Raw genomic sequence first — 72,089 nt, forward strand, 5'->3', positions numbered from 1 at the left:
TAGAAAATTGATTTGATATTGATTTGTGATGAATTTATGTTTCAAAAGTTCTTTAAAAATGTATTTTGCTAGAATTCTGGTATTTTGGAAAAGTTGGAAAATTATTTGAGAGGTTGGTATTTATATATTTTATATATACTGTATTTGAATATTTGAAATTATTAAGCCACTACCGACCAACTGAATGTGCTGTAACTGCAGGAGCAAGACCCTAGATTGCCTGTTCAAGTTTAGAGCTAGTCAGGGTTAAGTCCAAGACTGCAGTGGGTCCCATACTTTTCTTTATATTTGTTGGTATCGTGATCTTGTAGCGGTTGTACCCACAAATTTGAGTTATTATATTTGTTGTATTTATGTATTTGAATCCTGCAGTTGGTGTAAAGTTATAAATTGTAATTTGTAACTCTGATTTGGTTTCTGAGAGGTGTCAGGTTTCCAGTTAAAAAGGAATTTTTAACTGATGGGTGCCACATTTACCTCGGTAGAAGGGGTGGGTGTGACAATCGCTTTGAGGTTTTTTACTCGGTTAGTATTTTTCATATCACTTTCACTTTTTTTTGTTATAAAACTTTACATTTTTATTGGTTAATGTTTGTTTTATTTATTTGTTATGTCAAGTTCATGATATGATTATGCAAGATATGAATAGTTGTTTTTCAGAATCTACTATTGAATTGCTTTCTTGCATAAGTTGCGTTGATCCAAAACAATCATTTTCAAGATTCGATGCTGTTAAATTAGTTCGTATTGCCCAGCCTTATCCATAAGATTTCTCAGAATTGGATCGAATGACATTAGTAGATCAATTAGAGATGTACATATATGATATGGGAAAAAATGTTGATTTTTCTTCACTAGGAAATATTGGAGAATTTGCTATAAAGTTGGTTGAAACAGAAAAACATATCAGATATCCTCTAGTTTATCGATTGATTGAGTTGGCATTGGTCTTACATGTTTCAACTGCTTCAGTTGAAGGAGTTTTTTTAGCAATGAATATCATCAAGACCGATTTGCGTAACAAAACGAAGGATGATTTTTTGACTGATAGCTTGGTTTGCTATATTGAGAAAGACATATTTAATGAAATTGATAATAAAGATATTTTACAGTATTTTCAAAATATGTTAACTCGTAGGATTCAATTGGCAGCTATTGATCATAGCAGTAACAAGACAGGCTCAAGTGTTGACATGTAGTTTGTATTTGTATTTTTCATTATTATTTCAGTTATTATGTATTGTATTTGAACTGTGTTCGTATATTTATTATTAATATTGTATATAAACTTAGTTTGTATTGTCTTTTAAAATTGTTTATCTTTTGTAATTAATATAAAATATTAATTTTTATTTAAGCCCAAATTAAATCAAATTTTTGGGTCCGCCACGGAGTGAAGAGACGCAGGGTCGAGAGGGAAAGGGCTTCCAAAAGAGTGAGGGATGATAGGTCGGGTCATGAACCTCAGCGGTGATAAGGTGCGCCCCCTTTCCCCCGCCAATAGTGTTGGAGTATAATTTTCAACTTTGCTTGCGCAGCACACGTGCACAATAAAGACAAATCAAACATGTGCTTCTCCACCGATAACATTATTTATTAATTTATTTATTTCATATTAACGAAAACCAACTAGTTTTAAAACAAAACTCCCAAAATACCCCTCCAACACAATCTCAAAAGTCCATGTTTCATAGACTCAATAACTTTCTTGGTCACCAATCAACATATGTGCAATTTATCTCTCTCCATATATAAACAAAATCCCTCGTCTGCCCTATTTCCACGCAGCTCTCTATTCCTGTTCTTGGTGGTAGCCATGGAAGAAGGGTTGCTGCTGAACAGGTCAAGGTCTCATGAGAAAGAGGAAGAGGACTTGGAAAGGAGAGGAAGATGCATAGCAGAGCTGAGGGAAGAGGGATGGAGGCTGGCAATCATCGGCGCCCCCATGGTCATCACCACGCTTGCCCAGTTCTTTGTCCAGGTGGTGTCTTCCATGATGGTTGGCCATCTCGGCGAACTCCAGCCTCCGGACACGCCATCGCCACCTCCCTCACCAGCCACTACAAGAAAATTACTGTTTAGAAACAGTATTTTCCGTTTCTAATCCGTTGCTAATTCACTTTAGCAACAGATTAGAAACGAATTTATCTCTGTTTCGAATACCCTTGTTTCTAATTTAAATAGAAACGGAAAAATATTCCGTTTCTAAATTTAGAAACGGATTGGAAACGGAAAGCATTATATTTCTAATTTTTGAAAAATTAAAACGGAATAAGATGTGTTACTAATACGTTCTAAGTTACAAAATAGAAACGGATTCCAAACGGAATATTTTCTGTTTTATTTTTGTTCCCCTATTAGAAACAATAGCTTTTTTGTTCCAAATCCGTTCCTAAAGTTTTTTTAAAATTAAAAACAATATTCAAAACAAATAAATCCGTTTCTAATCCGTTTCTAACATTTAAGTCAATAAAATAAAAATAAAAAAATTATATCCCTAATAAAAACCCGGTACATAAATTTTTTAACCTAGAACACCAACAAATAAGATAAACTCATCGAGCTCATACAAAAAGAAATATTTAAGTATATATGTTCAACACAAAATAATAAGTATACGACAAATACAACTATAAGTCAACATCATGATCGTCGATGAATCGGTTGTGAGTCTTGTGTGGTAAATGCATGATCTATGAAGAATCCTCCTCTCAAAAACTCATCATCATGTCCTCCATTTGACGCATCATTTCCGCACGATATTGGTCCCTCTCCTCTTTCATTTCAAGCAAACTTTGTTGAAGCTCCTTGTTATTATCTTGTACTTGGCCAGCTGCCCTGTTGAAGCCTCTCCTCACGATCTTGGACTTGATCAAGTGTCTGTTGAAGCCTCTCCTCACGATCTTGGACTTGACTAAGAGTTTGACGCAAATCTCTAACCTCAGCATGTAGTGCCTCAGATGATGAACCTGTGGACAAACTCGAAGATGAATGTGGATAAAAGATACACGCTGGGACCCTATTCCATAAACCCGACTTTTCTTTCCTCCCCAACAGACCTCATAGTACAAAAGTCAGTTTTCATCCACAATAGGAAGCTCGTCAAGCCCTTTCTTATGCGTTTGAGATGCTTGCTCCACAAGCTCCAGATAGCGATCCTACATCAATTAACTCAACTCATTAAATATTATTCTTAAACCAACCAAATATAAACTTACAATAACATTGTAGAGAAAGTCTATAATTAAAAACCGCACAAAAAATTGTTCCACTTACCTTAATGATTGAGCACGTGCATCAACAAGCATGGAGGTACCCTTCTTTGTATGAGTTACTTCAAAAAGCTCAAAAGAGGCGAGGGATCACGCTCCAAGCCTCGATCTCTAGAATAATACAACAAATTGAATTTTTGTTACAATTAGCACTAAACAAATTTCTTTATAATTTAAAAGCACATTTATATAAATATTAAACAAATTACCAATCTATCCGCATGGGAAGCATGAGAAATGGAACCTCTTGTGTGTCGGGATATACCAGATCCAGGTCCTGCAATCTCAGTGAGTCGGTTTGCATGTAGCTTTCTCACACCGAGTTTTTAAATTCCGGGAATTCCATGCCTCGGTCCATGTCTTCTATGCTAGATCAGACACATGCATTGATTTTTTTCTTTCCCCTTTCTCAAACTACACATCAATGCTCTATACTGCTCAGTAGCTTTTACGCTGCCATGCCATCTTAATAGCGAGATAACATTGATTCATCCCACACTAAAGAATTTCGTAGTTTAACATAAAACAAACATACATATTATATATAATTATTGATTTAAAAAAATACTAACCAATGTTTTTATATTAAACTACTAATGTTTTTGCTAATTATAATTATAGTAAAATACTAACAATAAGATCTTAATTATGGAAAACAACACTATATAATTAATAATTTAATAAAATTTACTTCCACAAGCAACATCAATTACGTGCTTTGCCAACATCCAAACAATCATGATAATGATTTTCAAATTCACTAACAATTACCAATTTAAGTACTAACTAAGCAATAATATTTGAATGATGTAGATGACATAATACTTATGCACAAATAATCTCTAGGTTTGTGAGGATAAATTAACGTTACAATTTATTTATCCTCACAAACAACATCAATTATTTATTTTTACCAACATGTTAAGGATTTACAAATTCAATAAATATTACAAATATAAGCAAACAAATTCATTTTAAATATTATATAAATCTACCTGAAATTCATTCCAATAGAAGTCTTTTGTCTCCTTAGAGACATTCTTCCAACTGTATCCATTCTCATCCATTCTTTCCTTAAAGATGAATGTAATTTTTCGAGCACATACATCTGATGGATGCAACCTACAAATATACAAAGATAATGAATAAATTAAATACCTCATCATTACCAATTGTACATAAAAAAAATATAGCAATTTTAATACTTACATTCCATTCACTAGCTTTTATGCGTGGTCTTCTTTAACTCATCAATAGTAAAGGGCAAGCAATCCATGGATGATGTCGGGTATCTCTAGCATGCATAGTAGGCTCACCATTAGGGGTAACCCCTCCACTAGCACAAGGAGTAGAAGCAGAAGATGATGATGATCCCGCACAAGCATTAGCAACAGATGGAGGTAATGGCCGTGACAATACATTCGGTGCAGAAGTAACTTGAGCTGGAGCATCACGTGCTATCGAATGTAAACTATCGGATGAACCTTTTGTAACTTGAACCTCCTTTACAACCCTTCCCTCTCATTTTTGCTTGAACAAGTACTCGTTATATAAGAAAAAATATACAAATACATATCAAAAGGGAACTAAAAAGCAACTTATGCTATTATTATCATTATTCGTTTCATATTATTCGTTTCATTACTTTTTAGGAGTTTTATAAAATATATTACCTTAATTTATTCACTACCACTTTCAATTTCATCAAACTCATCATCTTCATCATTGCTTTCGGATTCAAATATAGGATCATCTTCAACGTCAACGTCTTCATCATCAATTTCAATCAATTCTCCACTTGGATCATTTAGAGATTGTTCTTCATCATCAACATTGACTTGTATAGATGAAACTTCCATTTCATCTTGCTGAAAAGGTTCTTCACATGTTGTCGATGTCTTCGCTGAACTTGTTTAGAAGCTTTCTACAACATATCTAGCTTTTACTTTGAACACCGCCCACCGCTTGGCCTTGTCACATTTTAAACTAGGATATGTTGCATAATTAACTTGAATTGCTTGGGATGCAAGAACAAATGGTTCATATTTGTTGAAGAACCGCTTATGATTGACATCCACGAGTTTATATTGTTGATGACATTTTGTACCCACTTTCGGTGTTGGATCAAACCAATCACATTTAAACAAGATTGTTCGCTTAATTGGTAATCCCGGGTACTCCAAGCATAAAACCTCAACTAATTGGCCATAGTAGTCATTTTCATCTGTAGTATAATTCGTGCCCTTTACACATACACCACTATTTATTGTTGCAGTATTTGAGCAATGAGTTTTTGTGTGAAATTTGTAGCCATTTACAATGCACCCATTATAAGACTTATAGCTCCTTAATGGACCTTTTGATAAGTCCTTCAAGAATTGGTTGGAAATGCTTTTGCAAGGATCATGAGCAAACTGGTGAAACCATGCTGCAAATTCATGTTCTATTTTTTCATCAACATGTCTATCATCAATGTGCTGATTCTCCGTAATTAACTCATCAACAAAGATCCTGATACATTGAAATAGAACCTTATATTAGTATATAGGCAGAGGTGAAGTATGTAATCTTCATAATAAAAAAAAATAGTCATACTTGGTGAATGGTTGCACTTCTGGACAATTTAATAAGATGTACATTTGTGCTGCTGCATATTCATCTTCATTAAGATATTTAATTTTTCCTTTTCCCAATGTTCTACCGGGACGTATGAAAATTGATAAGTTGCCAAAATGTTCTTCTGCATCTTCTCCACCATCATCATTACGGGGTATCTTTCGATGTCTTGTCCTTACATGTGGTTCAAAATAATGTGCGCAAAATGATGTTGCTTCCTCAACTAAATAGGCATTGCATATGGAGCCTTCAACTCTTGCTTTATTTCTCACATTCTTTTTCAGTTTTCTGAGATATCTACAAATTTATATGTATATTTAATGAGTCAATTGATATGATTCAAGTAGAAAGTGTACAACAACAATTTAAAGGTTTTACCTCTCAAATGGATACATCCATCGATACTGTACTGGACCCGCAATCCATGCTTCATAAGCCAAATGCACCGGAAGATGCTCCATTGAATCAAAAAAGCTTGGGGGAAATATACGCTCTAATTTGCAAATAATTAGAGGAATTTCTTCATTAATCCTTAACATGTTTTCTTCTTGGAGTACAGTCGAAGTGAGCTCTCTAAAAAAATTACTCATTTCTGTTAATGCCTGCCAAACATTTGATGGAAGCAATTCCCGAAATGCTATTGGGAGTAATCTCTGCATAAAGACATGACAGTCATGGCTTTTCATACCAAAAAGCTTTAGCTTTCGCATATCAACACATCGGCCTATATTCGACACATATCCATCCGGAAATTTAAGATTGCGAAGCCATTCACAAAGCACAATTTTTGATTGCCTATCAAGCGTGTAGCATGCTTTCGGATATTTTCCGGTAGCATCATCTTTTTCTAAGGCATGTCGGCAACAGAATTCCTTCAAATCTTCCCTAGATTTAGTATTATCTTTACTCCTCCCTTCCACATTCATAACAGTGTTGAATATATTATCAAACACATTTTTTTCAATGTGCATAACATCAAGATTGTGTCGAATGAGATTTGTCTGCCAATAAGGTAACTCCCAAAAAATGCTCCGTTTTCTCCAACCACTGATCCTAGCAATGCGGCTATTAATCTCACGTGCACCAGAATCTACAACACTCCTCAAGCCCAAATCTTCTATTTCTTTCAAGATCTCATCACCAGATGGAATAGTTGGAGTTGTCTTTGTTACTGTTCTATTTTTCCGGAAAGCTGTTTTGTTTTTTCTGAACGGATGATTATGAGGTAAGAACTTACGGTGATTATCAAACCAAGATTGTTTCCCACCTTTTGTTAAAGTGAATGCATCTGAATCTTGTTTGCAATATGGACAAGCAGTCCTACCCGCAGTGCTCCACCCAGACAACATTGAATATGCTGGAAAATCACTTATGGTCCACATAAGAGCAGCACGCATCTGAAAATTATTTTTCTTTGATACATCATAAGTCTCAACACCAACTTCCCACAAATGCTTCAATTCTACAATTAGGGGTTGCAAATACACATCCAACATATCCTTCGGATTTCTAGGGCCAGGAACTATTATAGTCAAAAACATATACTCCTCTTTCATACATATAGAAGGGGGTAAATTGTATGGAGTGAGTATTACTGGCCAAGAAGAATATTGTTGACCGACCGCTCAAAAAGGTTGAAATCCATCAAGTACACAATCCCAATCTTACATTTTGATTTTTCCGATGCAAATGAAGGATGGGTACTATTGAAAATGCTTCCACGCAGGGCTATCGAACAATGACGCATAACCCCTTCTTCCTGCTCATGTTCTCGCATGCCATCTCATTTCTTTTGTCGTCACATTTGATGCATACAATCTTTGTAGCCTTGTGATTAAAGGAAAGTAGTACATCTTCTTGTATGATCTTTTTTTTAAAATTTTATATTTGGATGATCCACCTCTTCATCTCTTATATCTAAGAAACTCATAAAGTTTGCAACTCATTAATTCACCATATTCTCCTTATATATCATGCACCCATTAGGACAACAATGGATCTTCTCAGTTGGTAGACCCAATCCATGAAATAACTTCTTTTTGTTGTAGAAGTCATTTGGCATAACATTATTAGTTGGTAATAATTCTTTCAAAAACTGGCAAAAGTCATCAAAGCATCTCTCTGTCAAATGATGTTCTGCTTTTTATGTTTAACATTCTTGCAACAGCCGATAATTGTGAATGATTTTCACAACCTAGCCACGCCTCCTGATTAGCAGCTATTAGCATTTCAAACAATTTTTGAGCCGCTGCATTTGGAGGTTCCTCTGTGTTAGTACGAGAGAAATCATGACCTGCAACGTCCATGACCATTTGTTGGCATAGATTTTGCGATAGTGGTTCAACAGCCAAAACTGATTCATTTCCCACGTCTTGTCCATGAGGACTACTATTAGATATAGAAGGTTCCCCATGGAGAACCCACAAATAGTAGTACGGTACAAATCCATACTTCATAAGATGATATCTAACGGTGTCTTCCATGTGAAAAGCTCGATTTTGGCACTTGCGATGATTACATGGGCACTTAATTTTGATACCATCCATACATTCTGGATGCATTTTTGCAAAATCGATGAACTCATTTTTCCTTGCAAGAAATTGGGATTCAAAAGTCCATCCTTAAGCTCTAGCATACATCCAACTCCTATTTGCGTACATGTTACTAATAGTTCTCAGGTCAAAAAAATGTAAAATCAGTCAACACACCTCATTATATCATTAGCCCTTAAATTCATTAACTAAAAAATAAACAAAAAATGAGAATAAAACGACCATATAAAAGCTAAGTTGTTAGCTAATATCAACTAAACATGTACATTTTACCCATTAGAATAACTATTTCAAACATCAATAATTTGTCAATTTATATAGCTCACTTGTGCAATAATTTGTTAACAAGATCCTTTTAAGAAATACATCATGCAATTTAGCAATTAAGAAAGCAAAAAACAAATATGATTTTTCACAGAAAGAGGTGATACCTTCTCTTTACCAACAAACAATTGAGAACTCAACTACTACCCCATCAAATCGCATCGAAATGCAAATAAAAACTGCAAAGACAAAGGAAATGGTTAGAATTTCATGCACAAAGGAAAACAAGGCAAAAATAGACTGAACAATGCTCAATTCCAACATGAAGCTGGCGATGAAGTTAGACCTAAACAATGCTCTTTTAGGCCTGGCCCGAAATGGCAAACCTTCTGGATATTGACTAAGATTTAATAGTCCAAATTTATAAAATAAAAAAAATAATAAAATGTAAACTATAAAAAATAAAGTCCTAAGCTGAATATTGGTGTCACAAACCACACTAAACAAATAAACAAACAAGTAAACCAAACCCAAATCACAAGTAAGATATTGCAAAATTTTTATGAAGTTATAGGTGCAATAAAAAAATAGATATATAACCATAATCTGTCCATTTTAAAACTTTTTAAAAAAATATAAATACATCATTACTAACCAATTAAATGAGAAAAAATAATGCATAAACAGTATTAAAAATAGTATGAGTGGAATTTGAACCTCTGTTCATGCACTATTGATACTTTTTATCACTAAACTAAAGTGTTTGCTAGTTGATCTTACTGTTTTCAATAAAATTTGTTTATCTTTATCAATAAAAATTAAATAGAAATACAACTTTAAATAATAAATAAATAAATATAATAATCTTCTTTGCTTCAATGCGAATATTCGAGGAACTAGCACAAACACGTGGGCGTGGTGCACAACCCCACAACCGGCTGGCATAGTTGGTAATCAACATCATCTTTCTAAATGCTCTCAATTTTTAGTGGAAAATCATATCATCTTTAACTATTTTGTATTATAAAATATATAATTAACTATTTTGTAGACAGTTTGAATGGAATCTTGGAAAATATCAACAAAGAAAAACGTCATATCCAATGATTTACTTTGCATATTCCTCACCTGGTCATTAAGATCTGACAATTTCCTCTCTTTGTTATCATTTGATCTTTATAGTATCTAAATTCCAACTGTAACCCACTGCCCCCAAAAAAAAAATGGTGTCTTTGTAGCCGTGTCAAAGCAAGTCATAATACATTACAATAATACATTACAAGGTATAAAATTATGAAGAATATATTCTTCTCAATCATTTCTTTATCTCAGCATTTTCTTATCAGAAAGTTCTTTGCATTGCCAACACTAAACCAAATAAAAAAATTAATTAATTAATAAAAGGGCATTATTACATTATTAGGAGTATTATATACTGAAGAGTATAGTATTCAAGAAGGAGTAGCGACATCATTTATAGCTACTACTTGATCTCCACGTTTCAACAAGTCGCCATTTGGGATGGGGATATGTGCACATTAATCGCAACCAGCCCCACATCACCATAAAATCTATAAAATTATACTAATATTTTTATACTCTCGTTATATGCGCTCGTAGTCAATGTGAATTAAATTTTTAATGCCAAATTTGAAAGAGTCCAACACAAGAGAACCAAAATCCATATTTGACTATTAAAAAAATATACTCCATATTTTTATACTCTTGTTTAAATGCACTCTTATTAATCTATCCAAGGATAACACTAATAAAGAAAGATTAGAGAGAATGGGTGTCGGCAGGGGTAGCTTCCATATCTCTAATTTTGCACCCAAAATCCATTAAAAGAGAACTTAAGAGTTTCTCTTGTTTTCTTGCATACTTGTACTCACCACAAATCAAACATGCACTCTTAGTTAAATATAAGTCTCTTGATTCTATGTATCAACAAGATACTCAATCTAATCCACACTAGTATCTGTCTAAGCATAGATCGTTCCGTAGTTCTATTTATAGGCCGCGCAAACACACCCTGATAGCTAAGTTTAATGTTTAACAATATAGACAAGATAACAAAAAATTACATTGCACTAGCAAAGGTGACACCAAGATGAATCAGCTGAGCACTATTAAGAGATGGGGGCACGGTTAAAAATTTCTGAGAATAATTCTCCACTGTAGGACCAGCAGAGCCATTCAAATCCATGGAGATGGAGATGGAGATGGTGCTGGAGAAGCACGCTTTGTCTTTCAAAAAATGAACTGCAGAAAGGCTTTTTCAAGCTAGTGCAGTGCTTTATAACTAGCAAGGTTTCTTTCTGGTGGGTGTGCAGTGAATTCAATCATTGTTACTCCCATTACCAGAATTGTGCTCTATCAAAAAGGCCAATCTCGATGAGATATGCTTTTGTATTTTGCAATGTATCAGAAAATGCAAACCAACCTATCATGCCAAGTGATCATGAGACCTAAGAATTCAACATTAATATACTGAACTATGAGCAGCAAACAAGAATTTTTATTCTGAAATCTACATTAACGAATCACACAATTAGTGTTTCATGTTGCTGGTTTTATCAATGCCATGCACTCAAAGTTGGGACTAATGGGACCAGTTATACAATATGTAATGCCTTTGTTTCTAAGTTTATTATTATTATTATTATTATAATAAAAATTATACATATGTTATTTGTTTTATTTTCCATCAAAATCTAACATTGGTCTATTAATGAATGAAGGATTTGGTGGTTAGCAAAAGCCAAATTCCTAAATCACTATTAGATGATATATTTAAGATTCATGGTTCTCTTTTAAGCCTTATATGTTGTTGTTGTTGTTGAGTTTTGGTCTTTTTCTGCTTTAATTATAATTAAATAAACTCTAGTCATGATTCTAATTTTTGTTTTTTAAGTTTAAGTCCTACTTAAGTGGAGCAAGTAGTTGAAATCCAGTCCTAAAGAGAGGACAACTAGTAAATTCAGAAAAACATACTCAAGTGACTTGTGACATTGATCCCATAAAAAGATCCTATAAAAATTAATAAAATAGTATATATATATATATATATATTAATATTCATACTATTTCTGTTTGCTTATTATAATCACCATTCTTTCTGTTCTCATGCTTCATATAACTTGTGTGAGAGCAGTGCATATGACTGACAAGTTCTCAACCTACTGCATTGAATGAGAATGTTGATGCATTACAATAATGACTGCATTTTGGTTTTGCTTTTATTTAGAGAATTCAGCTTTTTCTATTATCTTATCATGCAAGTTGTTATATCAAAAGGCCAATCTCGATGAGATATGCTTTTGTATTTTGCAATGTATCAGAAAATGCAAACCAACCTATCATGCCAAGTGATCATGAGACCTAAGAATTCAACATTAATATACTGAACTATGAGCAAAGAAACAAGAATTTTTATTTTTGAAATCTACATTAATGAATCACACAATTAGTGTTTTCAATCTGCTAGACTCCATTAACCACAAAATTAATCACAATTATCAACACGAGAGGATGGGTAGTGGATTCAAACCTCATGAACACAAATGAATGTTTGTATTAACAATTAAAAACTACTATTGCTCTTTTAATCTCCAAAAAAGCTTTTCTAACTTTGAAAACATAGTCTTTTGGTATTTCTACAAAAACAACTTAAAAAAAAACCTGGGGAAAGAAAAACAGGATCAAACAGAGCTTTACTGAAAGCTCATTTCAAAAGCTCTTGATTTTAACAGAGCTTTTCCAAAGCAGGATCAAACATATCCCAAAGGCTTTCATTAAAATATCACAGATGACAGAAGTATCTTTAATCAATCAAACTACACCAAATCTAGATCGAGAAAAAAAGAAAAGAAAAAGAAAAATCAATCCACCTTCAACCAATCACCAATTCATAAATGTAGAGATTCAGTCAAAAAGAGAACAAAAAGCGAAATTTTCATATAAAATTATTTCATTTCCTTCTCCATCTTATTTCCACAATTAGATGAAACACAAGAAAAACAAATTCCAGTCTTTTTCAATCTCCTAGACATAATAATACATTGGAACAACATATCAACAATCAAGACGAGGGATTGAAAAATTTTTTTCATACCTAAAAACAAAAACGCTAAGCCACCCTCATTGGACGGAGTGGTAATAATCAAGAGCTTAGATGAGAACACCTTCTTGAACGTAGAAGTGATTAAATGATCCACGTGAGAAACTTGAAAGACAGAACCTACACCATTTGATAGTATTAAGAGCATCAACCTACACCATTTGACTAAGCACAAAAATTTGAAATCTAAAGCAGTCACAAGAACTAACTAAGGTTGCTATTTATTGTGATAAAGACTTCACCGCATTGAAAAAAGAAACTACCATAAACCAAAATCCTAATCATGAATAAACAATAAGAAAAAGAAAATGATAATGGCATCAATCCTTAATATCATTCAATAGAAATGTAACTACGAATACATCAGAACAGTTTGCTAAGATAGCAATTCTCCCAAAAGCCACAACAATCAAAACACCATAACAAGACATTCTCAATTTGGAAGGCATACTTCGATGAATCAAAAATACTAATCATTCCCTATTGCTATCACAAGTGACACTATAACTTCAAAATCCTAACGATTATCCTAATTTCTGAACTTCTAGAACCCTAAAATTCCCTTAATGTTATTAGACCCCCAAAACAAAAGCACATGAGACAGTAAAACAATCTTCGACTAGAAATCACAGCAGACATAATCCTAAAACGTACCAAAACCAACCCATTATTCATCAAATATTCCAACAATTCAAATTCCATGAGCCAAGAACTTCGGTAGATACATCAAATCAAACAAACACGAGTCGAGAGTCGTAGGTCCCGAGACCACCATCTTTCACCGAATCAACACTGCATTTCCAAAAACCAAAAACACAACAAAGAAACCAAAAAGTGAATCAAAATCAAGAAAATTACATGGAAAAAAATAAAAAAGCACAAAATGCGAGTGCAAAGAGATCACTAGCAAATGCCCACGAAAAGATCATCGCGACACCTTCTACGTGAGATCGAAAACGAGAGATCCAAGAAGGGATTCGACTAGAGAGAAAGGGATTTAAGGGAAGCGGAGCGAGGAGGTGGAGGAGATCCGAAACTGAGATGGAGGGAGGGAGAGAGGTCGTTCTCGAGTGAAAAAGGAAGCTGGGAGGAGTTTTGATCTTAATAAAGGGCTGTTAGAATATTTAAGTTTTTATTAATATTGTTTTGTTAGGATTTTTTGAAGGTGTTATTAGACCCCAAATAAAAGCTCCGTAACACTAGCTTTTGTATAATGGTGCTAATGTTAGTATTAAGTATGAACTTTAGCTAACAACAATGTTTTCAAATCCCATAAAAATATTTAATGTTTTTTTTAAATTATAAAAATGTGTAAGCTGAATTAAGTTAAATGTATAATTTGAATTTTTTAAAAGCTAATATGGCTAAATTAATAACCCGAATTAAGTTAAATGTATAATTTGAATTTTTAAAGCTAATATATATAAATAGTTTATTTTTATTGAAGAGCATAAAAGACGATTAATTTTTAAATCCATTTTTAATATTTAATGATATTTTAAAAATATATTAATTTTTAAAATCCGTTTCTAGTCCCTTTCTATTAGAAACGGATTAGAAACGGATATTTTTTAATATTTAATGATATTTAAATAATATATTAATTTTTAAATCCGTTTCTAGTCCCTTTCTATTAGAAACGGATTAGAAACGGATATTTTTTAATATTTAATGATATTTAAATAATATATTAATTTTTAAATCCGTTTCTAATCCCTTTCTATTAGAAACGGGTTAGAAACGAATATTTTTTAATATTTAATGATATTTAAATAATATATTAATTTTTAAAATCCGTTTCTAGTCCCTTTCTATTAGAAACGGATTAGAAACGGATATTTTTAAATATTTAATTATATTTAAATAATATATTAATTTTTAAATCCGCTTTCTAATCCTTTTCTACAGTAAAACGGATTAGAAACGGATATTTTTTTAATATTTAATAATATTTAAATAATATATTAATTTTTAAATCCGTTTCCAGTCCCTTTCTAATAGAAACGGATTCGAAACGGATATTTTTAAAATTTTAATAAATCATATTTTTAATTGCCCGTTTGTAAGCCGTTGTTATTAAAAATCATATTTAAAAGCGGTTGTTATTCAGATTCTAATCATTATGCAGTTGAAGCAGGAATAAATTTGCATTTTAATATTACTGTTTTTAAATTATAACTTTTCTTGTAGTGAAAGCGTCACTGGTTTCAAACCTTCTTGTAAGCCTTCTTTAATTTTCTTTTGTCTTTTTTTGTGCTTTTTCCTTTCTTTCTTATTCAGCGACGTCTTTCTTTTGACTTATCAACTCTGTCTTTATTCATGTTTATATATATATATATATATATATATATATATATATATTATTGTTATTTTGATTTGTTAGATTGATATATTAAGGATTAAAAGGATTAAAATGAATATTACTTTGATATGAAGTTATGGTTTTTCTTTATAGAACTTGCAACCTGATTTTATTCGTTTATTTGTGATGAAAAGTTTGTATCTTTGGGTGTTTAGTTTTTAATTAATTATGAGGAAAAGAGTGAGAGTAACTTTTGTTATTGTTTTGTTATGTTATTTATTTAAAATTGAAGTAGTTCTTTTTAGAGAAAATATTTGAATATAGTTAAGGATAATTTTTGGATTTTTCTTTTCTCATAAAACCTATCTTATTCATTCATTTAATTTTTAATAAATGTGGACGAATGATAACCTTTTAAATGTTTATGTTTATGTTGTTGTGACCACTGGAAAGAAAATTATAGTTTAAGGACATTTGAAATAGTTTTTTTTTTTATATATAAAAGTGCTGTAGTTATTTTATTTTTTTTAAAAATTTTGAAATAAAATGTTATTTGGGATTGATAATAATAAATAACAAAACAAGAGCTTTTGTTTCTTCTTTTTTAATTTTATGTCTCTTTAAAGATAATTATAGTTTAAATATTATTTTATATCTATTTTTATAATTCTTTTTTTATATTTTATTCATCTTTGGATATATTTTTTTGTTAATTATATTTAACTTATTTTGATTAAAAGTTTTATATTTATATTTTTATTTTTATAATATGAATCATGTTTCTTCAGTGAGCATCCCAAATATATATCTAGCACTCGTAATTGCCTAGCAATTCTTTTAGGGAAGTCTATTCCGAATTCTACAGTAAAATTATTTATTATGATAAACTGGAATCCTTTAGATTTTCTATAGTACTGAATTTACGCTTAACTTTGTGATAACTCTGTGATATAATAGTTGTGACAGAGCCTAACAAACATGGCACATGGCACATACACAATTTATGTGTGCCCTATTTAATAATAATATACTGAGACTTATTTGAAATTTTGATTAGAGTGGTGTAATATTTTATTATATAATAATAGATACATAAAATATATATTGATAAATATTTACTATATAGTATAATTTGGTGATAATTATCATATGTACTTTTTTTTCATTTTCACGCTTCTAGTTTAATATTAGTGCCGTGCTTATGTCAAACAATTGTCGCCATCGTACATAGGTTCACACTACTGACCATGACCTCTGAACCAAAATTCCCGCCAAAGTGCCTGCCTTCAGAAAAGTACTATTGAAGGTTGTTACCATAAGTGCCTTCTTTTCTAATCAAGCAATGAAGTAGTGGTTGGCATATGTACGTGCCTGATTCACCTTGCAGACATTTTGTTTCAAGAGTTTGTATTCAACTTTTCTAAACACTGGGCATGAATTTTCTTTTGTCACGTGCACATGTTTTCGGTAGTTGGTGGAACTTTTTGACAAGTAGTCAAGTCAAAGACGCACACTTGCTCTTATCCTCTCCACTCTTACACAGTTACACGGACTCTGTCATATATTCATTGAATTCTGAAATGATGATGCATGAACAAAACAAGAAACAGATGACCATAGCTTATTTATTAGAGTCCAAAAGATCGATGTTGGGACTTGAGTGAACAAAGAATCTGTGTGGTCTCATGTTTGGTCTCCATGAGTGAACAAAAGCTAACCATATTATCGCTTGGTGGAGTAAAAATCTGAATTTGCAGGATGGCAGATGGATATCCACAAAAAGCACCTATATTTTCCTTATTGACAAGTAGTGTTTGAATGTGTTGATATTTTAATGTATTAAAATGGTTTATGCCAACATCAAAACATAGATGATGTATTAATATATTAGTATGTTGATGTGAAAATCCGTATCCTCCTTATTATGAGTACGTATTTAGACCAACGATTTGAGAGAGATTTCCTTATTTTCTCCACCCATGTTCCGTTCCCGGATGGACCAATAGCATCCTATTTTTATTTTCTTTTTCACAATTAGAATTTTCATAGAGAAGAACATACATAATCAAGGCAAATTAGGAAATGACGCAAATCATATATTGGTATGAGTAATGTGTATTTAGCTTTTCTTAATCAAGTAATTCACATTTTTGAACAGTTAGGAATGGCAAGTGGTTTGGAGACACTATGTGGACAAGCCTATGGAGCACAACAATATGAGGAGTTAGGAATACAAGCTTATAGAGCCATGCTATCTCTTTTTATTGTTTGCATTCCTATATCCTTTGTATGGATCTCACTGGGGAAACTACTTGCACTCATTGGCCAAGATCCTTTGATTTCAGAAGAGGCAGGGAGGTATGCATTGTGGCTGATTCCTGCCCTGTTTGCCTATGCCATTACTCAGACTATGATGAAGTTTCTTCAATCTCAAAGCCTGATTCTTCCTATGCTTTTGAGTTCTATTGCCACTCTCTGCTTTCACATCCCCCTCTGTTTGTTCATGGTATTCAAATCAGGATTGGGTTTTGTGGGTGCTGCTCTCTCCATTAGTATATCATATTGGTTGAATGTTTTAATACTCGGATTGTATATTAAGTATTCAGACTCCTGCAAGGCAACTCGAACTTCATTTTCTCTTAAGTCTTTTAAACGGATAAATGAATTCTTACGGTTTGCGGTTCCATCTGCGGTGATGATATGGTAATTCATTTCTATTTTTAATTAAGTGTTGCATTGTAAACTTTGCTAATTAAATGTTGATGCAGCCTTGAATGGTGGTCATTTGAGCTACTTATCTTGCTTTCTGGTCTGCTGCCGAATCCACAGTTGGAAACTTCAGTGCTTTCTATCTGGTAATAAGCAAAACAAATTCAGCTTCAAATGTTTAATATGATGTAATGGGCATTTATCGATCTCATTTATTGGTGTGTAGCCTTAATAGCATTGCATTTCTATACACGATACCATACGGGGTTGGTGCAGCAGCAAGGTATGGTTTTATTGTTCGTCATTGTTGTTGTTGTTATGCTAGAATGCAGCTATATTATTAGAAAGACTGACCTAAAACAATAATACAGAGGCATAAAATAACATTCTAATTTATTTCACATTAACATGACACTACAAATGTTTATGAGAATTATTCTAATTCTAATATATCTACATGCAGTACAAGAATATCAAATGAACTAGGAGCGGGAAATCCACATGGCGCTCGTTTAGCTGTTCGAGTTGCGCTGCTAATCACTGTTGCTGAGGCTCTTACTGTTAGCATGACAGTGTTTGCCTTGCGCTACATTTTGGGCTATGCGTATAGCAATGAGAAGGAAGTTGTAGATTATGTCACTGGAATGGCACCTCTCGTTTGCATCTCAGTAATTATGGATAGCCTTCAAGGGGTTCTATCAGGTTATTTATTGAACTTAATAGTTGATAAAATAATCTATCGATGAAGTTAAAAATTTAATGCTATTGTCTTCTTCTTCAGGTGTTGCTAGAGGTTGTGGATGGCAACATGTAGGTGCCTACGTTAATCTTGGTGCATTCTATCTATTTGGGATCCCTGTTGCCATTGTATTGGCTTTTATAGTTCACATGCGAGGGAAAGGCCTTTGGATTGGAATTCTCGGAGGAGCTACAATACAAACAACACTTCTTTTGATTATTACATTTTCTATAAATTGGCAACAACAGGTTTTTTTATTGACTTTTTTTAGCTTTTATATTATATTCTTTTTCGAACTCTCATTTTCTACAATTTTTGCAGGCGAGCAAGGCTCACCAGAGAATTTTTGAAGAACGATTACGTGTGGAGAATACTTTGAAGTGAAATAGAATTATTGGGAATGTTCTTTTACTTCGTTGTTGTTGTTGGGTTTTTTTTTTTTTATTTTAGTTTGTTCGAAGATGAAGTTATGTTAATGATCTTTTGGTTTATTAGCATTAGATTCCCTGCATAGAGTATTCGTGTCTTACTGAGAAAGTGGGTCCAAATTTTAGTTCACGTAGAGTATGTACACAGGTGTGTTGAAACAATAACACCCTTGTAATAACTTGTCCTCATTTCATATTAACAAAAAAAGCTAAAGCTACCTCAAGTGGCTTGCTTCCATGAACAAATTATGGTATATGTTTGTTTTCTGCTATATTATTATTTATATCCGTCTTTCTGTCACAAAATGAGCTTCGGATCTTAAACTTGAGTATATAATTAGTTTGGTTTCCATAAGTCAGTCCTTAACTTGTAAAAGAAGACCAATAATAATATGAATTATAATATATATTATTATTATAACAAAACTTTTGTGACAATTGAAACTTTTGATAATTTTTTTAGTGCCAATTAATCATTAGATTTATATAATTAATACATTTGTCTGAATCATTATATTATTTTGTGAATTTAGATGATCACGAAAGTCAATTCTCGAGTGAAACATAACACATGTATTTGGAAATGATTCAAAATTAATTATGTATTTAACAAAAAGGTACAATAAAAGGAGGGGTGTGGCCTCTTATTCCATGATATCCCCAAGGAGCAAAGGACCTAGCTAGATTGTGAGCCACTCTATTCATAGAATGATTAGCATAAGTGAGACTCGCATTACAAATAGAGTTTTTGAGCAGAGAGCAGTATTCAATCAACAAACGAACGCTGGTATTATCAAAAGAATTAGAATGAAGGGTAGATCTCACCTGGAGAGCATTTGATTCTATACACACATCTGAACAATTATGCACATTGATCGAACTCATAGCTTCTTAAATAGATAACACCTCCGCTTCAGTAGGTAGAAGGAGACCGTGCCCCACTTTTGATACTGCACCAATAACATATCTTTTGAAATCACAAGCAACCCATCCTAAATCTGTCAAACAAGATTGCCAAAATAGTGCAGCATCACAGTTGACTTTAATATTAGGGAAGTTGGTTTTTAGCATCATCGTTAAATAATAGGCCTCTTAGTAGCATAGTGGTTGTGGAGAGAATTTGTTGTTTGGGCAAACAACCATTCCTATTGCATCAAAGAACACATTCAAAATACCATCCACTATCATACCTTCCTGCTTCCAAATAATTTCATTCCTATTTTTCTACAACCCCCAGCAAAGAAAGCCCACTTTTCTTCCATTATTATCATCAAAATTTGTATCAATAAAATGCAAAAAACTTCTCTGTTGAGCTCAACTATATATTAGAGATGTCCATACGCACACTTTTGAAGCACTATACTTTTTTTTTCATAGAAGTGGATAAACCACAAATTTATTGAAAAAATAACAGTAAAAAGTAGTACAAAGCAGTAAAAAAAAAAAAAGGTAGATGCTCTCACCAAAGGTGAGCCACGAGTACAACTAAAAGAAAACTAGGAAAAGATTGTAAATAGAAGAAGGCAACTCTGCAGACGAAAGCCACCAGTAGGGGCCGCAGGTCTACAAAGCTGAAGAAGAAAGCTCTACTCCAAAGCTGGATTAAATTCGAGTTCGCCGGAATTGTTTATAACCCTAGCGTTGATGAAATTGATTGAGCGCTTTATCTTCTGAGTAGCCTCTGCAAGAGTCTGCTGATGATCATCTGCAGCCTCTGAAAACCAAGAAAGTAGCACATTAGCAATTTTAATCATTAATGAGTGAGAAGGTAAAGCTGTTAATTGAAATATGTGATTGTTACGCTCAAGCCAAATGTTCCAAAAATTGCTCTAATGCAAAGATCCCAAAGTGGTTGGCATTGAGGTTGGAAGGAAGTAATCCAAGTCATCCAGATCATCGATATGGAAGAGGGAGTGGAATGTATTTCCAATAAATGTGTAAAGAAGGACCATATACGTGTTGAATAAAAGCAATCGATGAAAAGATGATCAACAGTCTAAAAGGCCCATGGCAAAGTACGCATGTATCAATGGCATTTAATAAGTTACACCCTTTTTTGAAGAGATTTGTAAGGGTGAGAATTTTATCTTCCCTTACAAGCCAGCAGAATAAGATGATTTTACTTGGGAAACTAATTTTCCACAATTGCTTATAAAGTGGACAACGAGTACCTCCATCGATAAGAAACTTGTAAAAGGATTTTACCGAGAAGGTTCCACTTTTATCCAGAGGTCAAGTGTAAAAGTCTTCCTGATCACTGGAACAATCAGGGACCACTTCCAAGAGAGAAGATAACTCTTCAGTAGAGTAGTTAATAAAGAGATTTTGAGGTGAGCTGATTTGTTCAGAAACTAGCGAACTGTGATCGAAGGAGAAATACAGTAATTGAACAAAAAAGGCCACTAGTCTTTTAGTGTTATCCCCGAACACCACCTATCAAACCAAAAGTAGGTGTTGTTCCCATTCTTAATTGTTTTTGAAATGCAGGAGCGGAAAGAGTGTAGGGAAGAAAGTACCCCTGCCCAGAAAAAAGATTTGTTTCTTGGGGATGGCTGAAAAAGAGGGCTAGCAGAGTTTATGGTAAAGTAGATAGCTTCAATAATTTTGGCCCAACAGCTTTTAGGATTAGAGATAATTTTCCACTACCATTTTCAAGGAGAGCACAATTAAATTCCTGTAGATTGAGAATTCCCCAACCACCCATGTTCTGGGTTCTACAAATCTTTTTCCAGGCAATCAATCTAAAACCTTTGGGTCCAAATCAGGACCTTTATAGAGAAACTCTCTACGAATCCTGTCTATGTCTTTAATCACCCAGGCTGAAAGTTTAAATACAGACATCCAATAGACAAGAACAATCAAAAGAACAGAGTTAAGAAGAGTTAAACGACCACCAAGAGAAAGGTAAATAGCTTTCCAAGACGAAAGTCTGGCACGAATAGTTTCAATGAGATGAGACCAAACTTGTCTTTTGGGTCTTCGGCCAGATAAAGGTACCCCCAAATAGGTAATTGGTAGGCAGTCTCTAGAATAGTTTAGGATCATAGCAGATGTGGAATGAGGTTGGTATCCGAAAGTAGTGGAATATAAGCAACTTTTCAAGTAATTGACGGTAAGTCCAAAAGATCCTTCGAAAAGGTAGAGAATTAACTTTATAATGTTGAGATCTTCCTGCCCTCCAGAAGAGAAAATTATTAGGTCATCCGCATACTGTAGGTGGCAAATGCTATCTGAGTGATCCAAAGGCACTTCCTCTAGGGTTTTGGATCTAAGTGTGTGGAAAAACAAAGCACTTAGAACATCAGCAGCTAGAGCAAAAAGAAGAAGGGACAGAGGATCACCCTGTTTAAGTCCTGTTTTGTAACGAATATAGCCCTGAATGGTCCCATTAATGATAATCTGGGTCTTTGCAGTTTTAAGGATAGTGTGAATCTAAGAAACCCATCTGGGTCCAAATCCCCTAGCTGCAAGGATTTCAAGTAAAAATCCCAGTCCAGAGAATCAAATGCTTTAGTGAAGTCCACTTTAAAAGCATAACCAAGAATTTCCCCTTTTTAAAGGTTGAAAATCACTTCTTGGGCGGCAATGATATTATCTGCTATGCACCTGCCCTTAATGAAACCAGACTATGATTCATCCACCAAATTGCCAATCAACAAACTCAATCTAGTAGCAAGAATCTTAGAAATAATTTTAAAGATTGAGTTTCATACGCTGATAGGGCAAAGATCAGAAACTTCAGAAGGTGAAGATTTTTTAGCAATAAGTGCGATGTGGACCCAATTCAAGAGTTCGACATTAATAGTGCCATTGTAGAAATCTTCACAGAGTCTAACAATGTTGTCCTGAATAATGCTCCAGAATTTTTGGTAGAAAAAAATAGGAAAACCTTCAGGTCTTGGAGCTTTATCAGTGTGCAGGCTAAAGACCGCAAGTTTTATTTCCTCTAAAGTCAAAGGATGTTCAAGGTGAGAGAGATCAACTCTATCTTTGTAATCAAACAAACGTTGCCAATCCAATAAGAATCTATTATGAATAGGGGTGCCCAGTAGAGATTGGAAGTGAACATTAAAATTTTTACCAATTTCTATTTCATCTTCCATCCACTATCCTTGATGGCATATCCGTGGGATAAAGTTCTTATTCCTTCTACCATTGGCAAATTGATGAAAAAATTTTGAGTTGGCATCCTCTTCCTTAAGCAAGGAGATTCTAGCTCTTTGTTTCCAATAAATATCTTCTAGGTTTAAAAGAGAAAATATTTCTTTGCGAATATTAAGAATACGAGTGGATTCGTCTGCAGAAAGGGGTCTGCTTTCACCAATGGTATCTAAAGAATGAAGATCTGCTAAAAGTACTTTTTTTTTTGTAAATTGGTATTGTGATAAGTGCTTGAGTGAACATGTTTTTATGCATGTTTTACATACATTGAGCATCATATTTTATACGGTTTATGTCTCATTTCGTGTATTGGGTGTTCTTTTATGCATATAGGTTGTGAAGGCATTGGGATTTCAAAAAGGAGCGAAGATAGGCTATCATGGCATAATATTGGGAGTTCTTGTACAAATCAAGTTGGAAGACACAAGAGGAGTTCGTGTATGAGGAGATGTGTGCCAACTTCCATAGTTTTTGCAAGCCAAGTTATTAATGGAAGGGCACAAAGGCAGCCATGTCTCCACATTCGTCCTCTTTGTAAAGATTTCAAGACCTTTCAAGACGCATTGATGAAGGAAAAGCCATATAGCCTACCATATGATCGTGTGCCCGATCGTGTGGCCTTAAGAGGAGAATGTTTATCGTCGTGTAGCAGGATTACTGTAGCAGGATTACTATAGCAGAATTACTGTTCACGCGCCCGCGCGGAAATTCCGCGCGACCGCGTGGAAATTCCTGCAGCCCACGCGGCGTGGGGGCACGTGACGGGACGTTGCCAGAGGCTATAAATACACCTTTTGGCCGATTCGAAGGGACTTTTTGCGGAGCTTTGAGCATAGACATTGAGAGAGAGGCGGCTAGGGTTTGAGGAGAAGGTCTTCGCCGATTGATAGGGAGTTCTTCACCAACTTTGATAGATTCCTTCGACGTCATAGCATTTTTGGGGAGCCATTGGCAACCTAGCTTCGGAGAGGAATCCTTCAAGACGTAGAACTACCAATCAAGGCCAATCCAGCGAATTCGAGGGGTTTTCTCTATGGGTTTTTATTGCTTTTCATTGTATTCATTATTGTTTTGTAATTAGGCCCATGGAAGGCTAAACCCTAGTAGGTATTTGGGCATGTGAACCCTAAGATTTATATTTTTGGATTGATTCTCTTAATGTTTCTAGTTAATCCGAGTTGTCTTGAGTTTTAATCTTGTGATTTAATTGTTTACTAGTGTTGTTAATCCTTGTGGTTGATTTACATTGCATGATTTAATACTTTAATGTGTGAGGTCTCCATTAGAGTTAGATTTCCAAGATTAAAGAGGGTTGAGAGGGTGAGCCTTGAGATGGAGGAGTGTCCCCTTTCCCTTTCGATTGAGTGTTTCCTATCTCCGTATTCCATATTCTCTTTGCAACCATATTTGGTGTGAGGCGTGAGATTGCTCGATTTCTCCGCGGGACCTTGTAGGGGGTAGGATCCTTCACGGGAATTAGGGTTGGATCTACATTTAGGAATCGGGTTTCACTCTTAGGTTTCCTTAGAGCATATTGCGGTCATATGGGGTGTGAAGTGTTGAGATTGGTCGATTTCTCCACCGGGACCTTGTAGGGGACTAGTGCCTTTTGCTTGGAGACAAGGATTGGTTATCGTTGGACTACCTCGACTCATTAGACTCGATTCTAGAGCATTTAGTGAATCTTGAGCTTTAAAGAAGATCTTAGGGGGATCATTGCCCGAATACCTCATCCTTAGTGATTGAGACTCTTCTACTTTATTTCTTGCATACTTGTTTGCTTTGCTTGCAATTAGTTCACTTCATTATATTCAACGATTCCGACTAGATAATTGAGAAGTGGTTATTACTAGTACTTCCGTTCCCTGTGGATTCGACTACCCGACTCACCGGGTAATTATTACTTCGACACCCGTACACTTGCGGTTTACGCATGCATATTCGGACGTGTCATATTGCTAAGGTAATTTTCGTCCAGTTGCGAAATTGACATTCAGATGAGCCAGTTTTTTGGTACGAATAAAGGCACCACAGCCATCAGGGTTGATTTCAGTCCACCAGTCTTGAATTAGGATAGGAAGGTGGGGGTTGGTGGACCAAAATTTTTCTAAATGAAATCGTCGTGGACGAGTGTGGTGATCCCCAAAGTCCAAACATATGGGTGAGTGATCAGAACCAATTCTTGGTAGAATGAATTGATTGAATCTGGGGTGTAAAATGGACCAGTCATGCGAAATCAAGAATCTATCTAGACAAGTCCAAAGTGGTTCTGATTGGCCATTAGTCCAAGTGAATTTGCGACCATGTAAAGGAGGATCTAAGAGATTAAATTCACTTAGGAAGTTTGGAGAAGTCACAATATTTCTAAAATTGATATCTCCTAGGTTTTTATCTTCGGAAGTAAAAATTGTGTTAAAGTCTCCACAAATCACCCAAGGATTTTTTTGAAGAGATCTCATAAGGCGAAGTTCGTTCCAAAAATCCAATCTAAGTTGTCAAGAATTAGGGCATTGAAAAAGAACATGTGTTGTAGTCTTAACCAGAGTTTTACATATTGGCCATTGATCACCCAACTCCACTCTTCCTGTTTGAAGTTTCTTCTTCACAGATAAGCAATCTGACAGTGTTGTCCACAACAAATTTTTCATATTGGAAAGGAATTTTCTCACTCTAGATATACTGCCATAATATTAGATCAGTGCCATTGGAATTTAGGGAGGTTAAAGCCAAACATGTACTTTTAATTGTATAGACTCCTCTTCAATCAGAAGTCCACATCAAGTAGAAATCAATTTGTCTATTACTCCAAGCAATATTTAGAATTAAATTCCTATCTCTTTCATTGACTAGCTCAACAATCCTGTCTAGATCCCGACTCCCACCACCATCCAAAATCAAGTGATTAACAACCATCTATGTTGAATTCTCATTTGAAATGGTTGAAAGATAATTGTTACCCTCCCCTGAATCCAAGAGACTTTAAAAACTTTTATATTTTCTTCTAAACCTACCCTCCATAAGACAACCCTCCTTCAACAATTGTTGAGTAGCCCTATTATGCACAAGAGCTTCAAGGAACATTGGCCTAGAGAAATGACGGATTTTATATACCCTTGCAAATAATGATTCTGGTTGAACTAATAAACATCACCCCTATTTGCTAAGTAGTGCCAAATTAAATTCTTGGATGCACCTAAAATTGATTCCATCCTCCATCTTTTGAACATATAGGTGATCCTTTGAAAACCAATGGATGCATCGTTTATCCTTGCCTTTTGAACCCCGCCAGTATGAATTCAACTTCATTCCAATTCAGTGCAAGTATCCAACAATAACATGTAAACTCTCACCACATTGTTTGGGATCGCATGGGTAATTATTTTGATGATAAATTCCTTACAGGCCTGAGAAAGGAGCTTCTTGTTCCAGCCTTGAATTCTTTTCCAAACTTTATCTTTAACAAATGCGAATACTTCCTTCTTTCACCTTTTTACCATTGTTGGCATGCCAAGATAATAGTTATCAAAACCAACCTCTTTAACATTAAGAATCGAGCATACTTCTTGCCAGTTACTTGTAGATACATTTCTGCTAAATTGGATGGAAGATTTGTGGTAGTTGATTTTCTAGCTAGAAGGATTTTTATATGAGGATAAAATTGATTTGAAATTATTTACTTCCTGGCGATCAGACTTGCAAAATAGTATACAATCATCGACAAAAATATAAGTGAGAAATTGGAGGAGTGAGATATGCCATTCTACATTGATGCAAGGCACCCCTGCCCTGGTAATTAAAGATGAGAAACGTTCTACACTAATGATAAACAAACAAGGAGAAAAGAAGTCTCCTTGTCGTAGCTCTCTTTGAGGCACTATAGTCTCCAACAATCTATCTTCTTAAACCACCTTATATTGCACAGTGGTGATACACATCATAATTAGCTAAATCTACCGGTCATGGAAGCCTATAACCTTCACCACATCGTCCAAATAATCTATTCAGTACAATAAAATAAGCCTTTGCCATGTCAAGCTTAATAACCATCTTGCCTAGTTTTCCTTTAGGCTTCCTTTGCAACCATTTTATCACCCCAGTCTAAAATATTATTTTTGATTAACTTCCCTTTGATAAATGCACTTTAATGCTCTCATATTAGATTAGGCAAGATTTCTTTTAGTAGGTTGGCTAGGACCTTTGACACTATTTTATACAATACATTAGAGTGACATATTGGATGCAAATGACCAATAACTACCGGCTTTGACTTCTTGGGAATAAGTACCACTTCAGTGTCATTTAAACTTGATGGCATCTGATAATTACTGAGAATACAAAAATATTCTTCAGTCAGTTCGGCACCAATAATGTTCCAAAACATTTCATAAAAGGCCGGATTTATCTCGTCATGGCTTGGTGATTTATCTAGACACATTTCATTTAGTGCTTTCCTAACCTCTAAAGCTATAAAAGCCGCCACTAGTCATTCATTTTGCTCTTCTGTAGGCCTACATGAAATAGGTTGACACATTGAACTGGAATTGGAACCTCTTTCATAGAAGAGGTCTTGAAAATAATTATTTATTTTTCCTACGACCATTAGAAACTGCATTAAAGTACTTTGAGTTAGCATCTCTTTGTCTCAATTAAAAAGCTTTCCCCCTTCGTTTCCAATATTCATCCCTTTGGCACAGCGCAACTAAGTATTGGTCTTTAATCTTTTGGTATAATACCCGAATTGGTTCCTCTATTTTTCTCTCTCTTCCCTTTTGCTCCCTCTACTCAAAAATGCTCCCAAGTAGTCCCTCTACTCTTGAAAATAATTCTATTTAATCCCTTCTACTCTCAAATAGGCTAATTATTTGGCTGTATTTTCAAGAGTAGAGGGACTAGATGGGAAGCAATTAAGGGTAGAAGGACTAAATTGGGTCATTTCCAAGAGTAGATGGATTAGTGGGGCACATTTCTGAGTAGAGGGACCAAAATGGAAGAGTGAGAAAAGTAGAGGGACCAATTCAGGTATTATACCTAATCTTTTTATGTGCTGGAAGGCTATGTTCACCTCCTTTATTGAAAAGGAACTCCATGCATTGTTTAAAACATTTAATTCTGCTTGAAAAGCAACTAATCTTATTATCACCCTACAGTTTCAAATGCACCCTATTATTGTGAGTTTAGAGGACTAAGCGTTTTTTTAGGGGAGGAGATTGTGGACCCCACATTTTTTATTTTTTATTTTTATTATTTTTATTTTCTTTTTATTTTTCTTACGTGGGTGTCTTATCTGTTATTTTAAATATTTTTGTTTTGAAAACCCTAGCCACGTTGTTTGAGAAACGTCACCCACCACCGCTCCCCACGACAGATCTGTAGCCTTAAGATGCTAGTTTAGCTGATCACTCTTCTCCCTTGTATGTCCATCTCGTTGGTGTCAAGGAGAAGAGGAATTTCTGAGAAAGGAACTGCAGGTGTATGATTTTTTATTCTTGTTAGATTGTACGAATTAAGATTTTTGTTTTCAAGGACAAAAAACTAGGATTAAAAACCCTAATAGCTTGATGAGAGATTTTTTTAAAAAAACCTTCTTGTCATTGTATGCCATAGGATCTCATGTGAAGATTTAATTTTAGATGTTTGATTCGGATTCTGAAATTCTAGCGGATACCAAGTAAGTTACCATGTATATTTATTTGGAAGATTTCTTATAAATTAGTAAATTTTGTTGACCTTTAGAGTTTATTTCGTTGGATTATTTTATCTTCTTTGGATTGTCTAAATTATTGAATTGTTAAATTTTATTTATTTATTACATCAATTATTCGTGTAATGAGTTGTTTTCTGATTCATTATTTATTCTTTTTTATTGATTTCTTATCCTTTTAATCTATCAACTATTTATTAGCTAATTGCTTACTATTTAAGATGAGAAGTTTCTTTGAAATTCATTTTAAGCACCGTCTGACCATTTGTTGACTACCTGAGAATTTAAATGGCAAAATTCTATTGATTCTTTTAAATTTAATTATGAGAAGATTTTTTTAATATGATTAGATATTGTTTAAGTATGAGTTTAATTAACCAAATTTTTGGTAGTGAATGATCTATTCTTTTCTTATCCCTTCATTCAAATTTTTATCATTATTGTTTATTTATAGCATATTTGATCTTGTTGATGATTTATTTAAACATTTCTTTTAATATTAATTGTTTGATTATTTCCATTTGTTATCTAATTATCTGGTATTTGAGAAAACTATTTAAGTTATTAAATTTTTTCTTATTCACGTTGAAAGTTTTGATAGAGGTTCGGTGAATTTTGTAATTGATTAATATTCTATTAGTATCTTCAAATCAAAAGTTTTCATTGATTTGATTCCTTATCCACTGTATGAATTATTTCTCCCTTAGTTGATTTGTCTTTTAGTGTTTGAAAGAGAACTCTTTGAATGATTGTTGAATGAATTGAATCTTTATTAAATTATTTTTACTTACGGATGGCATCTACTAGTTATTAATTGGACTATTTAAATTTTAAATTTTTATTTATTCATTTATCCTGGAAAAAAGAGGTTAAGTGTTACCATTTCTTCAGAATTTAAATAACTTATTTCTTATGGTTTATGAAAATATTAGTATTTTGGTTCAATGGAATTTCTAAGCTTTGTTGGATTCAAATTCTGATATGTTCTAAGATTTAAATATTTAAGTCTATTTTGACACTAAAATTATTTTGTTATGAAATTCTAGTCTCTGAATTGACTATGCAATAACCCTGTCACTAGGGGTCATACACTGACCATGTCGACATGAAATTCTAAAATAAAAACTAGTTTTGCGCCGCTTTCGGTCTGTAAAACAATAACAGCCTCTGATATTCTGGCTTGGGTCACCAAGGATAAACAAATGACATTTGATAGTCTGTCTGGACCATAGTGTGGGAGACATATACTTTGAAAATTGATATATTCTGAAACTGGTTCTTACTATTTGATTAATCAAAGTTGAAGGATTATATTTGCTTGTACATACTTAATTTATTTGCAATTATTTTGATATGAAGTTTTGAATCGTGGTTCGAATCCAAGTTTTGTTTTTGGGTTACTTAATGGGCTGTCAACCTCATGAATGTTTTATTCCCTCTTTTCATATCAGGAGTAAGGTTATGGTTACTAGCATAGCTATGGTTACCAAGAGTCAGACTCCCTTCTTAGTTAGGTTGTTTATATGTTTTCCTTTCATCTTGTAGACATCGAACTTGTTATCTGCTTTCATATTGTATCTTGAACTTGTAGTACCTTTATTTATTTCATCTTGGAATTTATGTTGTTATTAGATGTTATGTTCTACTCTAAGACAGGTCTGAGGCCTTGCATGTCTATCAAGTTTTGGTCCATAAGTATGCGGTCGTTTGTCAGTGCACCGGGTTCAGGGCGTGACAAATTTAGTGGTATAAGAGCGTAGGTCTAAATTTGATTGAGAATCTTAGTATCTGAATAGAATTGCCTGATTTGAAGTATTAGAGCAATCACACTTCATGCTAGATTAGTTTCAAGTTATAAGTTCAATTCGTAGAGCCATTTTGTGGCATTGACTCTATTTGAGTGTCTTTCTCATGATTAAATTGAAAGAAAAACATGGGAGGAACTTTTGGTACCCATCTTCTTGAGGAAATGTAAAATATAAATTCCTTTCACTGGCCACCACATTGATGCCATCAACTCTACATGGCCATAAAATTGATTTTTGAAGTCATTATTTAGCAACCTCCCTACAACTCCCTACTAAAAATCATGTTCTTGTTCCGCATTCTGATTTTCCTTACCATAGTCAAGTCTAAATTCCTCCTCTTCCGCTATAGAAACTTTGGCATAATGACCAATGGTTGAGATTTGTTAAAAGACAAGCAAGAGACTTGTCAAAAGGTAAGAATAGGCACAACAAATCCATAGATCACATCACAAACATGACCACAAGAAACTCCATAACCATCTCCAAAACCCAATAAAAAAACATAAAAAAATCAACCAAATTTAGCACAAAAAAACCCTAGATTCCTCAACCAAATGCATAAAAATTCCAAATTAACAAAAAAACCAAGAGAATTAATGTGAACTAGCAACATAATCTAAAATCAAAGCAATGCAAAGGAAAACCAAGAGCGACCAAAAATACCAGTAAGCCAATGGGCAGTGACATTTGATCGAAGAGAAATCGCATCTTGGGGAAGTATCATAATCATTTTAAAATTTGATAAAAGTTAATAAATTTTAGCCATCTATTTAGTTGTACTTGCCACATCCTAATCTTAAAAAGCACTCGAAATATATATATATATATATATATATATATATGTGTGTGTGTGTGTGTGTGTCAGTTTGGCTATGAGGTCTCTAGTTTAGTAAAAATTAAAAAAACGGTTTAACTACTCTTGCATTAGCTTCTGTTAACTATTCTCCTCATCTCTGGTGAGGATTACAGTTCTCTACTTTGTTAGTTTTACTTGTCGCTTCTGCTTTATGAACTTTGTACTACTCTGTTTCTCTCTTTTTTTAATAAATTAGTGGTTTATCCACCTTATTAAAATAAATAAATAAAATAAAATAATATCTACTTGATTATTTGTTGGGATATCATGTTTATTTGTTAAAAAAAAATTGTCAAAACTTGTGAAGGGAGTGAAAAAGGGTGAACCTAGAGGATTGAAAATAAATGTTATGGAGTTGTCTTGCAATTACCCACAAATCAAAACCAACATTTTTGACTGAGACAAATATAATTTTTTTTATTAAACTTTGCGACACATTTGTAACATCAATAGATCAATACAAATAATGTCTCACAATTTGTGTCACAAACCAAATTTTACAACACATTTTGTGAATTCAATAGATCGTTGCAAATAATGTGTTGCACAATGTGTCTCATTCAAAGAGGTTGAACAATTTTTTGTTTTTAATATTCCAATTGCTTTATTATTTTCTACTGTGATTGTTTCTGAAAGTCTAAACAAATGAATTTGTTTTTTATGTCTGTAAAGGCCAATGAGAAAGTTGAAAATGGGAATATGCCAACACATATCAATGCATTTCAACTGATTGGGATGTCTTCATTCCTTGATCTTTCTGGTTTCTTTGAAAAAGAGGTTTGGCTTCTGTTTCAATTTGATTGTTTGATCAAATCATGCACTTCCATGTTAAGATTTGAGATTTAACACTGTGCAGGATGTGTCTGAAAGAAAAATCAGATTCACATCCAATTTTTCACCCAAAGATTTATATGAGAAGATTGAGGACATTGTCAGCACAATGGGATTTCAAGTCCAGAAGGGACATGGGAAGGTAGTACTTTCTTTTCACATTAATAATTCACGTGCTTTTGTCTAACTAACTAAACATGAAAGGACTTTGATGGTCACCTGTACTTTTATTTTGTGGTCACAGCTAAAAGTTATGCAACAGTGCAAAGCTTCAACAACTTTGAGTCCCAGAAGCCAAGGTTCTCTTTCAGTCTGTGCTGAGGTTTGTTATACAAACTCTACAGCTTTCTGTTTCTCTAGTTTATGCTAATTAATGCATATCTTAACATTAGGTGTTTGAATTGAGCCCATCTTTGTATGTGGTAGAGATTAGAAAATCATATGGGGATGCTTCACGCGCCAGTCCGAAATTTCCACATGGGCGTGGATAATTTCCACACGCCCGTGTAGATTCTCTAAACTCCTGTTTTCTCGGCCGGCAGTGAACAGTGCTGCTACAGAACTTGCTACCGTGTTGCTGCGTTGCTCTGCTACAGTATCCGACCTGAATAGCTTCCCGAATCCATACTTTCATCGGAGTAACGCAAACGGGCACACGTTCACGTCGTGGATCACTTGCTTCTTCAATGATAGGCAAGTTGGTGGAGCTCTTATTCTATGTGCATAAGTCGGAATGCTCGAGTGTGACTGCCTTTGTGCCCCTCCAATTGGATGTGCCAAACTCGAATAAGAGGAGGTTGGCACACACTCTAGCATCTCACACCCGACCTATGTCTTCGCGTTTGAACCTTAGCAATATTTCCTCCAAAATCAGTGCATTGTGCTCCACATTGGCTTCTTTCCTTCATACTCGGCCTCACAACCCTGCCTGCACGAAAGTAACATAAAAACACACGTATTAGTGTAAAAACCTGAGAAACGTAATGCTCAACATAAGGAATGAACGCTTAGCATTCATATTCCACAAGCACTTATCAAGGGGTTAGCCACCGAGAGATTGGGGTTAACCTATCTAAGAGATCTCTAGGCCTTAACTACCACCATTACATCTTCAAACCATCCTAGTTTGGCCTTAATAACAACCCTACGGGGATTCTTTGTCCGAACACCTCCTTCTCATGCTGGACACTTCCTTATTTATTTATTTATGTGTGCTAGTAACCAAGACATAGATTAGTTAGTTTATTTTATTTGTTCCTCTTACTAAGAATTCTAGGCTACATAGTAGATGAAGAGTGAGTAATAATAATTCCATTCCCCCATGGAATACGACCCCTACATCACACATAGGGTATTACTTGGCCACCCCGTACACTTGTGGGGAAGCAATCAGTAATCATCAGGTCAGGGTATGGCTAGGTCTGGGTAAAGTTGCCATTGTGAACTCCCAAGCACACACTAAACTCTGTATAGCTCATCTGGTGGAATATGTCTAATAGTTGAAATTAAATTTGGTATGCATGGTGCCAACTTAATGCCCCTTTAGCTACAGTGAACATGGCAAGGACCTCCAAGGTGATCTCTTGGTAGGTGGGATTAGAAATGTCAAATAGACGATGCCATGCTCCGAGATTGAGGAAACGATGAACCTCCTCACCGAGACCCACCTTCTCGAGTGTCTCCCAGTTAAATGATATGGTCTCATCAAATTGTCTCATAGTCAAATGGGCATAATGCTCCTGGAAGGTGGTACACCAGACTCGGCCTCCTTGGGAGTAGGTCGAGAACTTTCCTCACCCCTCTTTTGCTTTTGTAGTGGCTCACTATGAATAGTAATCTTCCTCGGCATAATGTCTTGCAACTATTATATCAACCAAAACACACTAATGTTTCATTGAAGCATGGGGTTACTGAGGCATAACACGGGTGTGCAAGGAGCATTGTTCTTATGTAGTCCTCATTATAAAAATGAAGAGTTTAGGAAAAAGCTCATGAAATTTTGAATTTCAAATTTTTAGTTATTTTTTTATTTTTTAGTTTTATTTTATTCTCTTGCAAGGCATGGTCATGCTTCTCTCAAACAACGCCCATGCTTGTTTTGCACTTGTCGTCTTCTTCGTTAGAAACTAGCAAAGTTCTCTATTTTTTTGGCCCTTTTCTAATCATTTAAAGTTCTTAAACATGTTCTAAACATGTAAACTTGCTTTGGTTAGTGATTTGAACTAGAAACAATGAAGAATTACATACCTTGGACTCAAGGAGGAAAAGAGAAAACCGCTAGGGAATCGGGTTAAATCCATCCAAAAACACCAAGAAATCATGAAAACCCACAAAAAAAAAACACTCAAATATACAATAATATGAGGAAGAGATGAAAAGGAAGTGAAAGGGGATGTGAAAAGGGTCGATGGTGCCTAACAAGATTAAAAAGAACCATAAGGTTCCAAAACATTAACCTTTGCCCATGTTCCTGAGTTATTTACCTAGGAAGTTGAACAGTCACCTCACCATTTACTTCTAAACAAAAGCACAAGCATGTTTTTGGCAATGTTGAACGACGCGCAAATTTTAGATTTTCATCTCAATGAATTTTAAAATTGTGCATGCCGATGTAAGGAGACTGACAAGGTCCCCTTGCTTATATCCCGCAAGTGCACTGGTTTGTCGAAGTAATAATCCCGGATGAGTGGGTATCGTATCCACAGGGAGTAGGTAATAAAAATACTTAATTCGCTTCTTAATTATGTGGAAAGTGAATAGTGATATATGTGACAATGATTCAATTCTCAAAAGTAAAAACAACAAGTAAGAGAGCACAAGTAAAGGAGAAGGTAAGGCAATCGATAAAGATGGGGTATCCGGATATTGCTCTCCCTAGGACAATTGTTTCAAGTGCAAGAACCCTCTATTATGCTTCCTAATTAATGCAATAATGAGTCGTGGAAATCCTTAATTACATAGTCCCAAATCTAAGGTCAACCATGCCTAACTCTATATATGTCCAGGAAGAGATTGGATAACCTCTCAACCTCGCACTCGCATAGAGTTGCAATGAGCTCTAGGGATTCCAAGTGATAAATTTCTTCCTAATTATAGACCTAACCCTTTGGTCCAGGCGGAATGTCCCTAACCACAATTAAGCCCTAGATACTAAGATCACTTCTACGCTTCACTCCATTGCACTCGCAACTAAGCCCCAGCGGAAGGTCATCCCTTAGACCATTGACTCTATTATGGGCGCAAAGAACTCGAGGAACGGAGGTAGAATCTAACACATCGGAGGGGAAAGGGGACGCTCCTATACCTCTCGACTCAGCCTCTCAACCCTCTCCAACCTAGCTTTGTCTAACACTCTTGGTGTGTCACTCACTCACAAGGTTACCAACAAGAACTCTCAACCCTAGTGTCACTCTAGGGGAGTATTCAAATAATCAAGCATTCAAGGTTGGAACTCACAATAAACATCAATTAATTGAAAGCATAATAAAGAGATTCAATGAAACGAATACATCCTAGGGTTCACAAATACCCAAGTACCTACTAGGGGTTTAGCTCTCCATGGAGCTAATTACAATAAAAGAAATAGAATGTAAAAGCAATTAATCCATAGAAAACCCCCTCGATAGTTGTTTCGATAGTCTTGTGGAGAGTCCTCTACTCGTCACAAAGGGTCCTTTGTCCGGCCTAGGATACACCTTGCCGGATCAATGGCGACGAAAACTCTCCCAATAACCTTCTTCCAAACGACGCGCGATGTCGGAGCCATAGAACCTCTCCAAAATCCTAGGCAATACCTCTCAAAACCCTAGCCGAAGCCCTATCTCAAGTTGGGGAAAAGATCGAGAAAATAATGCTGAAATCGGGGCTGAATCGGCTTTAAATAGGGCTGGAATCGGGGATCCACACGCCCCTGTGGACGCCCCTGTGGATTTTTCACACGGGCGTGTGGAAATTCCACACACCCGTGTGGATTCTCTGTTCTGCAGTTTTCTCGGCCGGCTGTGAACAGTGCTGCTACAGAACTTTGCTACATTGCTCTGCTACAGTATCCGAGAAAAGTAATGCTCAACATAAAAACACACGTATTAGTGTAAAAACCCGAGAAAAGTAATGCTCAACATAAGGAATGAACGCTTCGCATTCATATCGCGCAAGCACTTATCAAACTTCCCCACACTTAAGCTTTTGCTTGTCCTCAAGCAAAAATTAAAACGTTATGTGCATCCATGAAGAAAATATTAAAAGTGCTTGGCCTTAGGCTCACCAAAGTATACAAAGACTGAATTCTAGAAGTGAGGGAAATTTCAACACTAAATGTGAAAAATCAAAACTCTAGCTAAAAACTTGAATAAAAAAGGACAGCAAACCCGAAATCGTGAAAGTGTGTGGACTCACTTAAGTCAACCCAAAGTATACTCCTCAAAGCTCTAAGTATAAGGGACTTATTTATCTACAACAAAAAAGCAACACCAATTTAAAATACGGTAGTAGCTTCACACATTCTCTAAGGTAGCCCTTTCCCAAGCGGGCGCTAAGGTGGCTTTCACACTTTCGAGGTGGTAGCTCTTTCTACTGGAGTGGTAGCTTTCACTCATCCTATGAGATAGCTCTTTCTCTTATTAGGGCATAACTAATATCCGACTTATGAGAGTAGCTTCATACTTCATAGGTGGTAGCTCTTTCCACCCAAAATGCCAAATAAACAAGAAAACTATTTTGTTCCTTCTTTTCATTTTCATTTTTTTTTTTCAGAATTTAACATAAGAAACATCTATAACTAGTCCCTTTAACATCGAACATGAGTTTCCAAAAGAGTTTAAAGAGTGAGTAGTGCAACAAGTGTAAATCGGGGAAAAATTCCTAGAAATTCAAATAAAACTAGAGCATGAAGACATTCAATGTTGAAAATTCTTCTAAACTCAAGAATGCAATCAATGCAACTAAGGTGAACCGCCATTGGCTATGTGAGCATGTATATCAATCAAGAAAAATGAAAAGATGTGTGCACTATGAAACTCCCCCCCACACTTAAGTTGTACATTGTCCCCAATGTACACATGCAAGCTCACTCATAATGTGTATCAATCAAGAATATATGTGGGAGAAGCAATCAAAACAATACTCCCCTGACTCCTAGTGTTGTGTTTGATGAAGCTAAATCCTTGGAAGTAGTGTTCCAACGGGTTGTGAAGCTCACACGGCCAAGTGGCGAAGCACTTTGACCGTGCCCATGACAAAGTCTCAATTCCCAAGATAACAGGACCATCTGCACGCATACACGAGGGGGTTCAGTGAAGCTTAATAAAAACAAAACACGAGTATATAAAATATTGAACAATGAATACAACTCGAGATGCAAAATAAAAATAAACTCAGAACGAGAGTCCTTTCTGAGTGAACAAGTCCAAAATAAAGTGCATAAAAGTAAAGAAATGGAAATAAAATCAAATGTCGGTGTCGTGCTCTGGGTCCTCTACTGCGGCTGGTGGTGAGGAAGTACAAGGTTGGTCCACCGGTGCTGCTATAGGTGATGAGGAAGATGCTGGAGGAGCTGAGGGTCTACATCGCAATAGCTGTCGTAGGAAATCAAAACGGGACAAAAGATCGGCATACTGGGCTGACTGTATCGCCCACAACTCGATGATCTCAGACCGCAATATGCCCATGGTGCTCTCGAGCCTCTCAATACGATCATAGGCTCCTGAAAGGGTACCGGTCGTCCCCGGGGTCTCGGCCACCGTCGGGGCGGAATCTCCCGCTGCATCCCCTCCACCCTCGGTGCTCTCAATGGTTGGTGTGGCCAAAATGTAAACTCCAGGTGCATATCTACGTACCACTCCCATCATCCTGAGCATATCAAGTCCAAGTGGAGAAGGAAGAACTATCTGATCGGCATGCCGTATAGCAGCTCCGAACCCCATCCCCAGAATGAGTCTAGTAATGTAAGAACCAGCAAATAATACTCCTACTCTCCTACTCTAGCCCTAGTATCGCATATACTCCACCACAATGTGCCCCAGATGAATGGGCACGAACCTCACCATGGAATATAAATAAAGTAGTCCCTGTCATAACAAAACACTAGTGTTGTCACCATGGCCATCCACAGACCTGCTAAGGACAGCAAACAAATACATGTAGCTCCGCCTAGACAAGCATGTGGCTTTGGACACACCTGGTTCATGCTGCCCTGGTCCACACAATACCTGATAGGCTTGCTGTGGGGTCAAGGTGGCCGGGTAATTTGTCGGTAGATGTCCATACTCCTCAGTTTCTATATATGCCTCGTCGTACAAACCCATGCTAATGGAAAACTCAGAAATGCTCATGGTGAATTGACGACCGAAAACTCTAAACTGTATGTCATCCACAAACTCAAAAGACAATAGCACCTTGATCGCTTCCCCACAAGTGTACGGGATCGCAAAGTAATACCCCTCGTGCTAGCATGAGGGGGTCGTATTCCCAAGGGCCCGAGAAGCTACTCTTACTTCCTCTTCGCTATGTTGTTTAACCTACAAGTTTGAATGTGATAGTGATAAAACAAATAAACAAGTAAAATGCAAATAAAATGCTAACAATAAAGGTAAGATACGAGGGATAATCAAGGGAAGAAAGCGGTCGCAGATGAGGATCCTCTCAGGGGCTACTAAAGTGTGCAGGATGCCAGAACTAACATGCAAATGACTAGTTGGACCGAGAAAACACTAGATTAGGTCAACCCGATGGTCACGGCAATTGACCCCTAATCAGGTACGAGTATTGGATACGGAATCTCTTCCACCCAAATCTAAATCCTCCTACGATTGCAATGGGAAAGGTGGTTTTCTCAAGTTAGGGTTATAAATACAAGCTAATACTTAACCTTAGAATTAGAGGGGTATAAATACCGGATGGTCACAGCGTGTTTATACGCGTTTCCCTTCCAAGCTTGGTGAGTCTAACACTAGGGCAATGGTCATGCAACCTAGCATTACCTAAGAATTGATACACCGAGTTCTCATGCATACCAAAGCATTCAAATACACCAAGGAAGGATCACAAACAAGCCAAAATACAATAGAAAGAACCAAGCATCCATACAAGCACAAGTTCACCCCCAAGGTTCACCTACATCCGGTGACCTTGGGGTTTAGTTGTTCATAGTCATCAAATACAACAAGAAACCCATGAAAACAACCAAACAAAACATAAGAAACACTCCCTCAAAGAAGGAAGGCCGGAGAAGCTTCCAAAGACGCCACACAGGAGGTGGCTTCCCTTGTCTTCAACCTCCTCTACACAAGCCCTAGGAGTAGATCTCGCCTAAAATCGCGCTCTCCTCATCGAATCCTCTGTGGAAATGCCCTCAAAACCTTACTTCTAGCTCCGATTTGGTGTGGTGGTGGTGAGCTCCAAGAAGAAGGCCTCCTCCCATCAAAAGAAACCCTAACAATGCTTATAAAGGGATGAACTCGGGCTTCCTTGCGGGTGGCCTCATCCTCGCAATACTGCCCACAAGGATGGTCATAATACTGCCTGTAAGGAAATCCAGACTTAGACTTTTTATGAAATTTTCATGTTCCGGGCTGCTACAGTGCATGTACAGTGCTCAGGGTCCAAAAATGACGTTGTTGATGTCGATTTCTTCTTACATTCCGTCCTTGAGCTCACCTAGGCTTCTTTTGTGCCTGAAACATGAAATAAAATGATTAAACCATAAAAAAGGCATCAAGTTCTCAATAAAATACAATATACATGCGCATCGGTATGTATAAAATATGTACATTTAGACGTTTATCAAACATCCCCACACCCAAGCGTTTTCTTGTCCCCAAGCAAACAAACATGAAGAACAGGGACAAGAAGATAAATGGCTAAATGCATGACCTCAAGCTCAAGTGTAAAGGACTCCACATGCAAGAATGGACATAAATCAAGAAGTGAGTTGTTCAATGAATAGTGAAGTGATAATAGTTCTGTCTCATCTAGAGTGCTCCTGTGAGTGTGTGTGCTAACTCCCCCTTGACCTCCACACCTTGGATTATCCCAGGATGCCCATTCACCCCACACAAAATGAAAATGATATTAAGACGCTAAAGACATCCTCAATACTCAATTAAGAATCCTCTGGTTCTTAGGTAAAACTCTAACTTTCAAGTGGCTACGTAGCAAGCATCAGGGGAACAAGAGAGATACTTTATTTCTTTCACACAAATATACAACATACACACTTTTTTTTTCTCTGAGTCCGACTAACGTAGACTACACAAAAATTTTTACAATCTTTCGGAAGGATGCACATGCTGATTAGGGATAAGAGCCACCCAACGTACTCAAATACAGTCTACATAGACGCATTCATGCTATACTAGCAGAGGAATACTGTCATAGACTCATCGTTTTTTTCTCATCTTCTCTTTTCTTATCACATGCACAACTGTATCTCATGTCCCCAAGTATAAAACTTGCTACAATAGTTCATTTTAAGGTAGAGAAAACAATAAAGGAACTCAAAAACGCTTAAAAGTGCATTGAAGATAGAATTTAACAAATTAATGCCAAAATCATAATGATGGGTTGGTTGGAGTGTATAAGGTGAAAGTGCTCATGAACATGTATAAAGGTGCACAAAAGATGAAACAGATCTACATTCAAGCACAGATAGAGTACAACTCACAACTATCATTCTTCCAAGCTAGGAAGTCCTTAACAATGAAATCATAGCTATCATTGGTGATTCAAGCATGCAATTGTAAAAATACTCCATCCCTACACCGAAAGTTGTACATTGTCTCCAATGTAACTAAATCAGCAGAACAAGGTGGGAAAGATAGGCAATAAATACAAGGAAATGGAGTAAGAAACTTCCCTAGTCATGTGATGAAGAGATTGACACTCGGGTCCGGACTTAGGGAAAAACAGTGTGATGAGGGTCTGGAGTGTGCCGTGACTTGAACAATGGCCCTAAAAGCAACAAAAAACACTGATCACACTTCCAGAAGCAACAATAATAGAGAGTAGCACAAAAGTAAGGTTTTAAATAGATAAAAAAAAGTTTAGTAAGGGGGAACCCTAACTAACTCCCACAAAAACAGACTACAATAACAACAGAAAAGTACAGTCAAGACAAACAAATAAATAACAAAAATAGATAAATATCCATGTGTTGGGTGCCTAGAGATCAGGTGGAAGCGATGATGCCGAGCAGGTGGTAGCTGTAGAGGTGGTGCCAACCGATGAGGATGAGTCACGTAAGAATGTTAAGATGTTGGCGGTGTTGCTCTCAATGCGGCTCAGCTGATGCAACCGAGTCTCGTGTCCTTGCTCAAGCACCTACAAACTGCTAGTAGACCTCGGGCTGAAATTCTTCAAACCGTGCTTCTAGAGAAGGTCTACGATTCGGATTCCCTCGCCGGGTTCATATTCAGACTCAGAAGTAGACTCAGCATCCTGTGAAGGGCCAGTATCATGTGCATTTGTTCGATGACGCTGTGCTAGATTGTAACCACCTCCCCGCTTTGCAACTATCCCAATGCATACAAGAGTCTACATCCCGAGCGGGGCGATAGTGCCAACAACTGTCATGCCCTTGGTACGCTCAATAAGGCCCATGCCTCTAATCATTCGTGTGATGTATGGTCCGGGTGAAGATGGCCCCTAAGGCGAACAAACCGCCTCGTGTGCTAGGGACTTCCGCAACAAGGTGTCCCATGTGGAGGGGGTAACGCTCAATAATGCCGTAGAGCATCAATAACTGCAGTGAGATACAATCCCTCGAGAGTCTAGCCGTCCCCCGATACCTCTAGTAAGTAGAGCATGTTTGTAGCGATGCGCGGGGTTCGACATTTGAGACGCCTTCCGTGTTTTCCAACAAGTTGCCATGGAAGCCCAATACTTCTCACTTGTTACCAGGTACGGAAAATCCTGTGATAAGTCTTTGAATCCGGGTGTGAGTGTATATGCTTCGGTGTAAAGTCCCAAGAGTACACCTAAGTGATCTTGCATAACCCGATGCATCTTCCCGAATGCACGAAAGGAGATAGAACTTGGTTGGTGAGTGAATGGACAATGCTTCGCAACCTCGAAGCTGCTCAAAACTACTAGTGTTAACTCCTTGTAGGTGGGCCCTTCAATGGATAATAATTTGTCCCACCCACTATGGGAGATGAGCTCCAAGATGATACCATCCAACCCCAACAGCTTCAAGACATCCCAATCTATTCTCCGAATGGTTCAAAAACCCCTTCCGCGATAAAAGTGCATAACGGGTCTTGTGCTCTTCATTCTTAAACTTTGGTTCGTTGGGAGGGGTATAAGGGTCCCTCCTAGCCTTCTTGTAGGCCACTTTCTTCACCCTCATACCTACAAGACCAAGGGAAGAACAATTAACCAAGTTTTAAACAAATACAAGCTCAATGGAATGAAAACTAGTGAAAAATGCCAATGCTACAGTAAACCCGAAAACATTTTGCAAGAACCTTGTTTGTAAATGGAACACAACAAATTTACAATCACAAAGTTTCATTCTACACATGTTCCACCATCCAAAGAGAGCAAAAACCCCACAGAATCAGCCCAAAAAGAACATCAAAAGCTCAAGGTTTGAGAGATGAGAGATATACCTTAACCCTAGAGTAAATAGGGTGATTCAAAAGCTTAAAATGGCCAAGAGAGTGATTAAACCTTGAAATTCCTTCACAAAATAAGATTATAGGAGGAGGAGAGTGATCTAGAGCAAAAGAAATGAGTGGATTTGGTGGAGAAATGAGAAAGTTATGAGAGAAAGAAGATGAGTGTGTGAGTGAGAAGAAAGAAGATGAGTGAGGGGCTAATTTAAACCCTCACTCGGGTGTCTTTGCGGGTGCCCTTACGGCCGCAAGGGCAACTGCAAGGGCTCTCGGGATGCCTCACGGGTGTCCTTGCGGGCGCAAGGGCACCCGTGAGAGCTCTCTGGATGGCTCACAGCTTCTCTCACTGTCATAAAACGGGTGATTTCCAGATTTTCATCAACTTAGCCTCCTCTAAACCTAAAAAACAATGAAAACAAAGCCAAATTAAGCACATAAACACTCAAGAATTTAATTTCATGGAGTCTAAAAATCAAATCACTCAAGGCATTCTTAACGACATGGATGAAAAACATAAGAAAGACGATGAACAAGGCTACCAAACATGCACAAAAACTAAAGAACACAAACCACAACTACTCAAATAATACGAAAAGAGAAGGTAAAGAGTTCAAAAGCTTGGGGTGCCTCCCAAGAAGCGCTTGTTTAATGTCATTAGCTTGACGTGTTTTACCTCATGATCATGGTGGGACATATGGTGGAGAGTTACCTCCATTCTTTGGCAAAGTGTTGTTACCCGGAAAATTCATTGAGACACAAGAAAAAATTTGGAACTTGCCTTGGCTCTCGAAGTATAAGCTGTCTACCTCCTTGGGTGGCATTGTGGAGACAAACACACTTCTTTTCAATCTTTCATTCGCTTTTCTCCACACTTTCTTCACGGTTTTATTTTTCTGTCCATGAGGTGGTGGGCTAGCCTCCATTTGGGCTATTTTGTGAGTTGGTGGAGGAGAGGGGACCTTGGCCTCAACCTCATTGATCTCGAACCCCTCCAAGTACTCGTCCAAGGGATTTAGAGCCAAAACCTCCTGCACACAATCATAGATGATTAAATTAGTATTATCAGTAAAGTATAAAGTATCATCATGATCAAGTGTGTTTTTCATTGCTCGGGAGGGTGAAGACCACTTGTTAATCTCCAACTCTCAAGGTCATCTTGCCTCCCTTGACATCAATCAAAGCACCGAAGTGTTAAGGAATGGGCGATCGAGAATCAAAGGGACGCCAACATCATCGTCCACATCTAAAAATCACAAAGTCCACTCGGAATGATAAGTTTGTCAACTCGAACTAGAACATCCTCAACCACTCCTCGAGGTCTTCTCACTCTGCAAGCTGCAGGGTCATCCGTGTGGGCCTCAAATCTTCTAACCCTAACTTCAAGAATAAATTATATGGCATCACATTTATGCTGGCCCCTGAATCGGCTAAAGCATTTTCTTTTCATTCCTTCAAAGAATCACATTGTGGGATGATGAAGTCGGGCAGGATCGGTGAGTTTCTTAGGAAGCATCTTCCGGATCATAGCGTAACAATTCCCCCGATGCAGTCACAGCTCCAAGTCTTCTAACTTCCTCTTGTTGGTGAGGAGATCCTTCAAGAATTTAACATAATTGGGCATCCGTGAAAGAGCCTCGACTGTGGGGATGTTAATGTGAAGTTGCTTGAAAATGCCAAGGAACTTTTTGAATTGGGCTTCTTCCTTTATCTTGCTTGAGCCTGGAGGGGTATGGCACTACAAGCTTATACTCAGCCCCCCCCGGATCAGAGACTTAGGAACATCTTCATCAGGCTTGTTCTCACTCTTTTCACTCACATTCTCACCTGAACTAGGGTCTTCCCGAACGGCTACCCCATCATTGGAGGCACCTGGGCTCTCCTTGGCCCTTCCCTCTAAATGTTTCCCACTTCTTAGTGTGACAGCCTTCAAATGCTCCCTCGGGTTGCTTTCAGTGTTGCTTGGTAAGCTACCTGAGGGTCATTCTAATTGTGCTCTAGCAAGCTGTCCCACCTGGTTCTCAAGAGATTGCACAGACGCTTGAAGATTTGTCAACACAGTGCTTATCTCACTAAATTGTCCCCCATGCTGTGTTAACTGATTGTTAATATTCTAAAATCTTGCCTCAGTATTAATCATGAACTTTGCCAACACATCTTCAGTGGTTTATTTCCTGTCTTGTGGTTGTTGGGGCTGAAACTGAGGACCTTGAGGTGGTGGTGGTCTTTGTTGTGACTGACCTTGGTTCCAAGAGAAATTTGGATGGTTCTTCCACCCCGGGTTATAAGTGTTGCCAAAAGCATTTCCCGGAACCCTTGGTCCTCCACTAACATACTCTACTGACTCAGTCGGTGCAGGGGAAGCAACAAGAATGGGGTACTGGGTTGTTGTATGCCAAGCACCACATGTTTCACATGACATCACTGCCTTAGGACTTGAGCCAGAACCCAACATGAACTGATCAAATCTTTGTGTCAAAGCTTCAACCTTTGCGGCCAATGCATTGTTATCCATGACACTCTTGGTCAAAGCATCCACTTTTGCAGCCAAAGCAGTGGTTTCATTCACCTCGTATAGCCCTGCTGCCCTTGGTGCCTTTTGTTTGGTGCTCCAATGACATTCGTTGCTAGCCATGTTCTCAATTAATGTCTCAGCTTCTTCAGGGAGTTTGTTGCTCAAAGAACCACCAGCTGCTGCATCGATGAGCTGCCTTGTAGCATAATTCAGCCCATTACAAAGCATCTGCACCCTCATCCATGCAGGGAATCCATGATGAGGACACATGCGTAGAAGATCCTTAAACCATTCATGTGCCTCAAACAATGTCTCGGTGTCCCCTTGCCTGAAGGATGAAATCTCCTGTGTCAGTCACGCTGCCTTGCTTGGTGGGAAATATCTAGCAAGAAACTTCTCCACCATGTCTTTCCATGTGGTGATGGAACCAGGAGATAAAGAAGTGAGCCATTTGTATGCCGCTCCTCTCAGACTGAATGGAAATAATCTCAACCTAATGGCATCATCAGATACAGAGTTGATCTTGAAGGTTGAGCAAATTTGAAGAAAGCAAGAAAGATGAGCATGTGGGTCCTCATCAGCTAACCCATCAAACTGTACTGAGTTTTGAACCATTCCTATCATGCTTGCCTTGATCTCAAAATTATTGGCCAGAACAGTAGGTGCTTGCACACTAAATTCTTCCCCGGTAAATTGTGGCCTCTCAAAATCGGATAAAGTTCTCCTTAGCTCGGCCGTAACTGAAGGCTCACTAGATTCAACCCGGATCTCTTGTTATCTTGAACTTTCGGCCACTTCTCTCAACCGTTGATGCAAGGCTCGTTCAATCTCATCGTTGGGCTCAACTAAATTCACTTGACTTGGTCGTGTCATAAGATGGGTACCTAGCAAGATAATTAGAGTCAAGACTTAGATATTGAAGAAGAAGAAAAAAAAAGAAAAGAGAATGCAAATGGAGGAATGATGAAATATATACACAAATGATAAATAAAAACAAAACAATGGTCAAATCAACACGCTTAAAGTTTTCCGAGTATTCCTCGTGGGGTCCCCGGCAACGGCTCCAAAAACTTGATCGCTTCCCCGCAAGTGTACGGGATCGCAAAGTAGTACCCCTCGTGCGAGCACGAGGGGGTCATATTCCCAAGGGCCCGAGAAACTACTCTTACTTCCTCTTCGCTATGTTGTTTAACCTCCAGGTTTGAATGTGATAGTGATAAAACAAATAAACAAGTAAAATGCAAATAAAATGCTAACAATGAAGGTAAGATACGGGGGATAATCAAGGGAAGAAAGCGGTCGCGGATGAGGATCCTCTCAGGGGCTACTAAAGTGTGCAGGATGCCAGAACTAACATGCACATGACTAGTTGTACCGAGAAAGCCCTAGATTAGGTCAACCCGATGGTCACGGCAATTGACCCCTAATCAAGTACGAGTATTGGATACAGAATCTCTTCCGCCCAAATCCAAATCCTCCTACGATTGCAATGGGAAAGGTGGTTTTCTCAAGTTAGGGTTAGAATACAAGCTAATACTTAACCTTAGACTTGGAGGGGTATAAATACCGGATGGTCACGGTGTATTTATACGTGTTTCCCTTCCAAGCTTGGTGAGTCTAACACTAGGGCAATGGTCATGCAACCTAGCATTACCTTAGAATTGATACACCGAGTTCTCATGCATACCAAAGCATTCAAATACACCATGCAAGGATCACAAACAAGCCAAAATACAATAGAAAGAACCAAGCATCCATACAAGCACAAGTTCACCCCCAAGGTTCACCTACACCCGGTGACCTTGGGGTTTAGTTGTTCATAGTCATCAAATACAACAAGAAACCCATGCAAACAACCAAACAAAACATAAGAAACACTCCCTCAAAGAATGAAGGCCGGAGAAGCTTCCAAAGACGCCACACAAGAGGTGGCTTCCCTTGTCTTCAACCTCCTCTACACAAGCCCTAGGAGTAGATCTCGCCCAAAATCGCACTCTCCTCATCGAATCCTCCGTGGAAATGCCCTCAAAACCTTACTTCTATCTCCGATTTGGTGTGGTGGTGGTGAGCTCCAAGAAGAAGGCCTCCTCCCTTCAAAAGAAACCCTAACAATGCTTATAAAGGGATGAACTCTGGCTTCCCTGCGGGTGGCCTCACCCTCGCAATACTGCCCGCAAGGATGGTCATAATACTGCATGTAAGGAAATCCAAACTTAGAGTCTTTATGAAATTTTCATGTTCCGGGCTGCTACAGTGCATGTACAGTGCCCGGGGTCCAAAAATGACATTTTTGATGTCGATTTCTTCTTACATTCTGTCCTTGAGCTCACCTAGTCTTCTTTTGTGCCAGAAACATGAAATAAAATGATTAAACCATAAAAAAGGCATCAAGTTCTCAATAAAATACAATAAACATGCGCATCGGTACGTACAAAATATGTACATTTAGACGTTTATCACACCTCCAAAGTCAACGGTCGGAAAACTGGCTCTAGTATAGACAACAGCCTCTGCCACCCTCTTACAGCCATCAGTGACTCCAGCTTTCTAACAAACTCATCACCCCGCTGGACCCCATTTAACACACTAAGGTCCACGGAACAGGATTCGCCAAACCTAATCCCTGATAGTCGCTCGAAGCGAGCTTGATGCTCGGGATATGAAAATACAATGTGTGCCAACTCGGGTGAAGCTTCCCTAGGGCGCTTGCCTTCTTGCTTATTCGCGTGCAGTGCCATGCCTCCAAGCAATAGTGAAGAGATGATCAAAGTCGCTCATTCATAGAATACTGGAGAATTCCACACGGGCTTGTGGAAATTATCCACGCCGGTGTGGATCTGCAGGGCGTGAAAAACCGCACGATAGCATTTCTATTTTCAAAAAAAATACAATGTAAAACCCTGTTAAAATGCTCTCTGAACATGCATAGACCCTTTTAAATCAAAATTTAAAACAAGAAATGGCAAATGGAAGAGGGATTGAAAGATTCACCGAAAAAAAAAGAAAAAGATAGGTATGAAAACCTTGAATTCGGTACGAAAATTTGCTTGAAATCCCCGAAACACAACGATCAACGGCCGGGAAATTAATCAGGACCGGTTTTTGGGTGGTTGAAGATGAAGAGGAAGAGAAATCGTAAGGATTTTTTAAAAAAAATCGCGTCTCTTGGAATTCTGTGCATTCCCACAGGCGTGCGGAAATTACGCACGCCCGTGTGTCTCCATAGGAAAACTGCACAGGGGTAGGTGCACGCCCCTCTGCGCTCTCGGGAAAATATCCTTTCGACTCTGAACGCTCTCACACGGGCGTGTGAAAAATACCCACGCCCGTGCACCCGACCCACAGGGGCAGCCGCACGCCCCTGTGGCTTCTCTAGACATCTGAGAAAATTCCTAAGTGTTGCCCACGCCCGTGCGGAAATGCCGCACGGGCGTGGACATTCACAGGTCCAAATGCATGCCCCTGTGCCTTCTCGGGATGGAGAGAGCTCCTCTGCAGAGATTCACACGGGCGTGCGGAAATTTTCCATACCCGTGCGAAGTTCACAAGGTCGCCCACAGGGATGAGTTCACGCCCCTGTGCGCTCTCGGGATAATCTGCCAAACTCTGCAGGAAATCACACACCCGTGCGGAAATTACCCAAGGGCGTGCAATATTCGCATGGTCGTTCACAGGGGCAGCCGCACGCCCCTGCGTCTTCTCTGGATGAGCTCGCAATGCAAATCCACTGGCGTGTGGAAATACCACACGCCCGTGCATTTTTCCTGGATGCCTTAGAAAAACCTGCAGGCTCTGCAGAAAAGTTTTGAACATGTTTGCACACTCAGAGCCTGCCCTATTATGCAAGTTTTACCATTGAAAAACATGAAATAAAGCTCAAACGACTCAACTTTGCCAAATCCAAAAGAAAACACACGATGAATCCTCAAATCCTAAAATAAAATCGTAGCACAAGCATCTAAAAATCAAGACACCAACACTCAACAATTTATTCATGCAAAATACTACATTATTCGACTAAGAAAAACAGGAAACACTTGGGTTGCCTCCCAAGAAGAGCTTGTTTAACGTCACTAAGCTTGACGTACCTTGTCTTACCTCACAGGGGCTCATAGATGAATGTTGCCCTCCTACCCATGACTTGGAAGCATGATGAGCACAATCTCTTAAAGGTAGAGGGTGTGTTATCGGGCTTGGGGCCACCTAACAATGGTTCATCCAACTTCTTCGGTTCACGTACGTCTCCAACAGCCTTGGAGCATTTCCGGTGGCATCTCCTAGCCCTCTTCATTTTCCGAAGCATCTTCTTCAAGATCCGCGGGGTAGATGGGACTTCTTTCGTCGAACCAAGCATCATTACTTCTTCATAATCCTCCTCTTGGTCGAACAAACCCTCGTACGGGTCCGGATTGAACATTTCTTGCATGTATTCATCAACAATCTCATCAGTAGTGTCTAAAAAATATAAAGTGTCATCAAAATCAAGAGAATGCCGCATAGCCTCAGCAAGGCGGTATGTGAGCTTGTCATCTCCAACTCTCAAAGTTAGCTCTCCGCCGTCCATGTCAATTAATGCCTTGGAAGTCCGTAAGAACGGCCTCCCAAGTATCAAGGGTACATCCGCATCCTCATTGATGTCTAGCACCACAATGTCTACAGGAAATATATAGTTGTCCGCTAATTGCAAAGTCATCTGAGTGGGCCTAGGCTCACCCAAGCCTAACTTTCGAAAGAAGGTGTATGGCATGACGTTGATGCTTGCCCCTGAGTCCGCCAATGCCATTTCTTCACCCATATTGCCAATGCTACATGGAATGATGAAGCTTCCCTGGTCTTTCTTCTTGTTCGGCATGTTCCTTTGCAACACCGCCGAGCATGAAGCATCTAGAATCACTGATAAGATACGATAGCCACTCATCCGGGATTATTACTTCGACAAACCCGTGCACTTGCGGGATATAAGCAAGTGGACCTTATCAAGTTTTTGGCGCCATTGCCGGGTAGTAGGCGTTTAAAGATACTTTGCACTTTGTTTTCTTAGCTATGTCACCATACATTCTATTTTATATCTTCTTATTCTATTATCGTTCTGATTTCTTTTTTTTTCTTTTTGGGTGCAGCTCCAGGTTATGACCCAAGGGAACCCCTCAATATTGATTAAAGGAGATCCTGAGCTTGAACGTACACTTAGAAGAAAAGGGAAAGAGCCTATGCAAGAACAGTCTAATCTAGCTGATTTGGAAGTGGAAGAATCTGAAAACATGGCAGAACAGAATGAGTAACAGTGAACATTATCCGATTATGCAAGACCTTCAGTGTTGGGGACACAATCGAGTATTGTGCGTCCCCCGATTACAGCTCAAAACTTCGAGCTGAAGTCGGCATTCATTCACATGTTATAGCAATCCGCACAGTTCAATGGTTTGGCCGACGAGGATCTAAACAGTCATATAGAGAGTTTTCTTGAGGTGTGTGATATATTGAAGATAAACGGGGTGACGAATGATGCCATCAAGTTGCGAGCTTTCAGTGGAGAGCGAAGCAGTGGCTACACTCATTACCTAGAGCATCAATTACCACATGGGAGGAGATGGTAGAAGCTTTTCTTGCCCGTTATTTTCCTCCCGGAAAATCCGCGAAGCTTAGGAATAAGATCTCATCCTTTGTTCAGTTGGAATTGGAGTCTCTATTTGAGACATGGGAAAGGTTCAAGGAGCTCTTGAGAAAGTGCCCGCAACACGGATTTCCAGAGTGGATGATTGTTCTGACCTTTTAAAATGGTTTGAACCCGAGTACAAGGCAACTCTTAGATGCGGCAGTAGGAGGTACCTTAGGTAGTAAGACCCCCGATGAGGCCCATCAGTTAATTGAAGAAATGGGGTTAAACAGCTACCAACGGAATGCTAGGGAGAAGAAAAAGGTGGCCGGTCTCCATGAGATAGATGCAGTAACTTCATTGGCGGCTCAAGTGGAAAATTTGAGTAAGAAGTTAGATCTTCTAACTTCAAATAGAGTAGCGGCCGTGACTAATTGCATTGGTGTGGAGGAGGACATGCTCCCTCCGATTGCCCGATCTCTATTGGTGATGTATCTTCAGTGGAGAATGTTGATTTTGTAGGTAATGGCATGAGACCTCAAGGAAACCCATATAGCAATACCTACAATACGGGTTGGAAAAATCACCCCAATTTCTCATGGAGCAATCAGGGTCCACCAAAGGCCATGGGGCCACCGGGTTTCCAACCACAACAACTAGCCCCGCATGTGGAAAACAGAGTTTCAGGTTTGGATACCCGAATGAATGATTTGGAGAAGGCCTTGACTAGATTTGTGCAATCTGCAAATACAAGGTTTGAATCAGTTGAGGCCACACTTTGTAACCACACTGCCTCTTTACATAACCTTGAAAATCAGGTGGGGTAAATTGCGAAGTCTCTCTCTGAAAGGCAACATGGAAGCTTGCCGAGCAATACAGAGACCAACCCTAGAGTGCAAGTGAAGGTGATCAGTTTGAGAAGTGGTCGTGAGGTTGAAGGTAGGATTCCGAGTTAGATGCCAAACGAACACGCACCCGAGGTTATAGAGGTAGAAGAGGGAACAAGCAAAGAGAAGGAGGTGGCACCCCCACCTTTCAAGCCAAGAACCCCTTATCCCTCTAGATTGAAAAATGACCAAAAGGATGAACAGTACAAGAAGTTCCTGAGTTTGTTCAAGCAAATCCACATCAATATTCCTTTTGTTGAGGCATTGGCCCAAATGCCTAAGTATGCGAAGTTCTTGAAAGACTTGTTGACCAATAAGAGGAAGTTGGAGGAGAGTGCTTCAATGATTGACAAGTTCCCCTTGCTTATATATCCCACAAGTGCACGGGTTTGTCGAAGTAATAATCCCGGGTGAGCGGGTATCGAATCCACAGGGAGTAGGGAATAAAAATACTTAATTCGGTTCTTAGCTATGTACAAGATCAATGATAATGAGTGTGACAATGATTCAATTCTCAACAGTAAAAACAACAAGTAAGAGAGCAAAAGTAAAGAAGGGGGTAAGGCAATCGATAAAGATGGGGTACCCGGACAATGCTCTGCCTAGGATAATTGTTTCAAGTGAAAGAACCCTCTATTATGCTTCCTAATCAATGCAATGGTGAGTCGTGAAAATTCTTAATTACATAGTCCCAAATCTAAGGTCAACAATGCCTAACTCTATACATGTCCCGGAGGAGAAATCAAACAATCTTAACACCTCGCACTCGCATAGAGTTGCAATGAGCTCTAGGGATTCCAAGTGATAAATCTCTTCCTTGTTATAGACCTAACCCTTTGGTCTAGGTGGAAGGTCCCTAACCACAATTGAGCCCTAGATACTAAGATCACCTCAACGCTTCACTCCGTTGCACGCGCAACTAAACCCCAGCGGAAGTTCATCCCTTAGACCATTCACTCTATTATGATCGCAAAGAACTCGAGGAACGGAGGTAGAATCTATCACATCAGAGGGGAAAGGGGATGCTCCTGTACCTCTCGACTCACCCTCTCAACCCTCTCCAACCTAGCTTTATCTAACGCTCGTGGTGTGTCACTCACTCACAAGGTTACCAATAAGAACTCTCAACCCTAGTGTCACTCTAGGGGAAATGTTCATACAATCAAGCATTCAAGGTTGGAACTCACAATAAACATCAATTTATTGAAAGCATAATAAAGAGGTTCAAAGAAACAAATACATCCTACGGTTCACAATACCCGAGTACCCACTAAGGGTTTAGCTCTCCATGGAGCTAAGTACAATCAAAGAAATAGAATGTAAAAGCAATGAATCCATAAAGAAACCCCCTCGATAATTGTGTCGATGGTCCTGTGGAAAGTCCTCTACTCGTCGTCCAAGGATTCCCTCATCCGGTATAGGATACGCCTCGACCGAAGCTCGCCTACCAACCTTATTCCTAAGGAATCACGATGTCAGAGCCGTAGAACCTCTCCAAAACCTTGGCTAATATCCCTCGAAACCCTAGCCGAAGCACTCTCTAAAGTTAGGGAAAAAATGGAGAAAAGAATACTAAAATCGGGGATGATTCGCCTTTAAATAGGGCTGGAATCGGGCGACTACACGGGCGTGGATGCTTCACGCGTCCGTGGGGAATTTCCACATGGGTGTGGATAATTTCCACACGCCCGTGTGGATCCTCTGAACTCCTGTTTTCTCGGCCAGCTGTGAACAGTGCTGCTACAGTACACAGCCTGAATTGCTTCCCGCATCCATACTTTCATCGGAGTAACATAAACGGGCACACATTCACGTCGTGGATCACTTGCATCTTCAATGATAGGCACGTTGGTGAAGCTCTTGTTCTATGTGCATAAGTCAAAATGCTTGAGTGTGACTGCCTTTGTGCCTCTCCAAATGGATGTGCCAACTTAAATACGAGGAGGTTGGCACACACTCTAGCATCTCACATCGACCTATGTCTTCGCGTTTGAACCTTAGTAAGATTTCCTCCAAAATCGATGCATTGTAATCCACATTGGCTTCTTTCCTTCATACTTGGCCTCACAACCCTACCTGCACGAAAGTAACATAAAAACACACATATTAGTGTAAAAACCTGAGAAAAGTAATGCTCACATAAGGAATGAACGCTTCGCATTCAGGGAATAAAAATACTTAATTCGCTTCTTAACTATGTGGAAAGTGAAATAGTGATATATGTGACAATGATTCAATTCTCAAAAGTAAAAACAACAAGTAAGAGAGCACAAGTAAAGGAGAAGGTAAGGCAATCGATAAAGATTGGGTACTCGGATATTGCTCCGCCTAGGACAATCATTTCAAGTGCAAGAACCCTCTATTATGCTTCCTAATTAATGCAATAATGAGTCGTGGAAATCCTTAATTACATAGTCCAAAATCTAAGGTCAACCATGCCTAACTCTATACATGTCCAGGAGGAGAGATTGGATAACCTCTCAACCTCGGACTCGCATAGAATTGCAATGAGCTCTAGGGATTCCAAGTCATAAATCTCTTCCTAATTATTGACCTAACCCTTTGGTCTAGGTGGAAGGTCCCTAACCACAATTAAGCCCTAGATACTAAGATCACTTCTACGCTTCACTCCATTGCACTCGCAACTAAGCCCCAGCGGAAGGTCATCCCTTAGATTTGGGACTATGTAATTAAGGATTTTCACAACTCACTATTGCATTAATTAGGAAGCATAATAGAGGGTTCTTGCACTTGAAACGATTGTCCTAGAAGGAGCAATATCCGGGTACCCCATCTTTATCGATTGCCTTACTTTCTCCTTTACTTGTGCTCTCTTACTTGTTGTTTTTACTTTTGAGAATTGAATCATTGTCATATATATCACTATTTACTTTTCACATAGTTAAGAAGCGAATTAAGTATTTTTATTCCGTACTCCCTGTGGATACGATACCCACTCATCCGGGATTATTACTTCGACAAACCCGTGCACTTGCGGGATATAAGCAAGGGGACCTTGCCAAGTTTTTGACCCATGCTCCATGAGTCGTGGACATCCTAAGATACACGGTCCCAAACCTAAGGTCAATCGTGACTAAATCTACACTATGCCTCGGCGGAGAAATCGATCAGTCTCAACACCTCAAACTGTGCAAAGTTTCAAGAAGCTCTAGGGATTCCAAGTGATAAACCCAATTCCCATATGTATACCTAACCCTTTGGTCCAGGTGAAAGGCCCCTAGTCATAATGAAGCTCCAAATACTAAAGTTCACTTCAACGCTTCACTCTGTCACTCACGCAACTAAGGTCCAATGGAGTTCATCCTTTAGCACTTCACTCTACTGTAACCGCAAAGAACTCTAGGAAATGGAGGTAGGATAAATCACATCGGAGGGGAAATGGGATGCTCCGCTATCTCCCGACTCACCCTCTCGACATTCTCCAGTCTAGCATTGTCTAGCCCTCATGTTTTGTCACTCATCCACAAAGGCTACCATGATGGACTCTCAACCCTAGTGTCACTCTAAGGGAGAAATCATTCAATGAGCATTCAATATTAGAACTCAATTAAAGACATCAATTAAGGAAAACATAATAAAAGGTCAAAGAATTAATAACATCATAGGGTTTAGAAGTCTAAGTACCCACTAAGGGGTTTAGCTCTCCATGGAGCTGATAAGTGCTTGTGCGATATGAATGCGAAGTGTTCATTCCTTATGTTGAGCATTACTTTTCTCAGGTTTTTACAGTAATATGTGTGTTTTTATGTTACTTTTATGCAGGTAGGATTGTGAGGCCGAGTATGAAGGAAATAGGCCAATGTGGATCATAATGCACCTATTTTGGCGGAAATCTTGCTAAGGTTCAAACGCGAAGACATAGGTCAGGTGTGAGATACTAGAGTGTGTGCCAACCTCCTCGCATTCGAGTGAGCACTTCCATTTGGAGGGGCACAAAGGCAGTCACACTCGAGCATTCCGATTTATGCACATAAGAACGAGAGCTCCACCAACATGTATATCATTGAAGAAGCAAGTGATTCACGACGTAAATGTGTGCTCGTTTGCGTTACCCGGTTGAAAATATGGAATTGGGAAGTTATTCAGGTCGAAGGCTGTAGTAGAACACTGTAGCATGTACTGTAACAACACTGTTCACAATCGGCCGAGAAATCAGAGAAACAGAGAATCCATAAGGCCGTGCGGAAATTATCCACAGCCGTGTGGAAATTCCGCACGGGCGCGTGTACCATCCACGCCCGTGGAGTCGCCCAATTCCAGCCCTATTTAAAGCCGATTCGGCCCCGATTTTGGTATTCTTTTCTCAATATTTTCCCCAACTTGCGAGAGGGCTTCGGCTAGGGTTCTGAGGGGTATTGGCTAGGTTTATGGAGAGGTTCTACGGCTCCGACATCGCGCGTCGTTTGGAAGAAGGTTATTGGGAGAGCTTTCATCGGCACCGATCTGGCGAGGTGTATCCTAGGCCGGACAAAGGATCCCTTGTGATGAGTAGAGGACTCTCCACAAGGCCATCAACACGACTATCGAGGGGTTTTGTGAATACTAGTATGTATTCGTTTCTTTGAATCTCTTTATTATGCTTTCAATAAATTGATGTTTATTGTGAGTTCCAACCTTGAATGCTTGATTGTATGAACATTTCCACTAGAGTGACACTAGGGGTTGAGAGTTCTTGTTGGTAACCTTGTGAGTGAGTGACACACCACGAGCGTTAGACAAAGCTAGGTTGGAGAGGGTTGAGAGGGTGAGTCGGGAGGCATGGGGAGCGTCCCCTTTCCCTGCGACGTGATAGATTCTACCTCCGTTCCTCGAGTTCTTTGCGGCCATAATAGAGTAAATGGTCTAAGGGATGAATCCCCACTGGGGCTTAGTTGCGCTGCAAACGGAGTGAAGCGTTGAGGGATCTTAGTATCTAGGGCTTAATTGTGGTTAGGGACCTTCCGCTCGGACCAAAGGTTTAGGTCTATAATTAGGAAGAGATTTATCACCTGGAATACCTAGAGCTCATTGCAACTTTATTCGAGTGCAAGGTTGAGAGGTTATTTAATCTCTCCTCCGGGACATGAATAGAGTTAGGCATAGTTGATCTTAGATTTGGGACTATGTATGTAAGGATTTCCACGACTCACCATTGCATTGATTAGGAAGCATAATAGAGAGTTCTTGAACTTGAAGCGATTATCCTAGGTGAAGCATCATCCGAGTACCCCATCTTTATCGATTGCCTTACCTCCTCCTTACGCTTTTCTCTTACTTGTTGCTTTTTAATTGTTGAGAATTGACTCATTGTCACACTTATCATTGTTGATATTCCACATAGCTAAGAATCGAATTAAGTATCTTTACTCCCCTACTCCCCCGTGGATTCGATACTTGCTCACCCGGGATTATTACTTCGACAAACCCGTGCACTTACGGGATATATGCAAGGGGACCTTGTCAAGTTTTTTAGCGCCGCTGTCGGGGAGCTAGGCGTTTAGAGATACTTTGCACTTTGTTTTTCTTAGCTATTTCACCACACATTCTAATTCATATCTTCTTATTCTATCATCGTTCTGATTGTCTTTTTCTTTGTTTTTTTTTGTGCAGCTCCAGTTATGACACGAGGGAATCCATCAATATTGATTGAAGGAGACCTTGAGCTTGAACGTACACTTAGAAAAAAAGGGAAAGAACCTGTGCAAGAACAACATAATCCAGCTGATTTGGATGTAGAAGGATCTGAAAACATGGCAGAACAAAATGAGCAACAATGAACACTATCCGATTATGCTGGACCTTTCAGTGTTGGGGACACAATCGAGTATTAGTGCGCCCCCAATTACAGCTCAGAACTTCGAGCTAAAGCCGGCATTCATCCATATGCTCGCAGTGAGTCCGTACAATTCAACGGTTTGGCCGATGAGGATCCAAACAAAGTCACATAGAGAGCTTCCTCAAGGTGTGCGACATGCTGAAGATAAATGGTGTGACGGATGATGCCATCAAATTGAGACTTTCCCATTTTCCTTAAAGGGGAGAGCAAAGCAGTGGCTACACTCATTACCTAGAGCATCAATCACTACATGGGAGGAGATGGTAGAAGCTTTTCTAGCCCGTTATTTCCGTCCTAGAAAATCAGCAAAGCTTAGGAATGAGATCTCATCCTTTGTGCAGTTGGAATTGGAGTCTCTATTTGAGACATGGGAAAGGTTCAAGGAATGCCCGTGTGGATGCACAAAACGGCAAAAGTCGCGAGTTCTGTTTAAAAGAGGATGATTCCTCTCCCTCTTCGTGACTCCTTTTCACTTGAAAACACTCTCTCAGTACTCTCCGAGTCCATAGCGTCAGTTTGGTAGGATTTAGCGAAGTTTTCCGGCCGGCTCTTCATTTTCTCACTCCTCCTCGTCGATAAATCCCTTTTCATCATCTTCTTCATCAATTCATAGTTTCTATCGATTAATCTGGTTCATAATGCTTCATTTCTTCAATTGGAATGATGATTTATGTTTAGAACGAAGTTAGAAGTATTATTAAGTTGTATTTTTGTATTGTTGATGTGTGGCCGTGCGGTTCTCACGCCCGTGGGTCCACACGGGCGTGCAAAAATTCCACATGGCCGTGTGTATTTTTGCAGCATTGTTTTATCAACTTGTTTGATCAATTTCATTTAAATTTTGAAGATCATGCACCTAGGTCAAAGAAGCAAGCTGACAAGAGGCCACGTGAGTCATCCCCTGAGCCCGAGGGTATGCGATTTGCGATTCCCGAACATCAGGTCCGTTATGAGCGTTTATCGAGACTCCATTTTGGACTGACTCGATTTTTAGACACGACTATACTGCGGGAGCTTCAGTAGGGAAATGAGTTTGCCGATGAGATCGAGGATCTAGTTTCAGAAGGTGGTTGGCGGCCATTGCTGACGATTAGAGAGCCAGCCATCCGAGAGTTTGCACTGGAGGTGCTATCCTCGTTAGAGTTCGATAGAGCTTATTCGAGCTTTGACAGTTTGGACACCATTCAGTTCAGAGTATTTGGACGCCACCATAGCTTGAGCATTACGCAGTTTTCTGTACTACTTGGCTTGTACGAGGAGGCATTCACGGATATAGAGGAGTATGCACGTTGACTTACTGATTATCCTGGAACCTTGACCCCACAGAGAGCTTACAGAGTACTATTTGGTCAAGGTCAGTACGAGCCAGGGGTGTCCAAGGCCACGTGCCTTTCCCGACCTGCATACAGATATTTGCACGCCATCATGAGTAGGTCAGTGAATGGCCGCGGTGACAGTACTGGTGTTTTGAGCCGTCAGGAGCTACTGTACTTGTACTCAATGGTAGAGCGCGTACCGATTCATTCAGGGCACATTCTGGCAGAGTACATCAGACACCAGGGACACTATGCTAGACTGGGAGCAATCTTTTCGGGCCCCTACAATACGTGATTAGTGCTGGGCATGGGTCTCTTGGATTCGATTCGCGGGGCCGAGAAGATGAGTGTACCCGCTCCCCTGAGTTTAGAGACTATGCGGTTGATGGGCATGGTCCGCAGGGTTCGGACAGGGGTCTTTGCTTTAGTCCTACCAGCCCCAAAGATAGCTGAGGATGAGGGTGATGAAGCCGGAGCATCTCAGCCCGCCCCTGAGCCTCAGCCAGCATCGACGGAGACCGAGGCACCTCCAGCAGCCGAGGAACCACCCCCAGTGCGTATGTTCTCACCATCTCGAGCCAATGATCGCTTTGAGAGGCTCGAGAATGCTATAGGAGTGGTCCAAGCTGAGGTTGCCGAGATTCGGGCTATGCAGGCCACTCAGTATACAGAGTTCATTGTACGTTTTGACATATTACAGCAGATCCTAGAGCGAGACGTTGCCTCATCATTTGTCCTGGAGCCGAAGACCCTTCAGGCCCCGTCAGTTCCTCCAGCAACTCCATCCTCGACTCCAGCACCGGTGGACCCACCATGTGCTTCCACTTCAGCAGCAGCAGCAGCACAGGAGCCCGAGAGCGACTCCGACACTTGACTTTTCTTTTACTTTCATGCATTTAACTTTATTCTATTTTCTTGTTTTTAGACTTGTTCACTCAGAAAGGATTTTTCCTTCTGAGTTTATTTTATGTTGCATTTATCGAGTTGTATTCATTGCTTCATCTTTTATACACGAGTTATTTTTGTTTTTCTTGAGCTTCACTGAACCCCCTCTTGTATGCGTGCAGATGGTCTTGTCATCTTGGGAATTGAGACTTAGTCATCGGCATGGCCAAGGTGCTTCGGCACTTGGCCGTGTGAGCTTCACAACCAAATGAAACACTACTCCCAATGAATTAGGTTCATCAAACGCAACACTAGGAGTCAGGGGAGTATTGTTTTGATTGCTTCTCCCACATCTATTTTTTGAATGATATATTTTGAGTGAGCTTGCATGTGTACATTGAGGACAATGTACAACTTAAGTGTGGGGGGGAGTTTCATAATGCGCACATCTTTTCTATTGTTCTTGATTGATATATGCTCACATAACCAATGGCGGTTCACCTTAGTTGCAATGATTGTATTCTTAAGTCTAGCAGAATTGTTAACATTGAATGTTTTCATGCTCTAGTTCTTGCTTGAAATTTTAGGAATTTTTGCCCGATTTTCACTTAGTGTACTACTCACTCTCGGAACTCTATTGGAAACTCATGTTCGATGTTAAAGGGACTAGTTAGGTTTACTTCTTTTGCTAAATTCAAAAATAAAATAAAAAATAAAAATGAAAAGAAGGAACAAAATAGTTTTATTGTTTATTTGTATTTGTTGTGTGGAAAGAGCTACCACCTATGAAGTATGAAGCTACTCTCACAAGTCGGATACTAGTTATGCCCTAATGAGAGAAAGAGCTATCTCATAGGATGAGTGAAAGCTACCACTCGGGTAGAAAGAGCTACCACCTCGAAAGTGTGAAAGCCACCTTAGCGGCCGCTTTGGAAATGGCTACCTTAGAGGATGTGTGAAGCTACTACCATCTTTTAAAATCTTTGTCACTTTTGTAGATAAATAAGTCCCTTGTACTTAGAACTTTGAGAAGTATACTTTGGGTTGTTTTGAGTGAGTTCACACACATACACTAAATTCGGGTTTGTTGTCCTTTTTTATTAAAGTTTTTAGCTAGAGCATTGATTTTTCGTATTTAGTGTTGAAATTTTCCTTGTAGAATACTTTCTTTGTATGCCTCGTTGAACCTAAGGCCAAGCACTTTCAATATTTTCTTCATTGATGCACAGAATGTTTTAATGTTTGCTTGAGGACAAGCAAATGCTTAAGTGTGGGGGAGTTTGATAAGTGCTTGTGCGATATGAATGCGAAGTGTTCATTCCTTATGTTGAGCATTACTTTTCTCAGGTTTTTTACAGTAATATGTGTGTTTTTATGTTACTTTTATGCAGGTAGGGTTGTGAGGCCGAGTATGAAGGAAATAGGCCAATGTGGATCATAATGCACCTATTTTGGAGGAAATCTTGCTAAGGTTCAAACGCGAAGACATAGGTCAGGTGTGAGATGCTAGAGTGTGTGCCAACCTCCTCGCATTCGAGTGAGCACTTCCATTTGGAGAGGCACAAAGGCAGTCACACTCGAGCATTCCGATTTATGCACATAAGAACGAGAGCTCCACCAACATGTATATCATTGAAGAAGCAAGTGATTCACGACGTAAATGTGTGCCCGTTTGCGTTACCCCGATGAAAATATGGAATTGGGAAGTTATTCAGGTCGAAGGCTGTAGTAGAACACTGTAGCATGTACTGTAACAACACTGTTCACAGCCGGCCGAGAAATCAGAGAAACAGAGTGATCGCTTCCCCGCAAGTGTACGGGATCGCCAAGTAATACCTCGTGCAAAGACACGAGGATCGTATTCCACGGGGCTAAGGATCTCCTATTACTCCTTCTCGAGCTATTATCTAGCCTAAGATCTTAAGTGATGGATTTACTCTACTAAATACAAATAAAACTAAACACAAGATTTGCTAGCAAATTAGAGAGAACAAGCAATAAGCAAGCAAGAGAATCAATGAAGTGCAAAGGCTCTATGGATGTGGATCCCTTGAGGGGTTATCATGCAACATGGATGATGATTTAAAGATGCAAGGGTAAATTGGACCATGAGATTCCAAGATTAGAACAACCCCAATTTCTCGGGCGATTGAACCCTAATCCCATACTGAACATAGATAGGAATTTCTTCCAAATCTACATTCCTACGATTGCATTAAGTACAAGGAAATCTCGCTTAGGAATAAACCTACTCTTCTTCGGATTAAACCTACATGGAGGGCTACCAAACACCCGATTTCTCGGCGTGATGATACAAGTATCCCCTTCTAATCCATTCATGACCCTAATACATGCGAGCAAGTCACATCTACATGCATCATTCATAAAAAGAGCTACGGATTTCTCCTTGGTGTAACACTTAGCATGAAAAACAATGGATTAGATCTCAAACATACCCAAGCATAGAATTAACAAGTAATCATCCAAAATACATGATAAAACCCCCAAGGTTCACCAACACCCGTGGCCTTTGGGGGTCTAGTGTGTCATCATCTCATAACAAAGCATACAATCAAGCAAAAACATGAAACAAAGACATAGTATGACACTCCCTAGATGAAATGGTGAAGGATGAGGCGAGAATATGCCGAATGACGCTTCCCCGCCAAAGGAATGCCGAATGACGCTCCTCTAGCCGCGGTTCTCCTTCCTTCAAGTCGTGATCGATCTCCCCTTTGAATGATGTTGCCTTCTTGCCTTGAGAGCCTTGGACCTTGGGCTTGAATGATCTTCTAGCTTTCTTGCCCTTCTTCTCCTCCCCAAGGTCGCCCAAAAATCTCCCCAAATGATCTCCCCAAAAAGTCGGCCAGCAAAAAGTCCTTTAATCAGCCCTAAAAGTGAGTATATATACCCCCGAGGCATACGGGCCGGATAGGGGTCGATGGGGGTCGATAGCACTCGTAAAACCCTAGATTCGCTCCATACGGGTGCATACGGCCTCCATACGGCCCCCGTGATAATCGGGTAGTATGGAAATCGACGTAACACCAAATCAATCCGTCACATACAGATACGCCCCTCATACATCGGGTAGTATGGGGGTAGTATGAAATTCCCTGCTTTTCTCTTTTTGCCAAAATGATATCTTCTTGTTCTCCATGGCTTCCATATGCCCCTACAAAGCAAATAATAGACGATTAAGCGTAAACGGCATCAAACCTCACAAAAATACATGCAAAGTGCATACGATATATATATGAAAACACCCTACATTTAGACACTTATCAAACATCCCTCACACTTAAGCGTTGCTTTGTCCCCAAGCAAACAACTCATGAAAAACAAAGAGACCGAGAAGTGGCTAAATGCAATACCTCCGCTCAAGCAAATATAAGATTCCAAAAAGCAAAGGATAATGAAACATAGATGTTGAGTTATAGTCATTAGCATAATAAAAAAATATCCCTGCTCTCACCCCTAATATGTATGTGCGTAAGTGAATCCTTTATCTCATTTGCCCTCGATCCGTCTAGCTCAAGGACTTCAATCAAGACAGCTCTAGATGCTAATCACTCCACATACAAAGAATACTAAGTCTTAAACTACTAAGTGCTACTCAATGGCCAAGTAAGATCCTTCTAATTCTATAGCTTGAAACTAAATCCTTTTTTTCTTTTCAAAACCTTTGGTAGGTACTCAAAAAAAGATCACTAGGGTTTTTTTATTTTCAACTCAATATTCAACATTTTTTTCGAGTCCCGACTAACGAGACCGCATCAAAAATCATTTTTAAAATCTTTCTAGAGGATGCACATGCCGGTTAGGCACAAGAGCCACCCAACTACTCGACATACCTACATAGACGCATTCATGCTTCATTAGCAGTAGGAATACCGACATAGACTCATTTTTCTTTTCACTTTCACCTCACCCCTAGATCACATCTTCGTAGTACACTACATGCCACAAAAACCTCGGATTAGCTCAACAAGACTTAGAAGTTCTTAAGAAAACATTGAAGGATAGAACTTAGTGTTCTAAGGCCAAGTACTCAAAGTAGTGTGTTAAGCATACAAGAGAGTTAGAGTAGTCACATTGGCTATTCCCTGTGGCATCGACAAAAAAATTCAAAGTGCACAAGACAATACTATGGGGTGAAACAGATTCAATAAAGCATAAAAACAAGTAACTCACATCCATCATTAGTCCAAGCTAAAAAGAATCTTACAAGAATGAATAAAGCCATCATTGGTAACACTAGCATGTAAACAATGTTCCTAAAACATGAAATGCACCCATCCCCACTACTTAGTGTTGTACATTGCCCCTCAATGTACACTAATCATGAAAAACATGCAAGAAGGGCCAATGCAAATAATAATAGAGGAGGGTGAAAAACAAAACTTCCCCGGTTTATCTTGTGTTCGTCGTGAGGTGCGACTCGACAAAAGGTGTGGTGAGCAATACACGTCTTGTCCGACCTCCATTTAAAAACTAGGAAAGCTCACCAAATTCCCTCAATGCCCTGCGAGGCAAAAAGGGGACATCATCATTCCACAAAAATTCACAAATACAAACACAAGGGAGAGACTAGGGAAAAGTCAACAAAATACATAGATGAAAACAAAATAAAGTTCAACACCAAGAGTTGGGAGGAAGAGATCCATGCCAACTCAACAAAACACAAAACATAAATACATAACAAAATAAAGTAAAGTAGATAAAAAGTGTCCATGCTCAAACGAGCCGCCACTCATCACAATCCGTGCCGGTGGTGGTGGCATGGTGGCGTATGAGTATGCGAGGCGTAACCATAGTATGAGGTAATGAAACGGTGAAAAATCGCCTCGAGTCGACGCCGTCCCCTCAAGGACCCGGTGAAGCCGGGTCACGGATCTCGCCGCCTCCCCGACGCACGCCTCGAACCTCTCCTCAATCCCCCGGCCTCATGTCGAAGTCGTAATGAAGTAGTACCGGGTAGGAATAGGTGCGCCTCGCCTCGACTGCGGTGCTCGCTCGGGCTGCCGACCGGACTCACCAGCTGGCTTGGTGCCTGGGGCCTCGCCTCATGCGCCAAGAACCACCAAGCCAATCGCCTCAGATGTGTGCCTTTCCCGAGGGGTGCCGCACTCCCTACAATAGTCATACCTCGCTCCGCTCAAACAAAACCCATGCCACGGATCAATCTGGGTCACATAGGGCCCAATAAAGATAGCTCCCAATCGAGTATACGAGCCCCCGTGAAGGAATGCATCAGCGACAAGGTAGCCAAGGTGAGTAGGGCGCCCTCAAAGATGCCATACATCGTAAAGATATCGGATTGGGTGACCACCCCTGCATATCGGTCCGGCCCCAAAGAGAACGGGCAATCAAGGCATGAATGAATCTATGTGCCGGGTCGATCATGCGTGAGGCCTTTCGGGTCGATCTTCACCCGCCAAAGTCGCCCAATAGTTGCTCCTACCCACCTCACTGGAAATCAAGCTCAAGACGCTTTGTCGGGCATGGATTTGATAAAATCATCATCATATATCCCCAAGTACTTGGCAAAGTCCAAATGATGCATAGTGCGCTCCTTCCAAAAAGCTTGAAAACGGATGGTGACAATCTTCTTATTCCGCACGGATTCTCCATCTTGTCGCTACTCAAATGTACTCAAGACCTCCAAGGTTAATTGACGGAAGGTTGGCTCGTTAATGGCAAAAGAGTTTATCCCAACAATTGTGTGAGAGCCAATCCCGCACTTGACTTGCTAAAACCCAAGGTTGTCCACAAGTTCCCAATCAAGATAGCACAAAGTCCCGAATGGTTTTTGTCTTCAATCTATCATATCTCTCTCGATGGTGGGACAATTTGAAGACGGGTTCATCGGGTGTAGAGGATGGTTCGGTAGTTCTTGGGCGCTTGGAGGCGAGCCTTTTAGTGTTAGGCATCCCTACAATGAAGAAAAAAACTTTGATCAAGCTCAAAGGGAGACAAGATAACTCAAAATAACATGGTAGAGATAGAGGAGACTAATGAAAAATTGTTTTTTTGGGACCATACGGTCGATGGGGGCCGTGATGGTCACTATTCACACGGCAAGAGTCTCCCCTATAATCATGGAATCGAAAAATTTGTACATAAATTTGAATGAAAAATTCATTCACAACATTCACATCATCCAAAACCAAGCAAATTGCTAAAGAAATTCCATGCAAAAAGTCTCAAGAATGCCCAAAAAAATGGAAAGAATAAAACTAGGGCATTGAAAAAAAGATACCGACGAAAACCTTGAGAAAAACAAGCTTTAAACTCGGGTAAGATCACTAGATCGAAGTCTCCAATGGATTGGGAAGAAGTTTTTGGAAGAAAAATGAAGAGATTCGCCAAGAATCGAGAGAGAAAAGGAGAGAAAATTTCGTGGAGTTGAAGAGAAATGAGAGGTGGAAGAGAGAGAGAGAGAATGAGAGGCCTTAAAGGGGGAAGCCCCGCCACCATACGGCCCCCCATACTCGGGCCGATGGGGGCCGCCTGAGTGAGCAGCCCCTCGGCCGAGACATCCCAGCCGACTTGACGGCTCCCCTATACGGGGTCAGATGGGGGCCGCCTAGTGAGCACAGAGCCATCCGGATCGGCCTCGTGGTCAGCCTTTAGACGGCCTCCATACTACCCCAAGATGGTCAGAAACCTTTAAAGGCCAATCAAAATCCATGAAAAACCTGCCTCAAATGATGTAAAAATGAAAAAAAGAAAGCTTTGACGACTTCTCCAAAAAAACGACTAAAATGAATAAAACGACTGATCTAGCACATAAATTAACACCTACACATGTGTGTCTCAAGAGGTTGCACAAATATACCACAATAAAAATGATGAGAGCAATGTGCCAAGTGTATGAGCATGAACTTATTCAAAAACAAACAAGTCTAAGAAATACGAAAAATTGAAATGAACTAAGAACTAAAAATACGGAAAATGCAAACAAATGCTCTCGAATGCTTGGGTTGCCTCCCAAGAAGCGCTTTTGTTTAACGTCACGAGCCCCGACGTATCTTTGTTCCTTACCTCATGGGGGTTCAAACAATTTGAAGCCACCCCCTGCTTTCCCTTTGTAGTGTTGCTTTCTTCCCGGTAGATTGAATGACAACATTGAAAATACCTCGAATTGTTCATGAGTGGAGAGGGGTGAAAAATTTACCTTTCCTCCATGAGATGTGGGAGGATGAAGCTTGTTACCTTTCTTTTTTCTCCCATGGATCTCCCTCCACATTCTCTTCATAAATGATTCTTTTTTTCTTTTTTTCTTTAGCATTAGTACATGATACCCTCTCTTTGGTGGCTTCAAATTGTGAATTGGAGGATGACGATGAGGTTCTTCTTCTTCTTCGCTCTCCAACTCCCCCAAATATTCATCCAAAGGATTTAAAGAGAGCACCTCCTCGCACACAATCGAAATCAACCTATCGGGCCCATCAACGAAATAAAGTGTGTCATCATGATCTAAAGAATGTTTCATGGCACCGGCAAAAGTGTACACCACTTCCTCTTCTCCCGACTCTTAACGCCAACTTCCCTCCTTTCAAGTCAATTAAGGCACCCGAGGTGCCGAGGAATGGTCGGCCAAGAATTAGTGGTATCTCCACATCTTCATCTATGTCCATGATGACAAAGTCCACCGGAAAAACAAATTTATCCACTCGCACAATCACATCTTCGACAATCCCACGAGGTTTTCTTGTTGATCGATCTGCCAACTGTAAGGTCATCCTCGTGGGCCTTAATTCATCCAAGCCAAGTTTCAAATACATGGTGTAGGGCATGACGCTTTATGCTAGCCCCCGAGTCCGCTTAGAGCATTTTCTTGACTCCACCTTCAAGCATGCACGGGAATAATGAAAGCTACCCGGATCTTTCAACTTTTGTGGGAGCTTTTTTCTAGAATAGCCGAGCAATCCCTCGTAAGTGCAATCGTGCCCTCTTCCTCCAACTTTCTCTTGTTCGTGAGGAGCTCTTTTAGAAAACTTGGCATATTTTCGGCATTTGAGTCAACGCTCAACTATCGGGATGTTCAAATGGAGTTGTTTGAAGATGCTCATGAATTTTTCTCAAGTGAACATCCTCCTTGTCATGCTTCAATCTTGTTGGATAGGGATCTGGAGGCTTGTACTGGATGATTTTTGGTGGTCCCTTGTTGTTGGAACTTGTCATTTATGCCCGTATTTTTTTGTCTTCACTGCTTTTCTTCAACTAGCTTGGGGTCTTCCCCGGAGGCTACCCCCACTTTTTCTCGACACTTGGGTCAACTTCGACCCTTGTCTCCACTTGCCTCCCGCTCTAAGAGCAATGGCCTTTAAGTGCTCCCTTGGATTTTCTTCCGTGTTACTCGGAAGACACCCTAGAGGACGCTCTGACTTGCCTTCGTGAGTTCCCCCACTCGATGCTCAAGAGACTTTCACCGAAGCTTGGAGGTTTCTCAAAAATAGAACCCTATCTCACTAAACCGCTCGGGCGGTCGAGTGAGTTGAGCATTCACCTTGCCAAATTGTGCATCCATGCTACTAGTTAGATTATTGAACCTCGCCATTGGTACTCGAGCATGAACTTGGCAAGGATCTCTTCAAATGGAAAAACTTCTTCTCAACGGCCGGGTTGTTGAAATTGAGATCCTTGAGGTGGTGCACCTCTTTGTTGTTGTTGGCCTTGGTTCCATGAAAAAAATTTGGGTGGTTCTTCCAACCCGGATTGTAAGTTGAACTATATGGGTTCCCTTGATTGCGCTGCTCCCCAATGTAGTCCACATTCTCAACGGATGCAACAGATTTGAGCTAGCAATCGGACATTGGGCTGCACCGCGCCCACCACCGCAAGTACTACAACTTAGCACCGATTCGGCCTCGAACCATCGCCCATAAGAAGATCAATCTTTCGAGTCAACACGCCAACCTTTGCGGCTAAGGCATTATCACTACTTACTTCATAAAGCCCAGCAGTCTTTTGTGAAGATCCCCTTGAGGCCCAATGTGATTCATTGCTTGCCATTGACTCAAGTAATTGCTCGGCCTCATCGGGTACTTGTTGCTAAGGGAACCGCCTACTGGCATCAATGAGTTGGCGTAGTAGCATAATTTAGCCCATTGTAAATGATTTGTACTCGCATCCATGAAGCAAAAACCATGGTGGGGGCACCTTCTAAGGAGATCCTTGAATCTCTCATAAGCTTCAAAACAATGTTTCGGACTCCCCTTGTTTAAAGGCTGAAAATTTCTTGCCTCAACTTCGCCGCTTTGCTTGGCGGAAAATATCTTCCAAGGAACTTCTCCACCATGTCCTTCCATGTTTTTAATAGATCCCGGAGACAATGAGGTAAGCCAACGATAAGCTCCATCTCTCAAACTGAATGGAAATAGTCTCAAACGGATAGCATCGTCCGACACCCCATTGATCTTGAATGTAGAGCAAATTTGGAGGAACCGGAAAGGTGGTCATGCACATCCTCATGGGCAAGACCATTGAATTGGACTGAATTTTTGGATCATGCCGATTGTACTTGCTTTAATTTCAAAGTTGTTGGATGCCACCGACGGTGCTTGAACACCGAACTCATCACCCGTGAATTGGGGTCTCTCATATTCGGATAAAGTACGCCGTCTTCGGCCATGATTGTAGACACTCTATCCTCAATTTCGATGTTCCGTGTACCCGACCCTTCACCAACTTCTCTCAATCTCCGACGCAAAGTTCTTTTCAATTTCACTATCCGTGTAATCAAAGGCGACTGGATTCGACCGTGTCATGCACAGCACTCTTGCACAAACCAAGAAAAATGATAGAGAGTTAAGATCAAGGGAAAAAGAAAAAAACAACAAAATGAGTAAAGAATGAAATGGCTAGAGTAATAATCTAAAAGTTTCCTAGAATTCCTTAATGGTCCCTGGCAACGGCGCCAAAAACTTGATCACTTCCCCGCAAGTGTACGGGATCGCTAGTAATACCCTGCAAAGACACGAGGATCGTATTCCACGGGCTAAGGATCTCCTATTACTCCTTCTCGAGCTATTATCTAGCCTAAGATCTTAAGTGATGGATTTACTCTACTAAATACAAATAAAACTAAACACAAGATTTGCTAGCAAATTAGAGAGAACAAGCAATAAGCAAGCAAGAGAATCAATGAAGTGCAAAGGCCTATGGATGTGGATCCCTTGAGGGGTTATCATGCAACATGGATGATGATTTAAAGATGCAAGGGTAAATTGGACCATGAGATTCCAAGATTAGAACAACCCCAATTTCTCGGCGATTGAACCCTAATCCCATACGAACATAGATAGGAATTTCTTCCAAATCTACATTCCCTACGATTGCATTAAGTACAAGGAAATCTCGCTTAGGAATAAACCTACTCTTCTTCGGATTAAACCTACATGGAGGGCTACCAAACACCCGATTTCTCGCGTGATGATACAAGTATCCCCTTCTAATCCATTCATGACCTAATACATGCGAGCAAGTCACATCTACATGCATCATTCATAAAAAGAGCTACGGATTTCTCCTTGGTGTAACACTTAGCATGAAAAACAATGGATTAGATCTCAAACATACCCAAGCATAGAATTAACAAGTAATCATCCAAAAATACATGATAAAAACCCCCCAAGGTTCACCAACACCCGTGGCCTTTGGGGGTCTAGTGTGTCATCATCTCATAACAAAGCATACAATCAAGCAAAAACATGAAACAAAGACATAGTATGACACTCCCTAGATGAAATGGTGAAGGATGAGGCGAGAATATGCCGAAATGACGCTTCCCCGCCAAAGGAATGCCGAATGACGCCTCTCTAGCCGCTGTTCTCCTTCCTTCAAGTCGTGATCGATCTCCCCTTTGAATGATGTTGCCTTCTTGCCTTGAGAGCCTTGGACCTTGGGCTTGAATGATCTTCTAGCTTTCTTGCCCTTCTTCTCCTCCCCAAGGTCGCCCAAAAATCTCCCAAATGATCTCCCAAAAAGTCGGCCAGCAAAAAAAGTCCTTTAATCAGCCCCTAAAAGTGAGTATATATACCCCCGAGGCATACGGGCCGTATAGGGGTCGATGGGGGTCGATAGCACTCGGGAAACCCCTAGATCTCGCTCCATACGGGTGCATACGGCTCCATACGGCCCCCGTGATACTCGGGTAGTATGGAAATCGGACGTAACACCAAATCAATCCATCAGCATACAGATACGGCCCCCATACTCGGGTAGTATGGGGGTAGTATGAAATTCTGCTTTTCTTCTCTTTTGCCAAAATGATATCTTCTTGTTCTCCATGGCTTCCATATGCCCTACAAAGCAAATAATAGACGATTAAGCTGAAACGGGCATCAAACCTCACAAAATACATGCAAAGTGCATACGATACATATATGAAAACACCTACATTTAGACACTTATCACAGAGAATCCACACGGGCGTGTGGAAATTATCCACGGCCGTGTGAAAATTCCGCACGGGCGCGTGTACCGTCCACGCCCGTGGAGTCGCCTGATTCCAGCCCTATTTAAAGCCGATTCAGCCCCGAATTTTGGTATTCTTTTCTCCATATTTTCCCCAACTTGCGAGAGGGCTTCGGCTAGGGTTCTAAGGCGTATTGGCTAGGTTTTTGGAGAGGTTCTACGGCTCTGACATCGCGCGTCGTTTGGAAAAAGGTTATTGGGAGAGCTTTCGTCGGCACCGATCCGGCGAGGTGTATCCTAGGCCGGACAAAGGATCCCTTGCGACGAGTAGAGGACTCTCCACAAGACCATCAACACGACCATTGAGGGGGTTTTTCTATGGATTCATTGCTTTTACATTCGATTTCTTTGATTGTACTTAGCTCCATGGAGAGCTAAACCCCTAGTGGGTACTTGGGTGATTGTGAACCCTAGGATGTGTTCGTTTCATTGAACTTCTTTATTATGCTTTCAATAAATTGATGTTTATTGTGAGTTCTAACCTTGAATGCTTGATTGTATGAACATTTCCACTAGAGTGACACTAGGGTTGAGAGTTCTTGTTGGTAACCTTGTGAGTGAGTGACACACCACGAGCGTTAGACAAAGCTAGGTTGGAGAGGGT

At 39.2% G+C, this 72,089-nt stretch overlaps 2 protein-coding genes, 1 long non-coding RNA gene and 1 other non-coding gene across 4 annotated transcripts; 2 read left to right on the forward strand and 2 right to left on the reverse strand.

Annotated features, from left to right (window-relative positions):
• Window positions 1-5,185: 5,185 nt before the first annotated feature.
• On the reverse strand, window positions 5,186-7,501 carry LOC120251344. Its single transcript, XM_039259883.1, has 3 exons — window positions 6,267-7,501; window positions 5,868-6,185; window positions 5,186-5,783 (listed from the first exon to the last, which is right to left on the reverse strand). Exons 1-3 carry the CDS (start codon window positions 7,442-7,444, stop codon window positions 5,186-5,188), a joined length of 2,094 nt encoding a protein of 697 aa, XP_039115817.1. The 5' UTR covers window positions 7,445-7,501.
• Window positions 7,502-16,868: 9,367 nt separating this feature from the next.
• Window positions 16,869-19,235, forward strand: LOC120251754 (protein DETOXIFICATION 10-like). Its single transcript, XM_039260397.1, has 6 exons — window positions 16,869-17,829; window positions 17,895-17,981; window positions 18,062-18,118; window positions 18,299-18,537; window positions 18,617-18,822; window positions 18,896-19,235. The coding sequence occupies exons 1-6, from the start codon at window positions 17,231-17,233 to the stop codon at window positions 18,956-18,958; spliced, it is 1,251 nt and encodes a 416-aa protein (XP_039116331.1). The 5' UTR covers window positions 16,869-17,230; the 3' UTR covers window positions 18,959-19,235.
• A 12,846-nt stretch (window positions 19,236-32,081) lies between these two features.
• LOC120251143 lies at window positions 32,082-32,455 on the forward strand. Its single transcript, XR_005533386.1, has 3 exons — window positions 32,082-32,096; window positions 32,201-32,305; window positions 32,385-32,455. It is a non-coding gene; the product is annotated as an uncharacterized LOC120251143 (long non-coding RNA).
• Window positions 32,456-51,119: 18,664 nt separating this feature from the next.
• LOC120252021 lies at window positions 51,120-51,226 on the reverse strand. The gene has a single exon (XR_005533574.1). It is a non-coding gene; the product is annotated as a small nucleolar RNA R71 (small nucleolar RNA).
• Between the last annotated feature and the right edge of the window lie 20,863 nt (window positions 51,227-72,089).

The sequence above is a fragment of the Dioscorea cayenensis genome, chromosome 20 (assembly GCF_009730915.1).
Source record: "Dioscorea cayenensis subsp. rotundata cultivar TDr96_F1 chromosome 20, TDr96_F1_v2_PseudoChromosome.rev07_lg8_w22 25.fasta, whole genome shotgun sequence".
Taxonomy (NCBI): Eukaryota; Viridiplantae; Streptophyta; class Magnoliopsida; order Dioscoreales; family Dioscoreaceae; genus Dioscorea; species Dioscorea cayenensis.

Coding starts and splice junctions, on each gene's coding strand:
- LOC120251344 (XM_039259883.1), bottom strand. CDS start 7,444: ATGAAAGAGGAGTATATGTTTTTGACTATAATAGTTCCTGGCCCTAGA. Junction 6,186..6,266: donor TGGATGTATCCATTTGAGAG/GTAAAACCTTTA, acceptor ATAAATTTGTAG/ATATCTCAGAAAACTGAAAA. Junction 5,784..5,867: donor GAAGTGCAACCATTCACCAA/GTATGACTATTT, acceptor TCAATGTATCAG/GATCTTTGTTGATGAGTTAA.
- LOC120251754 (XM_039260397.1), top strand. CDS start 17,231: ATGAGTAATGTGTATTTAGCTTTTCTTAATCAAGTAATTCACATTTTT. Junction 17,982..18,061: donor ACTTCAGTGCTTTCTATCTG/GTAATAAGCAAA, acceptor ATTGGTGTGTAG/CCTTAATAGCATTGCATTTC. Junction 18,538..18,616: donor CCTTCAAGGGGTTCTATCAG/GTTATTTATTGA, acceptor CTTCTTCTTCAG/GTGTTGCTAGAGGTTGTGGA.